Below are 72,089 nucleotides of genomic sequence, written 5' to 3'. Positions count from 1 at the left end.
CAAGGGTTCATGGTTTGGCCCAAAATACAGACGTGAACTAGATTCAAATATACTGTGAGATAGTCGTAGTTTGGCCATTGGTCTTGATACCATTCAAGAATTGGGAGTTTGGGAGAACAGTTGTATCTTCAACCACATGAATAAGCAATATAAGTTGCCAGCTAGCGAGTACCTCAATCCAGTTGACACATGTGTTGTGTAGCTAAATGTATTAATAAGTACTATTTTCTAAGTCTTACAGACAACGGCACCTTGCGCTTGTTCTAGAAACTATTTAACATCTTTCAAAAAATGAAACCAGAAGCTTACTTTGGAGAGCAGATCGTTCCAAATGGCCCCCGGTGCAGTTGTTTTCACCAATATCTTCTCCAACTTGTCCTGCTGAAACTAAAGGAAATTAATATGTGATGGTTGTGGAGAACTGTAGAACACATGAAATCACATATGATGCACATCATACCACGGCTGATAATGATAATGTTAAGGTTGGAAGCTCTGGAGGATGCTAAATTCTCGATGTCTGGAATTACAAATGTAGCTTTGGTGTGATCTTTACTACCAAATCCACCAAAAGATGTAAGAAAATAGGCCCGACTGAATCGATATATGGGAGGGTGCTGTGCATAACATTTTTTCAATAATAAGAGATAATTTGGTACGAAATATCGATTGAAACTAAGAAAAGGTAGACTTACCTCTTCAAGTGAAAGGTTACTAGTAGGTGTAGCTAACAGAACATAAAGAGGGAAGATATTCTGTTCTCGACATGCAGTATTTGTACCTCGAGAGAGTGATACAGTTAATTGAATCCTATATCCATAAGCACAAACACTGGTCAGCATTTGCATGATGTAACACATAATATTAAATTTCGATAGTGGTTAGTACTTGTAGCATCACAGAGATTAGACATTTAAGAACTAAATTTCTTGGGCCTTGTTTAGCCCAGCTACCATTTTGGTGTATGTAGGGCAGCAATCAAGCTACCATTTCTTGGTCCTTGTTTAGCCACACTACCATTTTGGTGTATGTAGGGGCAGAAACCATCTAGCTCTCTATGTCCAATATTGCTAACTAAAAGTAGTTGCCATACAATATCAATATAGTGATTATTCCTTGTTGAGTTGTGTCCTACATTGCCGCACCGAGAAAAAATAATACTCGACTTTGTGTACAAGATTTTATAACCTGTGTACATTTCGACTTACAGCTTGTATCGCATCTAATAAGCTCACTGTGTTGTACATGCTGCCATAATCTATAAATATATGATACTTGATTGAATGGAACAACAAATACCTTTTACATGTTTAATTTGCTAGAATATTAATATGGTCACAATCTTGCAATAGATGTGGGATAGTCATATGCTATCAATTAGCTCACGATTATCTCAAAGATGCATCGATTTGAAAATATCTCCCTACGTGAGGATGTCAGGCTGGGGCATATCAGCGAGACATGAGATGATATTTTCCACCTTAGTTATCTTTGCGCTGATATTAATTAATTCTTCCATGTGTACAGCAATGCACCAAATACGGGTAATACAAAAATCTGGTGGAGTTTAACATTCTGAAATCCTTGGATCCCTATATATGCTACTTTTCACTAACTTAATTGTGATTGTTTACTCTACATTTTATGATCATGTTTGTGTGAAATGTTATATAGCCAACCCAGGCATGTCATTATGAAGGGCAATCAATCAAATTGATTACCAAATGACTAGACAAGCACTAACATTAATGATGAAGTGCATCACATTCTTCAAATTATAGGGCATACTGAGTTACGATCAGACCAATTTCACGGTTTGATCATGTGCATTTACAATTTTATTCAATCCTTATGGCAGTAACATTATGTGTACATCACTGTGTGGTTCCAACAGAGCTAAACGGACCAGCAAACTGCATACCCCCTTCGTCCCAAAATACATTGGCTATTAGGTTCCATTAGGGCAAGCCTTGACCAATAACTGCTCAATTAATATATATTTTTTTTGAAAAAGTTGATGTCATTAGATTCATATTCCAAAGTACTAGTTTTTTTGTGTTTATGGTTTTCTCTGATAAAGAAGTACATAATAATAACAAAATTCGCTACACATTTTGGAATGGAGGGAGTAATAGTGAAGCCTCACTCTGCTATGCCGGGAAAATAAAATCTGAAATGGAACAGTTAATCGTTTGATATTTGGATCTGAATCAGAACAATATTATATTAAGTTTACACATGTCCTAAAATAGATTGTAGTCAAAGCTTGTACTATACCTCTTTTTTCGTCTTGCTTCTATCATGTAATCAAGGCATCTTTGCAGGAAAGTGGGCTGCAAAAGTCAGTGAGACATCATTGTTATGTGATCACTTACATGGTGAAGGGTGTGAGTGAATGAGCACATGCAATCCGTGTCGAATGAGGCCAGAATTTTAAAAACAAACTTACATTTTTAGCAGCTCGATGTTGAATAATATTGTACCACTCAATTGGTCTGCAGTACAACTTGAGGCTTTCTTCAGAAGCAAGCTTCTCATCTGGAGACAACTGAGGGCACATCTGGTCTGCGGACGAGATTAATGAAATCCGCACCTGACTCCCTGTACATAATTTGCAACAGCGTCAAATAAAGAAGATACAAGTAATCTCTTTTCACTATTAATAACAAGAAAATCATTTGCCATATTTACATGGTTCCATATCTTAAAAGCAGCTAAATAGACATAGATCAACTCAATTAGTTTCTAGAATCAGGATGTGACCAAACAGCGCAAATTAGATTTGAAGTGGGGAGTCATTAATTCATGAAAAGTCAGAACTTGCCATATACTAGAATCAAGATGTGCAACCATTAATTTATCCACGGAGATTATCAACCAGTGATGAATCAATTACACAATTGCCATTTTATTAATTTCCAGATGCAAACAAGGTTAGCAACATATATACTTGAACTAAGCAACAATTAATTTTTTGAACTACTTACTGTCATAAGGAGACTTCACTATCTACCACAACAAAATACCCCCCCCCCCCTCAGGTATCACGACGCAACTGGAGTTCTAACATCTTATGTATCTTGTCCCAGGGTTGCTATCATAGTTGCAACCCTTTATTCCGCTTACCACACGACCCCCAAGTGTACTGGTGAAATGAGCAGGTGGTACTGCCCATCCTGCCCTCCTCATGAGCACACACCAGATAGGATGAGCCCGCCGTGCCCAAAGGTATAGCTCTGCACTTGCTCAGCCTAGTTTTCAATCTCATGAATTATCATTACACAATCTCAAAAGCTCACTTGGATAGTTAAGTAAAAAGGGAGGTATTTTGTGGAGGCAGCTTTCTGGTCTTAAGCTAGGGAAGCCCCCGGCCGTCCATGAATGGAAATGCTGTCAGCCACTACGCTTCAGGTTGTGGGCCGTGCCGGTGAGGCAGCGCTTGTGAACACAGTTAGCCACCCAAGCACAAGCAGGGCAGGTATTATTAGAGGCTGTTTGGATTGGAGCCTACAGCAGCTCAACCAAAAAATTGGTTGTTGACCGTGTGCATGGGTGCATCTTTGGATGACGGCCAATAATTTGGATCACCCAAATTATTGGGGTGTTCGAGCATTAAACTGTTCCTATATGAGTACCCAACTGTTCTTGTATGTTTCACATGAGTTTTGTGTAGTGTATACCACATTCATGAAATATTATCTCTACTTTTAAAGCAGAATCAGACGTCATTTTCATTCGACCTCCTCCCCCTCCTCTCGTCGGATTCCCACGCAGAAAAAGGTTGAGGAGGAAAACCCCCCTCTCCCCTCTCCGAACCGCGAAAAAACAGGAGAAGAAAAACTCTCACGGCACGACCTCCACTTATGCCACAACCTGCCATTCTCATCTCCCATCTCCTGATCTCTCCCTCCCGCCTCCTGCCTGCCGACCCCGAACCACCCCAGGACCCTCCCTCTCCATTGCCCCAATTAATGGAACCGCTGCGCATCTGCTCTGCGTATCCATCTGCGCCTCGCCGTCCAGAGAAACCAAGGAACCACTGCCACGCCTCTGACTCCCTGCGAAGATGGCACCTTTCCTCCGCCAGCCAGGAATCACCGCCATGTGCGGCCTCAGATCTACGATGATGGGTGCATCCAGGCTCGCACAAGGACGACCTCTCTCTTCCTCCTCCACGCTCGATTTTTTTACGGCGACTGCGCCGCTGACACCGAGCAGCCAGAATCTGGCTCCGCTCCGGATCGATCCATAATCGATCCATAAACAGGGCGAAGAATTGCGGCGGATCAACGAATCGAGAGAAGCGCCCAAGATCTTACCTTCAAGCCAAAGGCTGTGGGTGCTGGTGTTGGTGTTGGTGAATCGGGGGGGACGGCGGCGGCCGGCCACGCGCGGCAGGGGCGGCCGGGACTGAGGCGTCGGCGGCCGGTACTAGGGCAGACGGCGGCGACCTCTCGACGCTGGATCTGGAGAGGGCTATGCGCTGCTCTTTTTCTTTTCTTTTCTTTTGTACTACCTTTTTTTGTATTTAGCGTGCTGCGTTGGTGTAATTAAAACGTGAATAAAACGTGAAAATGGACTACTGTAGTGTTTAAGGGTTTTGCCGGGGTTTTTTTTAATAAAAAAAATTACCAGGTCCTTTGTCTTCGTGTCCGCGGGCCGTGGTGCACTTTCGAGTTGTTGGGCCCGCGTGGAGGAAAGAAATCATCTAAAAAGAATTCTCTCAAAAAAATCTAAAAAACAAAAGCCATGACAGAAATGAACTCAGTTATTGAAAAACAATGAACTCACCCATAAATAAAGGAAATGTACCTGTTCTCATCTCAAAAATATAATGAAATTTATCTACAACCCTTTCAATCCCCAATTCATGTCCAACACGAACCCTCGTTGCAGCAATCATACTGCATGACTAGATGGACACTACACTGTATTACAACCTAGACACTCCGCTGGCGCATCGCAACTCGATGTCGTCCCAGTAACATTGACTTGTCTGTTTGTAGTTTTTTTTTTAAGAATATCGGTTTGCAGTTTGTGGATGGTTACTAGTTGTAAATCCGAGATCGAAGCTTTCCACACCTCAGCGGAAAAAAAATGAACTCGTCCATAAAAATGAATTCATGCAAGTTTGGGCACACAAAAAAATGATGCTCCAGAATGCTTCCAGAAACAGTCTTTTTGGAGCATCCATTTTGGCTTTTCTCCGAGACCTTCACAAATATCATTCCATCGCAAAATTTTGCACGCATGTGAAACACACATCAATGTTTGTTGACAAAAAAAATAAATTTTTGAAACTTTTTATTATATTTTGGATTTTACTGTAACAAAGGATGTGTGTGACTCAAGCTCACAAACTCCATGTCCGATGTTGTGCTCTTTTACTCCACCCGCCTCATCATTATTTGTATAGCATTTTGTGTTATTTGATAAGCCTAATGGCATGCGTCTAGATTTTTTTTACACAATTCTAAATTCTTTTGTTGATTGCCCTAATGAAATATATTCATTAGTGCATGCTCATTGAAAATCGCTAGAGTTTTCTTTCAGTTTGACATGATTCTTTGTTTTGCAGTATTTATGGCAATTGCCAAAACACCATGCTTCTTATTTCACACGACGCGCTACTCGACACATAGCACAACGACGCCTGATTCCATGCATGCTTTAATTTGCACCAAATCTTTGGTCCTTCTTAATCTAGCACTTCACCAATTTTTTGGTTTCCCTGGAATACACCGGCAGCAAATATGCTTGTCGTTTCTATTACTTTCTTGTTGGACCTATTATTCTTATTTTTGTACCGGAGCTCACCGGTCTCCGGCGGAGCTTGCCGCCATGGTTTTTCTGACGAGCTCAAGGACGAGAAGATGATAGCGGCAACTACTTTGCTCCTGCTCCTGCTCACAAGGCTAGCACACAAGCTGCTGGAAGCATCCAGGTGCTCGTGTGCTGCTCGTGTGCTAGCTTGGCTGGTGCGCTGCTGGCCTGCGAGATGCATCATGGCGAGTGGCGCGTGAGATGCATCCTAGCCAGCTGCTTGCCGACGTGCCGACGCCACCTTTCCCCGGATCCCTAGGTGAGCTCGAGTTCCGCGATGGAGGCGGTGAGGCGGCAACGCTCCTCTCACCGGCGTGGACAACAACGGCGCGAATTCGACCGAGCCGGCCATAGCTAATTAGCTATCTGCGGGAAGACAAGTGTTTGTCGCCACCGTCCACTCCGACATGAGGTGCGGGAGGTCCTGTAGACCATCTTCCTCAGTCAGGAGCAGCGGGGGCGTCTTCACAGCGGGCTCATCACCGGAGCTGACCTGCTTCCCTCCCATGCACACAAGATGTTTGTTGCAATGCCAGAGGGGGGGGGGGGGGGGGGAGGAGGAAGAAGGTTGATGTGGGCCTCACCCATCATAACAATTAAAATAAATGGTGTTAACTTTTCTACCACAACAGCTCTGACGGGTGGGTCCTGTCGTGGTTCTAAGTCTGACAGTAATGTAGGGGGATAGGAATGGAGAGGCAAGATTCTAGCTATGGAGTAGTTGTAGACACGCGAGATTTACGAGTTCAGGCCCTTCTCGGAGGAAGTAACAGCCCTACGTCTCGGAGCCCGGAGGCGGTCGACTGGATTATGTAGGTATGAATTACAGGGGTGCGAACCCTTTACACTGAGGAGGGGGTGGCTTATATAGAGTTCGCCAGACCCCTCCGGCCCTCAGTTATGCAGGGTTTAAGGTACATTAAGGTCGGGCGTTACTGGTAACGCCACAAATAAAGTGCTATGATGACCATAAAAGCTACTTAATGACCGGCCGTTAGTGTGCGGAGTGACTTTAGATCTCCTGGTGGTCGAGTGGTTAGCTTCATGGTCGAGTGATAGTCTTCATGGTCGAGTGTCTTCGAGCTTGTCGAGTGGAACACTTCTGAGTCGATTGAAAGATGATTTCTTCTAAGGATGTCCTTGGGGAGGGTATCTCGGACAGGTCCATGGCCCTACCCTAGGTACATAGCTTCGTCATTAGCCCCCGAATGGATCGAGGTTTGAGTGGGGAAGGAGTTGAACATATATCCCCGACCCATCTTTAGTGCCTTGAGTGCGTCTGCTCTTGGATCAATGAATTGCAACGACGGCTTCAACTTCTTCTTGGTCGCCTTGATCCATTCATGTTTTTGTCGAGTTAGTTTCTTTACTTGAAGATCTCCAAGTGACGGTGTGGAGGGGATCCTCCATCTGACAAGTTGTTCTGCTGCCCGCGGATTTCGCGGGATTCGAATTTCGGGAAGCGCGCGGGACGGAGGAGGCCGTAGTAATCGGATGGGATAGGACGGAGCCGCCTCGATCTCCGCGCCATCTTTTTCGCCATGTATCGCACGCGCGAATGTTGCGGGATTTGACAGGATTGCCTGGGCCTACAGGTCAGCCACTCGGAAGCGACTTCATATAAGCTGCCGGCCCAGGGCTTTTGAACAGTGCGCCTTCACTTTTCCCCTTTCTTCTCGAATTCTTCCGCCACCTTTGCTCTCGTCTCGGCGCCGCCGGCCTGCTCGAGCTTCTCTTGCGGCAATGGTGAAGGAGAAGACGCCGGCCCTGGAGCGTGCGAAGAAAGCGACGGCGCAGGCGAAGGCGAAGAAGTCCGGTCGGCGCGGATCTTCTTCAAGGTCCGCTCTGCCGCCGGGCTGGATCCAGGGTGATTGGATGCCTTCGGCGATTCGACAAGACGACATCGATGATCTGATCGAGGGGGGATTCATCCCTCACAAATTTGCGCGTCTCCTGGGGAACGAGATCGAGCCGCAGCCTCGCGAGGGTGAGTGCATCCTCATCACCACTCACGTCGACCGCGGATTTTCTCTGCCCCCTCATCCTTTTTTCCGTAGCTTCTTGAACTTTTTCGGAGCGCAACTCCATCACTTTACTCCAAATTCCATCGTGTATCTTGCTGCCTTCGTGTCTTTGTGCGAGAATTTCTTGGGTTGTCGACCTCATTGGGGTCTTTTCAAGCACATTTTCACCTGTCGATCCCAGATGGTGAAAAAGGCTAATCCGAGTGACGAGAGAACTCAAGTGATCCAGATGTGCGGGGGCCTCGGGATTCAGATGAGAGGCAAAAGTTCTTTTCCAGCTATGATTCTTCCTGATTCAGTCCGCGGGTGGCAGTCGACCTGGTTCTACTGCAGAGACTAGCCGACCCCAGGACAGGCGACGGGTCTTCCCCCTTTCTCCCTGAACCGAGCAGAAAAACCTTCTTCTCTGAAAGTGACACCGGAAGAGAAGGCACAAGTCAAAGTGTTGGTTGGTCGAGTGGTTCAGCTTGTCCGTGACGGGGTGACTGGTATGGATTTACTAGAGGTCTTCCTCCGGAGACGCATCCAACCGCTCCAAGCTCATGATCATCCGATGTGGATGTACTCGAGTCTCGATGACACCACTCAGATTCACTCGGAGGAGGTCGAGGAGGCGACATTGGAGGGGTGGTTGTCGAGTATCACGGGGAACAAGGACAACCCCGAGGAGCTAGGAGGATTCCTCCACTCGACCAATCGTACGAAGTAGACCAGGTCCAATTCTGTATCTCTGACTGTGACCTTGCTTTCTTCATTCTGTTTGCTTAAAATCAGTCGATTGACTTTTGTCTTGTTTGTTGTCTTCTAGACCATTACTGAGATGTACTCGATGCCCAACGGGGCGCAAGAACAGGCCGAGGAGGGGGAGGCGAGCGGAGGTGAGAGTGAGGAGGAGTGGCAATCTGACGGTGAGGAGGAGGTGGATGACGACGACTCCAGTGGGGAGGAGGAGGAAGAAGTCGATCCTCCCCACACGGAAAGGCGATCCAAGCTCACCCATGACCCCGCGTGCGAGCGTGGAAAAGCGACTACGCCTGTTGGGCAGTCATCAAAACGCCCTTGGACGTCTTCTCCAGTGCCGACTGAAAAAGCACCGAAGCATCCACGAGCGGCGTCGTCAAAGCCACCGAAGGCCTTGCCCAAGATGAAAGTGACCATTCCCACCATCTCCGGGTAACAACAGAACTTGCGTTTTTTCGCTTAGCATGGATAGACTCTTGGTCGACTCATTGACTAAACCGACTGGTTTCTGAAACCTGTAGTGATGCTACCTCCGAGACTTCCGCCAAGAACGAAGACTAGGAAATGGAAGACGCTGTCACCTCCAACCTTGGTACGGTCTCTGTAGTTTCACTCTTGGTCGACTGACGATCTTTTCTGGTCGGTTGGATTTTCGTTTTTAACTTTGGATTTTTCCTATAGTTCCTCCTCATGTCATTGATCTCCCTGATGATGATGACGAAGTGCCGCTGAGGGCGAGGAGGAATAGAAAGGCGTCGGCTGGCAAGACACCCCAAACTGCATCAGTACCTAAGACACCAGTTCTGGAGGGTGGCAATACCACTCGGACTTCTGTGTCCTTCGCTGTGCCGCTGACGAGTGTTCGGCCTTCATCGTCGACTGCTGATCCGCCTTCCCTTTTTGGCACACACCACGTCCCAGAGGACCAAGTGGGTGCTGCTAAGGAGGCTATACGGCAGGCGGGGATCATGATGGAGCAGGTGAAGGTGGTCCAGGAAGCCAGCCAAGCGGCTTACGATGCTAGTTCAGCCCTTCAAAGCAATGTCCAGGTTAGTTGATCACCGCTTGTTCTGTTAGGGTATGCTATCTGAAGACTCTCTTTCCGAAGATCTTTACATCTGTACACCCACTGGGTATGTCGATTGAATGTTTCGTACTAGTGGGGGCACGCTGAGTGCACCCACTGGGTGTAGCCCCCGAGACTATGGTGGACTACTGACGGTCAACTGTCGTCTTTGTATTTTTTTGTTTCTGCACTCTAACTTCTTCACTCGGTCTGGTCGGACCATGTCGAATGGAATCCTAGAACCAGTGGGGGCATGCTGAGTGCACCTACTGGGTGTAGTCCCCGAGACCATCGTCGACTGCTGGCAGTCGACGAAGGTCTGAAGAACCTTGTTTTTTTTAAATCACGATGAGACCGTGGCTGACTGCTGGTAGTTAGCTATGGTCTAGGATCATAACCTCTTTGTCTCTTTCGGTCGACTGATCGGACCAAGTCGGTAGAACCAGTGGGGGCACGCTGAGTGCACCCACTGGGTGTAGTCCCCGAGACTACTGACAAATATTTTTGATTCGGCTATAGTCTTAGAAATGCTATGATTTTTCTCTTAGTCGCTCGGAAGCGATCCATCTTTGATGTCTGTCGACTGACTTCTTCGCAGAAATCCTGCGAGCTTGTGGCTCGCTATACTGAATTGGAAAACAAACAGATCCAGCTCAACCTTGACTTGAAGCTTGCCCAGGAGAACTTGCAGAAGGCGAGAGACGAAGCAAAAGGTATGGCTGGTGAGAACCTGACGACTGTCTTTTCTTTCTGCCCATTCTTGATGCTGATCTCATCGTCATTTTGCAGATAAAATGGAGGAGGCTCTGAAGAAGAAGGACCATGACCTTGGTGAGGCGCAGAAGGCGGCTTCAGACAAAACGAAGCTTGCGGAAGAAAAAACTGGCTTCGGTCGGTAAACTAGAAGAGGAGAACTCCAAACTAAAAGCTGCTCTCAACACGGCCAACAAAGAGGTCAGCCGTCTGAAGAATGATAAGATAGCTCTGAACGACAAGGCAAGTGAGCTGGCGGGGAAGAGGAATGATCTGGAGGCTTATCTGGGAGGGCTTGCCAAGAAGTTATTCGTCATGCTTGAGGGTAATCTCTCCTACCTGACTAACTTGTTGTCATCAACTCAACGTAGAGCCACTAATTTATCTTTGAATTGTGTTTACATAATTCTGCCAGAACTTCGAGGAGGAGACCAGTCGAGTGGAGACAAGCTTGGACCCCATTAACTCTCCGGTGAAGGATGAAGCTGCTATGAACGTGCTCCGACTGGATGTTGGGTTTCGTAGTAATTTCAAAATTTTCCTACGCACACACAAGATCATGGTGATGCATAGCAACGAGAGGGGGAGAGTGTGATCTACGTACCCTTGTAGATCGACAACGGAAGCATTAACTTGGTTGATGTAGTCGTACGTCTCCACGGCTCGACCGATCAAGCACCGAAACTACGGCACCTCCGAGTTCTAGCACACGTTCAGCTCGATGACGATCCCCGGACTCCGATCCAGCAAAGTGTCGGGGAAGAGTTCCGTCAGCACGACGGCGTGGTGACGATCTTGATGTACTACCGTCGCAGGGCTTCGCCTAAGCACTGCTACAATATTATCGAGGACTATGGTGGAAGGGGGCATCGCACATGGCTAAGAATATGATCACGTGGATCAACTTGTGTCTCAAGGGGTGCCCCGTGCCTCCGTATATAAAGGCTCAAAGGGGGGGGGGCTGGCCGGCCAAGAGGTGGCGCGCCAGGAGGAGTCCTACTCCTTCCGGGAGTAGGACTCCCCCTTTCCTAGTTGGAATAGGATTCGCGGAGGGGGGAAAAGAGGAGAGAGAGGAGGAAGGGGGGCCGGCCCCCTCTCCTTGTCCTATTCGGACCAAGGGGGGGAGGGGCGCGCGGCCCATCTCTGGCCACCTTTCCTCTCTTCCACTAAGGCCCACTAAGGCCCATATACCTCCCGGGGGGTTCCGGTAACCTCCCGGTAATCCGGTAAAATCCCGATTTCACCCGGAACGCTTCCGATATCCAAATATAGGCTTCCAATATATCAATCTTTATGTATTGACCATTTCGAGACTCCTCGTCATGTCCATGATCACATCTGGGACTCCGAACAAACTTCGGTACATCAAAAATGCGTAAACTCATAATATAATTGTCATCGAAACCTTAAACGTGCGGACCCTACGGGTTCGAGAACAATGTAGACATGACCGAGACACGTCTCCGGTTAATAACCAATAGCGGAACCTGGATGCTCATATTGTCTCCACTTTCAATATGTATCCAGATTGAGACTTAATGTTATCTAGGTCAGTGTCAAAACTTGCATCGATGTAACTCTTTACGACGAACCTTTTGTCACCTCCATAATCGAGAAACATATCCTTATTCCACTAAGGATAATTTTGACCGTTGTCCAGTGATCTACTCCTAGATCACTATTGTACTCCCTTGCCAAAATCAGTGTAGGGTATACAATAGATCTGGTACACAGCATGGCATACTTTATAGAACCTATGGCTGAGGCATAGGGAATGACTTTCATTCTCTTTCTATCTTCTGCCGTGGTTGGGCTTTGAGTCTTACTCAATTTCATACCTTGTAACACAGGTAATAACCCTTTCTATGACTGTTCCATTTTGAACTACTTCAAAATCTTGTCAAGGTATGTACTCATTGAAAAAAACTTATCAAGTGTCTTGATCTATCTCTATAGATCTTGATGCTCAATATGTAAGCAGCTTCACCGAGGTCTTTCTTTGAAAAACTCTTTTCAAACACTCCTTTATGTTTTGCAGAATAATTCTACATTATTTCCGATCAACAATATGTCATTCACATATACTTATCAGAAATGTTGTAGTGCTCCCACTCACTTTCTTGTAAATACAGGCTTCACCGCAAGTCTGTAAAAATCTATATGCTTTGATCATACTATCAAAGCGTTTATTCCAACTCCGTGATGCTTGCACCAGTCTATAGATGGATCGCTGGAGCTTGCTTATTTTGTTAGCACCTTTAGGATTGACAAAACCTTCTGGTTGCATCATATACAACTCTTTCTTTAAGAATTCCATTAAGGATTGCAGTTTTGTTATCCATTTGCTAGATTTCATAAAATGTGGCAATTGCTAACATGATTTGAACAGACTTTTAAGCATCGATACGAGTGAGAAAATCTCATCGTAGTCAACACCTTGAACTTTGTCGAAAACCTTTTACGACAATTCTAGCTTTGTAGATAGTAACACTACTATCAGCGTCCGTCTTCCTCTTGAAGATCCATTTTTTTTCTATGGCTTGCCGATCATCGGGCAAGTCAACCAAAGTCCATACTTTGTGCTCATACATGGATCCCATCTCAGATTTCATGACCTCAAGCCATTTTGCGGAATCTGGGCTCACCATCGCTTCTTCATAGTTCGCAAGTTTGTCATGGTCTAGTAACATGACTTCCAGAACAGGATTACCGTACCACTCTGGTGCGGATCTCACTCTGGTTTACCTACGAGATTCGGTAGTAACTTGATCTGAAGTTACATGATCATCATCATTAGCTTCCTCACTAATTGGTGTAGTAGTCACAAGAACAGATTTCTGTGATGAACTACTTTCCAATAAGGGAGATGGTACAATTACCTTATCAAGTTTTCTACTTTCCTCCCACTCACTTCTTTCGAGAGAATCTCCTTCTCTGGAAAGGATCCATTCTTAGCAACGAATGTCTTGCCTTCGGATCTGTGATAGAAGGTGTACCCAATAGTCTCCTTTGGGTATCCTATGAAGACATATTTCTTCGATTTGGGTTTGAGCTTATCAGGATGAAACTTTTTCATATAAGCATCACAATCCCAAACTTTAAGAAACGACAACTTTGGTTTCTTGCCAAACCACAGTTCAGATTGTGTCGTCTCAACGGACTTAGATGGTGCCCTTTTAAACGTGAATGCAGCTGTCTTTAATGCATAACCCCAAAACGATAGTGGTAGATCGGTAAGAGACATCATAGGTCGCACCATATCTAATAAAGTACGGTTATGACGTTCGGACACACCATTATGCTGTGGTGTTCCAGGTGGCGTGAGTAGTGAAACTATTTCACATTGTTTTAACTGAAGACCAAACTCATAACTCAAATACTCTTCTCCATGATCAGATCGTAGAAACTTTATTTTCTTGTTACGATGATTTTCCACTTCACTCTGAAATTCTTTGAACTTTTCAAATGTTTCAGACTTATGTTTCATCAAGTAGATATACTCATATCTGCTCAAATCATCTGTGAAGATCAGAAAATAATGATACCTGTCGCGAGTCTCAATATTCATCGGACCACATACATCAGTATGTATGATTTCCAACAAATTTGTTGCTCGCTCCATTGTTCCGAAGAATGGAGTCTTAGTCATCTTGCCCATGAGGCATGGTTCGCAAGCATCAACTGATTCATAATCAAGTGATTCCAAAAGCCCATCAGCATGGAGTTTCTTCATGCGCTTTACACCAATATGACCTAAACAGTAGTGCCACAAATAAGTTGCACTATCATTTTTAACTTTGCATCTTTTGGTTTCAAAATTATGATTATGTGTATTACTATGATCGAGATCCAACGAACTATTTTCATTGGGTGTGTAACCATATAAGGTTTTATTCATGTAAACAGAACAACAATTTATTCTCTTACTTAAATGAATAACCGTATTGCAATAAACATGATCAAATCATATTCATGCTCAACGCAAACACCAAATAACACTTATTTAGGTTCAACACTAATCCCAAAAGTATAGGGAGTGTGCGATGATGATCATATCAATCTTGGAACCACTTCCAACACACATCATCACTTCACCCTTAACTAGTCTCTGTTTATTCTGCAACTCCCGTTTCGAGTTACTAATCTTAGCAACTGAACTAGTATCTATTACTGAGGGGTTGCTATAAACACTAGTAAAGTACACATCAATAACATGTATATCAAATATACTTATGTTCACTTTGCCATCCTTCTTATCCGCCAATCACTTGGGGTAGTTCTGCTTCCAGTGACCAGTCCCTTTGCAGTAGAAGCACTTAGTTTCAGGCTTAGGATCAGACTTGGGCTTCTTCACTTGAGCAGCAACTTGCTTGCCGTTCTTCTTGAAGTTCCCCTTCTTTCCTTTTCCCTTTTCTTGAAACTAGTGGTCTTGTCAACCATCAACACTTGATGTTTTTCTTGATTTCTACCTTCATTGATTTCAGCATCACGAAGAGCTTGGGAGTTGTTTCCGTTATCCCTTGCATATTATAGTTCATCACGAAGTTCTACTAACTTGGTGATGGTGACTAGAGAATTCTGTCAATCACTATCTTATCTGGAAGATTAACTCCCACTTAATTCAAGCGATTGTAGTACCCAGACAATCTGAGCACATGCTCACTAGTTGAGCGATTCTCCTCCATCTTTTAGCTATAGAACTTGTTGGAGACTTCATATCTCTCAACTCGGGTTTTTGCTTGAAATATTAACTTCAACTCCTGGAACATCTCATATGGTCCATGACGTTCAAAACGTCTTTGAAGTCTTGATTCTAAGCCATTTAAGTATGGTGCACTAAACTATCAAGTAGTCATCATATTGATCTAGCCAAACGTTCATAACGTCTGCATCTGCTCCTGCAATAGGTATGTCACCTAGCGGTGCATCAAGGACATAATTCTTCTGTGCAGCAATGAGGATAAACCTCAGATCACGGATCCAATCCGCATCATTGCTACTAACATATTTCAACACAATTTTTCTCTAGGAACATATCAAAATAAACACAGGGAAGCAACAATGCGAGCTATTGATCTATAACATAATTTGCAAAATACTACCAGGACTAAGTTCATGATAAATTTAAGTTCAATTTAATCATATTACTTAAGAACTCCCACTTAGATAGACATCCCTCTAATCCTCTAAGTGATTACGTGATCCAAATCAACTAAACCATGTCCGATCATCACGTGAGATGGAGTAGTTTCATTGGTGAACATCGCTATGTTGGTCATATCTACTATATGATTCACGCTCGACCTTTCGGTCTCCGTGTTCCGAGGCCATATCTGTATATGCTTGGCTCGTCAAGTATAACCTGAGTATTCCGCGTGTTCAACTGTTTTGCACCCGTTGTATTTGAACATATAGCCTATCACACCCGATCATCACGTGGTGTCTCAGCACGAAGAACTTTCGCAACGGTGCATACTCAGGGAGAACACTTCTTGATAATTAGTGAGAGATTATCTTATAATGCTACCGTCAATCAAAGCAGGATAAGATGCATAAAAGATAAACATCACATGCAATCAATATAAGTGATATGATATGGTCATCATCATCTTGTGCTTGTGATCTCCATCTCCGAAGCACCGTCGTGATCACCATTGTCACCGGCGCGACATATTGATCTCCATCGTAACATCGTTGTCGTCTTGCCAATCTTATGCTTCCACGACTATCGCTACCGCTTAGTGATAAAGTAAAGCATTACAGCGCGATTGCATTGCATACAATAAAGCGACAACCATATGGCTCCTGCCAGTTGCCGATAACTCGGTTACAAAACATGATCATCTCATACAATAAAATTTAGCATCATGTCTTGACCATATCACATCACAACATGCCCTGCAAAAACAAGTTAGACGTCCTCTACTTCGTTGTTGCAAGTTTTACGTGGCTGCTACGGGCTTAAGCAAGAACCAATCTTACCTACGCATCAAAACCACAACGATAGTTTGTCAAGTTGGTGCTATTTTAACCTTCGCAAGGACCGGGCGTAGCCACACTCGGTTCAACTAAAGTTGGAGAAACTGTCACCCGCTAGCCACCTTTGTGCAAAGCACGTCGGGAGAACCGGTCTCGCGTAAGCGTACGCGTAATGTCGGTCCGGGCCGCTTCGTCCAACAATACCGCCGAACCAAAGTATGACATGCTGGTAAGCAGTATGACTTATATCGCCCACAACTCACTTGTGTTCTACTCGTGCATATAACATCAACACATAAAATCTAGGCTCGGATGCCACTGTTGGGTTTCGTAGTAATTTCAAAATTTTCCTACGCACACGCAAGATCATGGTGATGCATAGCAACGAGAGGGGGAGAGTGTGATCTACGTACCCTTGTAGATCGACAACGGAAGCGTTAACTTGGTTGATGTAGTCGTACGTCTCCACGGCTCGACCAATCAAGCACCGAAACTACGGCACCTCCGAGTTCTAGCACACGTTCATCTCGATGACGATCCCTGCACTCCGATCCAGCAAAGTGTCGGGGAAGAGTTCCGTCAGCACGACCGCGTGGTGACGATCTTGATGTACTACCGTCGCAGGGCTTCGCCTAAGCACTGCTACAATATTATCGAGGACTATGGTGGAAGGGGGCACCGCACACGGCTAAGAATATGATCACGTGGATCAACTTGTGTCTCTAGGGGTGCCCCGTGCCTCCATATATAAAGGCTCAAAGGGGGGGCTGGCCGGCCAAGAGGTGGCGCGCCAGGAGGAGTCCTACTCCTTCCGGGAGTAGGACCCCCCCTTTCCTAGTTGGAATAGGATCCGCGGAGGGGGGAAAAGAGGAGAGAGAGGAGGAAGGGGGGCCGGCCCCCTCTCCTTGTCCTATTCAGACCAAGGGGGGGGGAGGGGCGCACGGCCCATCTCTGGCCACCTCTCCTCTCTTCCACTAAGGCCCACTAAGGCCCATATACCTCCCGGGGGGTTCCGGTAACCTCCTGGTAATCCGGTAAAATCCCGATTTCACCCGGAACGCTTCCGATATCCAAATATAGGCTTCCAATATATCAATCTTTATGTATTGACCATTTCGAGACTCCTCGTCATGTCCGTGATCACATCTGGGACTCCGAACAAACTTCGGTACATCAAAAATGCGTAAACTCATAATATAATTGTCATCGAAACCTTAAGCGTGCGGACCCTACGGGTTCGAGAACAATGTAGACATGACCGAGACACGTCTCCGGTTAATAACCAATAGCGGAACCTGGATGCTCATATTGGCTCCTACATATTCTACGAAGATCTTTTATCGGTCAGACCACATAACAACATACGTTGTTCCCTTTGTCATCGGGATGTTACTTGCCCGAGATTCGATCGTCGGTATCCCATACCTAGTTCAATCTCGTTACCGGCAAGTCTCTTTACTCGTTCCATAATACATCATCCCGCAACTAACTCATTAGTTGCAATGCTTGCAAGGCTTAAGTGATGTGCATTACCGAGAGGGCCCAGAGATACCTCTCCGACAATCGGAGTGACAAATCCTAATTTCGAAATACGCCAACCCAACATGTACCTTTGGAGACACCTGTAGAGCTCCTTTATAATCACCCAGTTACGTTGTGACGTTTGGTAGCACACAAAGTGTTCCTTCAGCAAACGGGAGTTGCATAATCTCATAGTCATAGGAACATGTATAAGTCATGAAGAAAGCAATAGCAACATACTAAACGATCGGGTGCTAAGCTAATGGAATGGGTCATGTCAATCAGATCATTCAACTAATGATGTGATCCCGTTAATCAAATGACAACTCTTTGTCCATGGTTAGGAAACATAACCATCTTTGATTAACGAGCTAGTCAAGTAGAGGCATACTAGTGACACTTTGTTTGTCTATGTATTCACACATGTATTATGTTTCCGGTTAATACAATTCTAGCATGAATAATAAACTTTTATCATGATATAAGGAAATAAATAATAACTTTATTGTTGCATCTAGGGCATATTTCCTTCAGCGCGAAGGGTAAAAGGAACAGTGCGCCCGCGGTTATACCTTTTTATGGGGAAGCTGCAGGGCGCGCTGCCCATTTACTGCGATGTGACGCATGCGTGTGGAAATCACCCCACGCATGCCGCCCACGTCACGCACACCCCTCCACGCCACGCCGCGTGCGCGGGTCGTGGGAAGCGCAATGCGCGAAAAGTTTTACCGCGGTGAAAACCGCCCCGCCTGCCCGCGCACCGTTTTGGGCCTGGCCCAACAACGTGTCGCGCTTATGTGTGGCCCAGGCCCGGGGGCTCCTGTCGGTGTACAAAAAGAGGGGTGCATTTTTGTACCCCTATACCTGTGCACGGGCATATTAGTGACACGCTGTTTGTCTATGTATTCACACATGTATTATGTTTCTGGTTAATACAATTCTAGCATGAATAATAAACTTTTATCATGATATAAGGAAATAAATAATAAATTTATTATTGCCTCTAGGGCATATTTCCTTCACTGGAGTCCCGTGTTGCTGGTGTGGTTGACTACCTTGCTCGACTGAAGGTTGTGACGTCGCGAATCGACACAGCACTCTGGCCAGGAGTGACGCTTCAAAATGACCTCGAGTCTCTAATGACTCGACTAAATGAAGTTCCAGGTCGAGTACAGGAATGGAAGAAATCTTCTGCCAGGTGCCGTGCTGACGTCGCTCTGTCCTTGGTTCGTGTTCACTTCAAGGAGGCGCGAGAGGATAAGCTGGCGGCTATCCAATTTGCCAATACCAAGAAGCACAACTTCCAGTCTTTCATGGAGACCTTCATTGCTGCTGCCACTCGGATTGCTGACGGGATTGACTTGGACCAGTTTGTCGCGCCCTCCAGCCCTCCACCTGAGGAGTAAAACTTCTATGCTTCGCTTTAAATTTTCCTCGGAATGCCAAGTGGATTTTGTAACTGTTAAACTCTTTCGGGCTGAATGCTCGAGTACTTTGATCTGCGGTCTGGGGCCTTCAGGATTTATCTGAACTTGGATTATCGTTGAATTTGCTTGCATTTGCCTTCGAGCAAACTCTGTTCTTCACTCGAAATACACTTTGTGCTTGAGATGCAGTTCTCAGGTGGAAAATCCAGTCGACCTGCACCTCGTCGTCCTTGCGAATCGGGATGGATTTCATACTTAGGCGAGTACTGGACTGCAGCTAAGCCTTCGAGTGGGAGGATTGCTCTCCACTCGGTAGGATTTTAAATACTTAGGCGAGTACTTGGACTGCAGCTAAGCCCTCGAGTGGGAGGATCGCTCTCCACTCGGTGGGATTTCTAAGTACTTAGGCGAGTACTGGACTATAGCTAAGCCTCCGAGTGGGAGGATTGCTCTCCACTCGGTAGGATTTTAAACACTTAGGCGAGTACTTGGACTGCAGCTAAGCCCCCAAGTGGGAGGATTGCTCTCCACTCAGTAGGATTTTAAATACTTAGGCGAGTACTGCACTGCAGCTAAGCCCCCGAGTGGGAGGATTGCTCTCCACTAGGTAGGATTTTAAATACTTAGGCGAGTACTTGGATTGCAGCTAAGCCCCCGAGTGGAAGGATTGCTCTCCACTCGGTAGGATTTTAAATACTTAGGCGAGTATTGGACTGCAGCTAAGCCCCCGAGTGGGAGGATTGCTCTCCACTCGATAGGATTTTAAATACTTAGGCGAGTAGTTGGACTGCAGCTAAGCCCTCGAGTGGGAGGATTGCTCTTCACTCGGTAGGATTTTAAATACTTAGGCGAGTACTGGACTGCAGCTAAGCCCCCGAGTGGGAGACTGGCTCGCCACTCGGTAGAATTTTTTATACTTAGGCGAGTACTTGGACTGCAGCTAAGCCCCCGAGTGGGAGGATTTCTCTCCACTCGGTAGAATTTTAAATACTTAGGCGATTACTTGGACTGCAACTAAGCCCCCGAGTGGGAGGATTGCTCCTCACTCGGTAGGATTTTAAATACTTAGGCGAGTACTTGGACTGCAGCTAAGCCCCCGAGTGGGAGACTGGCTCGCCACTCGGTAGAATTTTAAATACTTAGGCGAGTACTTGGACTGCAGCTAAGCCCCCGAGTGGGAGGATTGCTCCTCACTCGGTAGGATTTTAAATACTTAGGCGAGTACTTGGACTGCAGCTAAGCCCCCGAGTGGGAGACTGGCTCACCACTCGGTAGGATTTTTTAAACTTAGGCGAGTACTGGACTGCAGCTAAGCCCCCGAGTGGGAGACTGGCTCACCACTCGGTAGGATTTTTTAAACTTAGGCGAGTACTGGACTGCAGCTAAGCCCCCGAGTGGGAGACTGGCTCACCACTCGGTAGGATTTTTAAATACTTAGGCGAAGCGGATTCGCAGCTAAGCCTCCGAGTGAGAAGCTTGCTCACCACTCGGTAGGAATTTTTTTTACAAACTTAGGCGAAACGGATTCGCAGCTAAGCTACCCACTGGGGGATTTCTCATGTAAACAAAAGCAACAACAATCACTGGGAAAATTATAACACTTTTGTCTTTGATAAACAAACTACAGAGGTATGTCTTATTACATCTCATCCGAGTGAGTACTTAAGTATAAAAGGGGCAGAGCAGCTCCGCGTTCCAAGCTCGTGGCTCATCAATCTGGCGATCGACGTTGTAAAGATGGTACGCTCCATTGTGGAGAACTCTGGTGACGATGAAGGGACCTTCCCAAGTAGGGGCGAGCTTGTGTGGTTTCTATTGATCCACTCGGAGAACCAAGTCCCCTTCTTGGAAGGCTCGACTCTTCACATTTCTAGCATGGAATCGACGCAAGTCCTGCTAGTAGATGGTCGATCGGATCATGGCCATGTTTCTTTCCTCTTCTAGGAGGTCGACTGCGTCCTGTCGGGCTTGTTCTGCTTCATCTTCAGTGTAGAGTTCGACTCGGGGAGCATTGTGAAGCAAGTCACTCGGCAAAACTGCTTCAGCTCCATAGACCATAAAGAATGGAGTTCGTCCAGTCGACCAATTAGGGGTGGTCCTCAATCCCCAAAGAACTGACGGAAGTTCGTCGACCCATGCGCCTGCTGCATGCTTGAGATCGCGCATCAGTCGAGGTTTTAGCCCTTTGAGAATTAGACCATTTGCTATTTCCGCTTGTCCATTCGACTAGGGGTGAGCGACTGAAGCGTAGTCGACTCGTGTGCCTTGAGAGGCGCAAAAAGCTCTAAACTTGTCGGAATCGAAGTTTGACCCATTGTCAGTGATGATGCTATGCGGAACTCCATATCTGAATATCAACTCTCTGATGAAACTGATAGCAGTGCAGGCATCAAGATTCTTGATAGGCTTAGCTTCAATCCATTTAGTGAACTTGTCGACTGCCACCAGCACATGGGTGAAGCCGCTCCTGCCAGTTCTCAGCGGTCCAACCATATCCAATCCCTAAACAGCGAAGGGCCAGACGAGTGGACTGGTCTTCAAGGCTGAGGCGGGTTTGTGTGACATATTGGAATAGAACTGACATCCTTCACATTTGTCGACTATCTCCTTTGCCATTTCATTTGCTTTTGGCCAGTAAAATCATGCTCGGTATGCTTTAGCCACAATGGTCCGAGAGGACGCATCATGGCCACAGGTCCCCGAGTGGATATCGTTAAGAATTATTTGACCTTCTTCTGGTGTTATACATTTCTAACCGACTCCAGTCGCGCTTTCCCTGTACAATTGTCCGATTATCACAGTAAAGGCCTTGGATCGATGGACGATCTATCGAGCCTCTTCTTCATTCTCTGGGAGTTCTTTCCTTAGGATGTACGCGATGTACGGCACTGTCTAGTTGGGAGTGATGACCAAAACTTTCATGATCAGGTTGACCACTGCTGGAACTTCAACTTCAGTCGGATCCGTGGCACTTTTTGGCTGCGGGGCTTCTTCGGTGAAAGGATCCTCTTGAACTGATAGTGTGTGGATGTGTTCCAGAAACACATTGCTGGGAATGGCTTCTCTCTTGGAACCTATTTTTGCCAAATCATCAGCTGCTTGATTTTTCAGTCGGGGTATATGATGCAGCTCTAACCCCTCGAATTTCTTCTCTAGCTTTCTCACTGCATTGCAATAATCAGTCATGGCTGGACTTCTGACGTCTCACTCCATCATCACTTGATTAACCACCAAATCTGAGTTGCCATAGACCATGAGGCGACGGATGCCGAGTGAAATGGCCATGCGCAACCCATACAGAAGTGCTTCATATTCTGCTTCGTTATTGGAGGGATCAAAGTGGATTTGGAGAACATATCCGAGCTTATCTCCTCGGGGGGAAAGCAATACTACCTCAGCACCGGAACCATTCAGCATCTTAGAACCGTCGAAGAACATGGTCCAGTGCTCCGATTGAACTTGAGTCGGCAGTTGCTGTTCAATCCACTCGGCGACGAAATCTGCTATTGCTTGGGACTTGATAGCTTTCTTTGCCTCAAACTTGATATCTAGGGGAAGGAGTTCAATCGCCCATTTTGCCACTCGACCAGTTGCATCTCTGTTGTGCAGAATCTCTGACAATGGAGCGTCGCTGACGACTGTAATGGAATGGTCAGAGAAGTAATGTGCAACCTTCTTCGTGGTCATATAAATCCCATATACAAGCTTCTGATAATGAGGATATCTTTGCTTTGATGGGGTCAAAACTTCAGAAACATAATATATCGGGCGCTGAACTTTAAAGGCTTTTCCTTCTTCTTCCCGCTCGACCATAAGTACTGAACTAACGACTTGTCCCGTGGCTGCAATGTAAAGCAGTAAAGGCTCTTTGCTGATTGGGGCAGCAAGCACCGGCTGGGTGGAGAGCAGGGCCTTTAGCTCTGCAAACGCTGCATCAGCTTCAGGAGTCCACTTGAACTTGTCTGTCTTCTTCATCAGTTGGTAAAGAGGCAATGCCTTTTCACCGAGATGAGAAATAAATCGACTTAAAGCGGCCAAGCAACCAGTAAGCTTCTGGACATCGTGCACGCGCACAGGGCGCTTCATTCGGAGTATAGTACCAACTTTTTCTGGGTTGGCGTCGATTCCTCATTCGGAAACGAGAAAACCGAGTAACTTTCCGACAGGAACTCTGAATGTGCACTTTGATGGATTAAGCTTGATATCATACCTCCTGAGGTTGGCAAATGTCTCAGCAAGGTCAGTTAGCAGGTCGGAACCTTTCTGTGACTTGACCACAATATCATCCATGTAAGATTCCACATTCCGACTGATTTGAGTGAGCAAACACTTCTGAATCATCCTCATGAACGTGGCTCCGGCATTTTTGAGGCCGAATGGCATGGTAACATAACAGAAGCACCCGAATGGAGTGATGAAAGCTGTTTTGATCTCGTCGGGACCATATAAACGGATCTGATGGTAACCGGAATAGGCGTCTAAAAAAGACAGGCGCCCACATCCCGTTGTCCAGTCGACTATCTGGTCGATGCGGGGGAGAGGAAAATGATCTTTTGGGTAGGCCCGATTGATATGTTTGAATTCAATGCACATGCGAAGCGACTTGTCCTTTTTGGGGACCATGACAACATTGGCGAGCCACTCAGAGTGGTAAATTTCTCGGATGAACTCTGCTGCTAAGAGCCGAGCCACCTCCTCACCAATGGCATTTCTCTTCTGGACGGCGGACTGCCGAAGATGTTCTTTGACAGGTTTCACTTTTGGGTCGACTCGTAGACGGTGCTCAGCCAGCCCCCTGGGAACACCTGGCATGTCAGAAGGCTTCCATGCGAAGATGTCCCAGTTCTCACGGAGGAACTGGATGAGCGCTTCTTCCTATTTGGAGTCGAGTGTTGTTGAGATATGAGTCAGAGCAACATTGGGGTCGGTCGGGTGAATGTGAATCGGCTTTGTCTTACCGGACGATTGAAACGCTTATTCCGTAGCGGGCTTCTTGGCTCGCAACAAATCTCTCAGATCAGCAGTTTTCTGGTATTCCCACAGTTCTACCACTACCATCTGAGCATCGGCGATCTTTGAGCCTTTCTGAAAGCACTCTTCCGCCTTCTTCCGATTGCCAGTAATAGTGATCACACCTTTGGGACCAGGCATCTTCAATTTGAGGTACACATAACATGGTCGAGCCGTGAAACGTGCATAAGCTGGCCTACCCAAAATAGCGTGATAAGCGCTCTGGAAATCTACAACTTCAAACGTCAACTTTTCTTTGCGGTAATTCTTGGAATCACCGAAAACCACATCAAGAACAATTTGGCTGAGTGACTCAGCCTTCTTTCCAGGAATGACTCCATGGAAACTCACGTTGCTGGTACTGAGTCTGGACATCGGAATGCCATCCCTTTCAATGTCTCTGCATACAGTATATTCAGGCCACTGCCTCTATCCATCAAAACTTTGGTCAGTCGAGTGCCTTCAACAACTGGGTCGACCACCAAAGCTTGCCTCCCAGGGGTGGCTATGTGCGTCGGGTGATCGGACTGGTCGAATGTGATGGCAGTCTGAGACCATTTCAAATAACTAGGTGTCGCCGGAGCGACCATATTCACTTCTCGGTTGATAACTTTCAATCGACTTTTGCTTTCAACATCAGAAAAAATCATCAGGGTGGAATTGACCTGGGGGTATCCATCATCACTATCTTCCTTGTCCTCAACTTTGTCCGACTCCTTTTCCTTATCTTTGGGCTGCTTCCCTTGGAACTGCTGGATCAAGAGACGACACTGTCGAGTGCTATGTTTTGGGTAAATGAGTTTACCCTCTTCATCTTTCTTTGTGTGAATGTGGCATGGCAGATCCAACACATCATTTCCGTCTTGGTCTTTCACCTTCTTAGGGTTCCAAGGCCCTTTGGGCTTCCCCTTAAACTTTCCTTGAGTCACGGCCAAGGCTTCTCCAGGAGCAGCTGGCTCGGCTTTCCGCTTCTGCTTCCGACTGGAGTTCCCTCCTATGGTTTCGTGGGCGACTGACTTGTGCTTGCCACTCCGGAGCCGATCCTCTTCTTCACCATTGGCATACTTGGTGGCAATCTCCATCATTCGACTCAGAGACATGTCTCCGGTTTGACCGAATTTCAGGTTCAGTTCTTTGTACTTAACGCCTTCCTTGAAGGCACAGACTGCTTGGTGATCAGATATGTTCTCTACTGTGTGATGCAATGTGATCCATCTCTGGATGTAAGCCCTCAAAGTTTCATTAGGCTTCTGCACACAAGATTGCAGCTCTGTCAACCCTGCTGGTCGCTTGCAAGTTCCTTCAAATGTTCTGACAAACACTCGGGCAAGATCTTCCCAAGTGTAAATGCTGCTGGGTGCTAACTGATTTAGCCATGCTCCGGCCGAGCCCTCCAACATAAGAGGTAGGTGTTTCATGGCCACTTCATCGTTGCCGCCGCCAATCTGAACAGCCACTCGGTAGTCCTCAAGCCAAGTATCAGGCTTGGACTCACCAGTGAACTTACCGACTCCAGTCGCCAACCTGAAGTTGGGAGGAATCACCGCGGCCCTGATGGCTCTGCTGAAGCACTCTAGTCCTGAGAGGTGTACTCTGCTGCTGGTGGGTACATCTCTGTCATGACCTTCTCGGTGAGCTCTGTTCCTGTCGACTAAACCCTGAACGAGAATGGATCTCGCATCAAAGCCTGGTTCCCTGGGTCGACTGGAATCCTTCGCCCAACACTGTGAGGGCATCCGTCATCCTGTTGTCGAGGCACATACGATCCACTCCTTGGGGGAGGGGTGGGCACTCGACGTCGATCATCACGATCGAGTCGGTGATCATACTGCTCACGGTTCCTGTACTGATCACGCCGGTCCCCACGTCCCTCACGCCTCAGGGGCGATCTTGGGCTGTGGGCTGACTGGACTGTATCTGCAGTGACAGATCTGCTGTGGATCCTATTCCGCGACTGTGATACAGCTGAATTCTGATCTCCTGCCGCCCAGAGTAATGCTCTGATCTGTAACAAGCCTCTGCCAACCTCTGACTGAGAAGGCTGAATCGACTCTGCTATACGGGCTGCAGCTGCTAAATTCTGAATCGGAGCTCGATATATCCGAGTCGGTGGCGGAAAGAGCTGACGTCGACTGGATTCTGGAACCCGTTGTCGCGCACGCTCGTCGAGTACTCGCTGGAGGTTCTCCAGTCGAGTGCGCTCAGCCAAGTTGGCCAAGCGCGCGTCCTTTAAGGCACGGGCCTCGGGGGTTTCTCCAACGATAGGAGTGTGCAGCGCATCCATGTTCCGATGACGAAGTTCTTCCCTCTGCAGCAAAGTGAGGGGATCGGGGAGATACTCTTCATGGGCATGCGACGGATCGCCTCCGCCGTCGCCTTCGTCGGTGCGGGGAAAGCCAGGAGGACTGCGTGCTCCATCGACCATCAGAACCTCCGCCGCTGGATCACTGCTGTCGCACTCGGATGCAGTCTCTGCGGAGCCAGTCGAACAGGCCGTAGAGAGATTCGTCGGGCTCGATCGCCACGACTTGGGGGGTGGCCGACTGGCGAGCCACCGCGTGTCTCACCCACCGCTGAAGCCTCGACCGACCGGAGCGCTTGCGCCGGCGGGAAACAGGGAGGGAGGATGACACAGGGGGCGACCGATACTGGGTCGACGGTTGCCGCAAGAGGACGCCGCGGACGCATGCGCGAAAGTGCGTTGCCCCGCGGACAGGGAGCGCGTTGACGTCGAGCGGAGCCTCCTGAAGCCAAGCGGAGTCGTCGGCGATGAACGTGAGCGCGCCGAGACGGATCTCGCGGCCCTCCACCAAAACTCCGCCTGAAACCATGATGAAGGGGATCGGAAAAATCACAACTTCTCCAACAAGTCGCTAAGGCACCTGCCCCACGGTGGGCGCCAACTGTCGTGGTTCTAAGTCTGACAGTAGTGTAGGGGGTAGGAATGGAGAGGCAAGATCCTAGCTATGGAGTAGTTGTAGACACACGAGATTTACGAGTTCAGGCCCTTCTCGGAGGAAGTAACAGCCCTACGTCTCGGAGCCCGGAGGCGGTCGACTGGATTATGTATGTATGAATTACAGGGGTGCGAACCCTTTACACTGAGGAGGGGGTGGCTTATGCAGGGTTTAAGTTCACCAGACCCCTCCGGCCCTCAGTTATGCAGGGTTTAAGGTACACTAAGGTCGGGCGTTACTGGTAACGCCACAAATAAAGTGCTATGATGACCATAAAAGCTACTTAATGACCGACCGTTAGCGTGCGGAATGACTTTAGATCTCCTGGTCGAGTGGTTAGCTTCATGGTCGAGTGATAGTCTTCATGGTCGAGTGTCTTCGAGCTTGTCTAGTGAAACACTTCTGAGCTGATTGAAAGATGATTTCTTCTAAGGATGTCCTTGGGGAGGGTATCTCGGACAGGTCCATGGCCCTACCCTAGGTACATAGCTTCGTCAGATCCCACTCGTCATAAACATGGTTAAATCATCTAAAACGGCCATCAATCATTTTCGGTAGTTTTTAGGCAGAAAAAAAAAGAAAAAAGTGATAGTTTTAGGCAGAAAATCATTTAAAGGTGTAGTTCGGTGGGATGTCGACCCCAATTGTGGTAGTTTTTGGTCAAATACTACCCCATCTTCACTGGTTTATCAATGTCGCCCGTTGTCCTTTTTATGAACGTCAAACGCTCTCAGGCCAAAAAGTGACCCTTGCGGGAGCCTCCGCAGGTGGTAGCTGGTAACCGTTAGTTTGTTTCTTGAGGGGACGGTAACCATTAGGTAGTTGCTCTGCTTGGGTTTGGATTTTGTTTGCAGGTTCCTAGTGCCCAGCCCAAAAAGTCCCGGACCAGCAGGAAAGGATTATTGAACCTAAGCTAGAGTCCATTTTCTTTCTCAGCTGAGAGACATTTCAGCCCAACTTGTTGTACCATTGGCGTAGCCGAACCGCTTCCGCTTTCCCGTGGGCCCAGTGGTCAGTGTCCACCAGCGATGAATTCTTTCCCCCAATCCCCAAACCGCCATGGCGGCCACCGGCGAGCCGCACCGCCGCCCAGCCACGGTGGGCCCATGGTGGTCGTTGGCTTCAAGCGAGGTGAGGGAGGCGCCTGGCTGGGTCGACTGCGAGCACGCCGTCGGCGAGGCTCCCCCGCCAGTGCTGGATGCAGAGCGACGCCCCGGTGCTCCCCGAAATAGATTCGTGGGTGGTTTCAGTTCTAAACCTGTTTCGATCTAAGTTTTTTTTTGCAAAAACATTAGTGCTGATTTTGTGGGAGGCTCTGATTTTCCCGGCGCCTACCAGAACCGTAGTCTGATCTCATCTGATTTTTGTGGCGTCCACATCCACTTCCACGCCACGGCACAGGATAAATCAGAGCTCCGTTGCTTTGCTCTTTTATATGCAGCGTTTTCGTTGCTCGATTAGATGGAATGGCACCATGGAGTTTACACACACGTAGTATTGTTGCTCGATTAGCAGGCGGTGGATTGTTGGATCTGATAAAAGACACAAATTTTCCTTCTGTTTTCCCCTTGTCCATGCTATAAAATACTTGGGGTCTGCCCTTTATTCAGGATCCCCCCACTCATAACAAATACTTAATACAAATTTACAGTACATTGATTGAGATCTGTAATTCATTTTGTTCAGTATAATACATGAACACATCTGTTTATAAAAATACAAAAAGAGTTACATACATTACACAAGTTCAAAAATAATAATTAGATTGGCCCACCCCGTCGCTTCCTCCCTGGCAAGGTACTACTACTTCCTTCATGTGTATCCTGAGCTCGACTTGTAACAAAATGAACAAATGATTTATGAGGGGGGATCCTTGATTCATATTCAATTAGAGTGAACTCTCCTTCTGGCCTAACACTAGGATCTGCTAGAAGCTCTCCAAATGTCACACTTGGTGATTCCTCCTTGATTGGAACATTACTTGTATAACTTGTCATGGTAAGTGGATGCAAAGCAAAGTCCGTTATGTCGACTGGAAGGCCTTGTTCTTTAAGCTTGCTTGGGTGCTCACCATATATGGAGAGGTTTCTTTCAACATGTCTTATCCCCTTACCAAATATGCAACGCCAAAACTGAACAGTGAGGTTCATTCTCAACACCTGGGCGAACGTATTTACTGCTACAAGTGAACCTTGCTTACCATATAACTCCTTGGCAAACTCATCTGTTAATTATACTAGTTGTGGATGTTCTGCAGGGTCTACACTCCCGAATGCTAGGGTCTTAAAAAGATACCTCAACTCATCATAAGACAAAACACTTAGGAAAATAGGTTGCACTGATCCAAAACGGGCTAATCTTTTCAGTTTACTTACGATGATGATCTTGCTTCCTCTACTCATTCTTACGAGAAACAAGTGAAACTTTTTCCATTCGTCGTCACTTATATCAGAAGAAAACTCTATAACTACCAACATCATGTCAAACATGGCCCCTCCATGGTCCAGTATTGTCAAGAGGTTGTCTCCATTCAAGTGCAATGTAGAGGAGAAGCGTGAGCGAACCCTTTCATCTGCATACACATGAGCAACCAATGTTTTCTTTCCAACTCCGAAACCACCTATGATTGGAAGAACTGTCGGTGCATGATCACCAGGAGGATTGTTGTGCTCCAACAAGAAGCTCAATAGTTTTTGCTTTTCAGCATGTCGGCTGAACATGAAGTTGTTGGTGTAAAGATAAACATCATATGGCCTACGAGACATGCGCTCACATCCACTCAGAAGGACAACAAATTCTGCCATGTTAGCAACAGCAAGTTCTAAGCTTTCCAAGGCACCATCTGACTCGAGGTGCATGGCCATGTCATGCTTCTCAATTTTTTTCGAGAACGCTTGAAAGGAATGGATATATACAAGATGCTGCTTGATGGGTCATCGATACTAACCTCGTTAGTGTCTGCACTGTCTTGGAGGTTTTGATACCTCAAGCAGTGGCGTAGCTAGGGGGTGGCCAGGGTGGTCCATGGACCACCCTGGAATTTCCCCATAGCTTGTATATAATGTAGTAAAATAAATATTTTTTTAAAAAATAAATAACTTATGTTAATATTTTTATTAATGGACCACCCTGGTGTATTGGGCTGGCTACGCCACTGACCTCAAGGTGTCCAGCACGCGGTACCCTTTGTACATGGCCTCCGAGAGCATCTTTAGCTGCAACAACATCCCATAATTTGTTATGTACCGTGCATCTGCCTCCTCGATGATGATGCTGACTCTCATCAGGAGGTGCTGCAATCTCCTCACCACCTTCTCCTCTGATTGTGCATCGCTCAAAGATGAGTAGTACTGGTTCTTCGGGAAGGAGATGAAACGGCTCACTAGTTCACCTGTGACTACAGATATGGTAGCTTCCATGGCAAGCAAGAAGAGCGGCCGATGAGGAGAGCTACTGGTCGATCTCTATGTAGTCTGGACAAATTAACTAGCATCTGTCAAGTCTTGCAGAGTTCCGCACACAATAGAAAAGTCCCCAGACTATTGACTGCGACGAGTTCAAGAGTGAGTGGCAGACGGCTGCTAACATGTACCATTTATAAACTGCCTGTACTTGTACTATATATTGGTCTACTAGCCCCAAGGAATACACTAGTTGGGCTCCTCGTAAAAACATGTGAGAATGACTAGCCAACTGCCCAAGCGTCATGAAAAGACTTGTATTTTTAATAGTCACAGTAGGTAGGTCTAAATTAATATTCTTCCACACTAACCTGTTTTTGGCCTTTGGAGATCATGGCGTCATTATTTTTTAATGATATTCCTCACGGATGTTTGAATCCAGGTTGAGAAAACAAAGGCTACCATTGTGTACTATATTCTCATACAATTAATATGCATATCATTTATGTTACACAACAGCAAAATACTTGAAGTTACTTCCTGAGTAGTCAATCATTTGGAAGATATATCTACCAGTTCTTCATGGCTCAAAACTGTTGCGCCATATGTGTTCTTCATGGCCAGGCTTCTGTTGATGGACAAACCTGATTGCTCTCTGCAATGGTAAAGCTGTTGTGATTCTGAATTACTAGTTATTTAAGGATTTACCCGATGATGATTCATAGACCTCTTTCTTGTTAGTTTAATTTATGTTTCATTAGTTGGCCACCTTATTAATACTAGCTAGATCTTTTGAGTAGTAGTACTAACTGCCACTTAAGATGATGCTATATATGGCCACGCGGACATATCTGATGCTCATGTATCAGAAAATACGACAAGATTTTACATTACACAAGTTCTGCAACAATATTAGATCGGCACTCCCCGCCGCTTACTCCCTAGCATGGCACTAACTTCATGTGTATCCAGGGCACAGCTTGTAACAAAGTGAGCAGCTGAATTATGAGGGTGTATCCTTGATTCCCATGAAATTTGAATGAAGTTATTTGGGTCTAACACTAGGATCTTCTAGAATTTCCCCCAGTCTCACACTTGGTGATTCCTCCTTGATTGGAACATTAACAGTATAGTTTGTCATGGTAAGTGAATGTCAAGCAAAATCCGGAATGTCCACTGGGTGGCCTTGTTCTAAAGCATAGTTGGGTGCACACCATATATGGAGAGGTTTCTTTTAACCATACTTATCCCCTTGTTCAATATGCAACGCCAGAACTGGACATGGAGATTCCTTCTTAAAACGTCCGCGAACATATTTGTTTCAACAAGTGTACCTTGCATGCTGTGCAAAACCTTCGCGTCGAACCATGCGCGCTGCCTCGCAAGCGCCACAATGACGACGGGGCCGGGAGCTCCTCCCTCCGCCTGCTGGTGGAGGAGTGGCGCAAGGAGTAGGCGCAGAAGCGCGACGCTCTCTCCCGCAGCGCCGGCAGCCGGACCTGGAGCAACTTCGACAGGCTGGACCGAATATTCTCGCCTGTGCTCAAGCGTCTCCGGGCGGCTGTCAATCACCCTTGGCCACCCTTCCGGCGGCATGCGCTCGAAATCAGGACGAGGTTCGGATGGCTACGCGCGCCGCAAAAAAGCTGCCGGAAAAAAGGGGATTTGTCGCCGGAGATGTTCAATTGCAGCAGAGGGGGATATGGGAAATGAAGAACGCGGACCCTAAAATGGCCTCGCTCTAGTATATATTGCGGATTCTAAAGCGGTTCTCCGGCCTCCCGTAAAACATTTACATGTAGGGCCGTTTTTGCATGACTTTTTCGGGCCGGGTTTTTTTGCTTGTATTGTAAATTAGCCGGAAAAACATGACCGGCGAGCTTTTAAGGGATCTGCATATGCTCTTAGCAATAGTCGTACCGCTTCCGTTTTCTCATGGGGCCCGACGGTCAGTGCCTACCAGCGATGTTGTTCGCTGAATCAATCTCCAATCTCCTTCCTTCCCCAAAGCCCAAACACGCCGTGGCATCGGCCACCGACGAGCGGCGCCGCCGCGCAGCACGTAGCATCCCCATCGGGTCTCGTGCGGACCCATGGTGGTCACCTACTTAAAATGGGACGAGGGGAGGCGCCTAGCCAGGTCGATTGGGAGGACCTCATGGGCTAGAGCAGGAGCCTCGCCAGCGGCAACATGCGCCTCACGGATGCTGTGCAACCCCCAACTACCTTCTTCCCAACCTACCATGGGTGCAACCACGAGCATCCTCCTGCCTTCCCTAGTCCAGCAATGAGCCGCACCTCGTGTGGAGCCATGGCGGTCGCCGACGTCAGGTGCGAGGGAGAATGGGAGGCGCGTAGCTAGTTCGACTACGAGCACCTCAAGGGCTGGCACGGGAGCCTCCCGGATGCAACGCGATGCCGCAGTGCTCCCAGGGTTCTTCGAAATCAATTCCTAGGCAATTTGTATCTAAACCTGTCCCGATTTCACTATCAAGTATAGCATAATGCTAGCCATAACATTGCAATGATGATGATGTTGATGATGCATATACCTCTTTCTTGTATGTTTAATTTCTGTTGCATCGGTTAGCCACCTACCCGAGAGACCGAGACTTGAAGCATTATCTAAGAAGCGCACTTCTGCAGATTTACTGTACATTAATTGAGATGGGTGATACATTTAGTTCAATGGTTCACAGCAACGATGCATCAATAAAATACAACAAGAGTTACATTTTACAAGTCTTGAAACAAAACTAGATTGGCACTCCTTGTCGCTTCCTCCCTGGCAAGGCGCTGCCCTGATGTGTATCCTGAGCACGACTTGTAACAATATAAACAAATGATTTCTGAGGGGGTATCCTGGATTCCCATGCAACTAGAGTGAAGTCTCCTTTTGGGACAGCACTAGGATCTGTTACAAGTTCTGCAAATGTCACACATGGCAGTTCCTTCTTCACTGAAGCACCAACTGTGTAAGGTGTCATGCTAAGTGGATGCAAACCGAAGTTTGTTATGTCCATTGGATGGCCTTGTTGTATAAGCGTGTTGGGATGCACGCCATACATGGAGAGGTTCCTCTTGACCACTCTCATCCCCTTGTCCATTATGCGCCGCCAAAACTGAACATCGAGATTCCTTCTCAAGACATTCGCGTACGCATTTGTTGCAAGAAGTGAACCATGTGCATTGTGCAACTCCTTGGCAAATTAATCTGCCATTTGTACTAGCCGAGGATGTTCTGCGGGCTCTACACTCCCGAAGGATAGTGCCTTGAAAAGGTATCTCAACTCGTCGTAAGATAGCACACTTAGGAAGATCGGTTTCACCGTTCCCAACCGGGCTAATCTCTTAAGTTTGCTTACGATGATGATCTTGCTTCCTCTACCCATCCTTATGAGAAACGAGCAAAACTTTTTCCAGTCATCATCATCTACATCAGAAGAAAACTCAATAACTACCAACATCATCCCAAACATTGTCCTTCCATCATCAAGTATTCCCAAAAGGCTGTCTCCAATCAAGTGCAAAATAAAGGAGAAACGTGAGCGAACCCTTTCATCGCCACACACATGAGCAACCAAGGTTTTCTTCCCAACTGCGACACCACCTATGAGCGGGAGGACGCCCCATGCATGATCACCTGAAGGATCGTTGTGCTCCAACAAGAAGCTCAAGAGCTTTTGCTTTTCAGCGTGTCGGCTAAACATGAAGTTGTCGGTGTAAAGGTAAACGTCATATGGCCTGCGAGACATGCGCTCACATTCGCTCAAAAGCACAACAAATTCTGACATGTTAGCAACAACAATTTCTAAGCTTTCCAAAGCACCATCTGACTCGAGGCGAATGTCCTTGTCGTCGTTCACCATTGTTGTTCGAGAACGTTTGAGTGGAATGGCTAAATACAAACTGCTGCTAGATGAGTTATTGCTGCTAACCTCATCAAAGCCTGCATCGTCTTGGAGGGCTCGGGACCTCCAGGTATCAAGCAGACGGTGCCCTCTGTACATGGCCTCTGAGAGCATCTTGAGCTGCATCATCATCCCTGAGTTGGTTATGTATCGAGCGCCTGCTTCCTCGACGATGGTGCTGTCAGTATGGAACGACACCTATGGGATCACAAGAATCCCTACTACGGTTGCCGGGGCGCGGGATTGCGAGAAGAGCAGGGCTAGTAGACAGCACAAGGATCGTTTACCCAGGTTCGGGCCGCGAGGATGCGTAAAACCCTAGTCCTGCTTTGGTGGGTGTATTTCAGAGAGTTCTTGAGCTCTCAAACTACTTGTGGTCAGTGTGTGGTTCGAAAGAGCTGAGTCCTTCTCCAGTATTCCATGGGCCTCCTTTTATAGTCAGAAGGGGCTACCACAGTGGCACACAGGAGGTGAAAAGGTGTACAGTGCCCTGAGCTTATCGCTCGTATTACAGGACACGACGCATTTAATGCGTAGCTTAGGTGTCCCCTTGCTTTATTGGGGACGGGGGTGAGGCCCGTCCCGTCCGTCGCCACTCCTTCTCGCTTTGACACGTGCCCTGGCCAGTGAGGCGCGTGGTGCCATGTAGGCAGGCAGGCAGCTGAGGTGGCGCAGTGGCGGAGCCTTCACGAAGATCTGCATGCCGCCACGCAGGCGCTCGATGAGTTGGCCTGGGAGCTGCATGTTGCCACGCAAGTGCCCGCCCAGCTAGTTGGGCTAGCAGCTGCATGCGAACGACGGTGGAAGCTTGGTTGGCGTGGGCCTGGCGGTGGCCCTGCTGGCATCCTTGGTGAGGGCCTTGCCGGGTGGCCCGGCAAGGGTCTTGCCGTGGCGCGCTGTCGTCCCCAGCAAGGGCCTTGCCTGGGGTCTGGTGGCCTTCCTCGGCAAGGAACTTGCTGAGGATCATTGTCTTCTATTCCTCGGCAATGCACATCACTTAAGCCTTGCAAGCATTGCAACTAATGAGTTAGTTGCGGGATGATGTATTACAGAACGAGTAAAGAGACTTGCCGGTAACGAGATTGAACTAGGTATTGAGATACCGACGATCGAATCTCGGGCAAGTAACATACCGATGACAAAGGGAACAACGTATGTTGTTATGCGGTTTGACCAATAAAGATCTTCGTAGAATATGTGGGAGCCAATATGAGCATCCAGGTTCCGCTATTGGTTATTGACCGGAGACGTGTCTCGGTCATGTCTACATTGTTCTCGAACCCGTAGGGTCCGCACGCTTAAAGTTCGATGACGGTTATATTATGACTTTATGTGTTTTGATGAACCGAAAATAGTTTGGAGTCCCGGATGAGATCGGGGATATGACGAGGAGTCTCGAAATGGTCGAGACGTAAAGATCGATATATTGGCGACTATATTCGGACATCGGAAAGGTTCCGAGTGATTCGGGTATTTTTCGGAGTACCGGAGAGTTACGGGAATTCGCCAGGGAGTATATGGGCATTATTGGGCTTTAGGGGAAAGAGAGAGGAGAGGCTGGGCGCCCCCCAGGGCCTAGTCCGAATTGGACTAGGGGGAGGGGATGCGTCCCCTCCTTCCTTCTCTTCTCTCTCCCCTTTCCTTGACTCCTACTCCTACTACTTGGAAGGGGGGAATCCTACTCCCGGTGGGAGTAGGACTCCTCCTAGGGCGCGCCATAGAGAGGGCCGGCCCTCCCCCTCCTCCACTCCTTTATATACGAGGAGGGGGGCACCCCTTGGAGACACAACAATTGATTTGATCTTTTAGCCGTGTGCGGTGCCCCCCCTCCACCATAGTGCTTAAGCGAAGCCCTGCATCGGTAGAACATCATCATCGTCACCACGCCGTCGTGCTGACGAAACTCTCCCTCAACACTCGGCTGGATCGGAGGTCGAGGGACGTCATCGGGCTGAACGTGTGCTGAACTCGGAGGTGCCGTGTGTTTGGTACTTGATCGGTCGGATCGTGAAGACGTACGACTACATCGACCGTGTTGTGCTAACGCTTACGCTTTCGGTCTACGAGGGTACGTAGACAACACTCTCCCCTCTCGTTGCTATGCATCACCATGATCTTGCAGGTGCGTAGGAATTGTTTTGAAATTACTACGTTCCCCAACAGTGGCATCTGAGCCTGGTTTTATGCGTAGATGTCATATGCACGAGTAGAACACAAGTGATTTGTGGGTGATATAAGTCATACTGCTTACCAGCATGTCATACTTTGGTTCGGCGGTATTGTTGGATGAAGCGGCCCGGACGGACATTACGCGTACGCTTACGCAGGACTGGTTCTACCGATGTGCTTTGCACACAGGTGGCTGGCGGGTGTCAGTTTCTCCAACTTTAGTTGAACCAAGTGTGGCTACGCCCGGTCCTTGCGAAGGTTAAAACAGCACCAACTTAACAAACTATCATTGTGGTTTTGATGCGTAGGTAAGAACGATTCTTGCTCATCCCGTAGCAGCCACGTAAAACTTGCAACAACAAAGTAGAGGACGTCTAACTTATTTTTGCAGGGCATGTTATGATGTGATTGTTGGGGAACGTAGCAGAAATTCAAAAATTTTCCTACGTAACACCAAGATCTATCTATGGAGAGACCAGCAACGAGTAGAAAGGGGAGTGCATCTACATACCCTTGTAGATCGCTAAGCGGAAGCGTTCAAGTGAACGGGGTTGATGGAGTCGTACTCGTCGTGATTCAGATCACCGATGATCAGGTGCCGAACGGACGGCACCTCCGCGTTCAACACACGTACAGCCCGGTGACGTCTCCCACGCCTTGATCCAGCAAGGAGAGAGGGAGAGGTTGAGGAAGACTCCATCCAACAGCAGCACAACGGCGTGGTGGTGGTGGAGGAGCGTGGCAATCCCGCAGGGCTTCGCCAAGCACCACGGGAGAAGAGGAGGAGGAGGAGAGGCAGGGCTGCACCAAGAGAGATCAAATCATGTGTTATGGGCAGCCCCTAGGCCTCATATATATAGGGGAAGGGGAGGGCTGCGCCCCCTTTAGGGTTTCCCACCCCAAGGGGCGGCGGCCAGCCTCCAGATGGCATCTGGTGCGGCGGCCAGAGGGGGAGAGAGGGGAGGCGCAGGGAGCATGGGCCTTAGGGCCCATCTGCCCTAGGGTTTGCCCCCTCCCACTCTCCCCTGCGCCTTGGGCCCCTTGTGGGTGGCGCACCAGCCCACCTAGGGCTGGTTCCCTCCGGGGTTGGTGGCCCCACTTGGTGGACCCCCGGGACCCTCCTGGTGGTCCCGGTACAATACCGATAAACCCCAAAACTCTTCCGGTGTCCAAAATAGGACTTCCCATATATAAATCTTTACCTCCGGACCATTCCGGAACTCCTCGTGACGTCCGGGATCTCATCCGGGACTCCGAACAACATTCGGTAACCACATACAAGCTTCCTTTATAACCCTAGCGTCATCGAACCTTAAGTGTGTAGACCCTACGGGTTCGGGAGACATGCAGACATGACCGAGACGTTCTCCGGTCAATAACCAACAGCGGGATCTGGATACCCATGATGGCTCCCACATGTTCCACGATGATCTCATCGGATGAACCACGATGTCAAGGACTTAATCAATCCCGTATTCAATTCCCTTTGTCTAGCGGTATTTTACTTGCCCGAGACTCGACCGTCGGTATCCAATACCTTGTTCAATCTCGTTACCGGCAAGTCACTTTACTCGTTCCGTAACACATCATCCCGTGATCAACTCCTTGGTCACATTGCGCATATGATGATGTCCTACCGAGTGGGCCCAGAGATACCTCTCCGTTTACACGGAGTGACAAATCCCAGTCTCGATCCGCATAAAACAATAGATACTTTCGGAGATACCTATAGTGCACCTTTATAGTCACCCAGTTACGTTGTGACGTTTGACACACCCAAAGCACTCCTACGGTATCCAGGAGTTACACGATCTCATGGTCAAAGGAAGAGATACTTGACATTGGCAAAGCTCTAGCAAATGAACTACACGATCTTTTGTGCTAGTCTTAGGATTGGGTCTTGTCCATCACATCATTCTCCTAATGATGTGATCCCGTTATCAACGACATCCAATGTCCATAGCCAGGAAACCATGACTATCTGTTGATCACAACGAGCTAGTCAACTAGAGGCTCACTAGGGACATATTGTGGTCTATGTATTCACACGTGTATTACGATTTCCGGATAATACAGTTATAGCATGAATAAAAGACAATTATCATGAACAAGGAAATATAATAATAATACTTTTATTATTGCCTCTAGGGCATATTTCCAACAGTCTCCCACTTGCACTAGAGTCAATAATCTAGTTCACATCGCCATGTGATTAACACTCACAGGTCACATCACCATGTGACTAATACCCAAGAGTTTACTAGAGTCAGTAGTCTAGTTCACATCACTATGTGATTAACACTCAATGAGTTTTATGTTTGATCATGTTGCTTGTGAGAGAGGTTTTAGTCAACGGGTCTGAACCTTTCAGATCCGTGTGTGCTTTACAAATCTCTATGTCATCTCCTAGATGCAGCTACCACGCTCTATTTGGAGCTATCCAATAACTGTTCTACTTGGAGCTATTCTAAATTATTGCTCCATTATATGTATCCGGTCTCTCTACTCAGAGCTATCCGGATAGGTGTCAAGCTTGCATCGACGTAACCTTTACGACGAACTCTTTTACCACCTCCATAATCGAGAAAATTCCTTAGTCCACTAGTTACTAAGGATATCTTTGACCGCTGTCCTGTGAGCCATTCTTGGATCACTCTTGTACCCCTTGACTGACTCACGGCAAGGCACACTTCAGGTGCGGTACATAGCATAGCATACTGAAGAGCCTACGTCTTAAGCATAGGGGACGACCTTCGTCCTTTCTCTCTATTCTGCCGTGGTCGAGCTTTAAGTCTTAACTTCGTACCTTACAACTCAGGCAAGAACTCCTTCTTTGACTGGTCCATCTTGAACACCTTCAAGATCATGTCAAGGTATGTGCTCATTTGAAAGTATTATTAAGCATTTTGATCTATCCTTATAGATCTTGATGCTCAATGTTCAAGTAGCTTAATCCAGGCTTTCCAGAAATTCTACGTCATCTCTGATCAACAATATGTCAACAACATATAATCATCAGAAATTCTATAGTGCTCCCACTCACTTCTTTGGAAATACAAGTTTCTCACAAACTTTGTACAAACCCAAAATCTTTGATCATCATCAAAGCATACATTCCAACTCCGAGATGCTCACTCCAGTCCTTAGAAGGATCGCTGGAGCTAGCATACCTTTTAGCATCCTTAGGATCGACAAAACTTTTCTGATTGTATTGCATACAACCTTTCCTTACGAAAACTGGTAAGGAAACTTGTCTTGACATCCATCTGCCAGATTTCATAAATGCAGCTAATGCTAACATGATTCCGACGGACTTTAAGCATCGCTACGAATGAGAAAATCTCATCGTAGTCAACTCCTTGAACTTGTGAAAAACTCTTCACCACAAGTCGAGCTTCACAGACGGTGACATTACCGTCCACGTCCATCTTCTTCTTAAAATCCATTTATCTCAATGGCTTGCCGATCATCGGGCAAGTCCACCAAAGTCCATGCTTTGTTCTGATACATGGATCCTATCTCGAATTTCATGGCTCCTAACCATTTGTCGGAATTTGGGCCCACCATCGCTTCTTCATAGCTCGTAGGTTCATTGTTGTCTAGCAACATGACCTTCAAGACAGGATTACGTACCACTCTGAAGTAGTACGCATCCTTGTCATCCCACGAGGTTTGGTAGTGACTCGATCCGAAGTTTCATGATCACTATCATAAGCTTCCACTTCAGTTGGTGTACGTGCCACAGGAACAACTTCCTGTGCCCTGCTACACACTTGTTGAAGTGACGGTTCAATAACCTCATCAAGTCTCCACCATCCTCCCACTCAATTCTTTCGAGAGAAACCTTTCCTCGAGAAAGGACCCGATTCTAGAAACAATTCATATTGCTTTCGGATCTGAATTAGGAGGTATACCCAACTGTTTTGGGTGTCCTATGAAGATGCATTTTGTCCGCTTTGGGTTCGAGCTTATCAAGCTGAAACTTTTTCACATAAGCGTCGCAGCCCCAAACCTTTAAGAAACGACAACTTAGGTTTCTCTAAACCATAATTTATACGGTGTCATCTCAACGGAATTACGTGGTGCCCTATTTAAAGTGAATGTGGTTGTCTCTAATGCCTAACCCATGAACGATAGTGGTAATTCGATAAGAGACATCATGGTACGCACCATATCCAATAGGGTGCAACTATGATGTTCGGACACACCATCACATTATGGTGTTCCAGGCGGTATTAATTGAGAAACAATTTCCACAATGTCTTAATTGTGTGCCAAAACTCGTAACTCAGATATTCATCTCTATGATCATATCATAGACATTTTATCCTCTTGTCACAATGATCTTCTACTTCACTCTGAAATTACTTGAACCATTCAATAATTCAGACTTGTGTTTCATCAAGTAAATATTCTCAACATCTACTCGAATCATCTGTGAAGTAAGAACATAACGATATTCACTGCATGCCTCAGCACTCATTGGACTGCACACATCAAAATGTGTTACTTCCTACAAGTTGCTATCTTGTTCCATCTTACTGAAAACGAGGCTTTTCAGTCATCTTGCCCATGTGGTATGATTTGCATATCTCAAGTGATTCAAAATCAAGTGAGTTCAAACGGTCCATTTGCATGGAGTTTCTTCATGCATATACACCAATAGACATGGTTCGCATGTCTCAAACTTTTCTAAACGAGTGAGTCCAAAGATCCATCAACATGGAGCTTCTTCATGCGTTTTATACCATTATGACTTACATGGCAGTGCCACAAGTAAGTGGTACTATCATTATTATCTTATATCTTTTGGCATGAAAATATGTATCACTACGATCGAGATTCAATAAACCATTCAGGTTTAATACTAATCTTGATGGTAGAGGGAGCGTGCGATGTTTGATTATATCAAACTTGGAAACACTTCCAACACATATCGTCAGCTCTCCTTTAGCTAGTCTCCGTTTATTCCGTAGCCTTTTATTTCGAGTTACTAACACTTAGCAACCGAACCGGTATCTAATACCCTGGTGCTACTAGGAGTACTAGTAAAGTACACATTAACATAATGTATATCCAATATACTTCTATCGACCTTGCCAGCCTTCTTATCTACCAAGTATCTAGGGTAATTCCGCTCTAGTGACTGTTCCCCTTATTACAGAAGCACTTAGTCTCGGGTTTGGGTTCAACCTTGGGTTTCTTCACTAGAGCAGCAGCTGAATTGCCGTTTCATGAAGTATCCCTTTGTTCCCTTGCCCTTCTTGAAACTAGTGGTTTCACCAACCATCAACAATTGATGCTCCTTCTTGATTTCTACTTTCGCGGTGTCAAACATCGCAAATACCTCAAGGATCATCATATCTATCCCTGATATGTTATAGTTCATCACGAAGCTCTTGCAGCTTGGTGGCAATGACTTTGGAGAAACATCACTATCTCATCTGGAGGATCAACTCCCACTCGATTCAAGTGATTGTTGTGCTCAGACAATCCGAGCACAAGCTCAACGATTGAGCTTTTCTCCCTTAGTTTGCAGGCCAAGAAAATCGTCGGAGGTCTCATACCTCTTGACGTGGGCACGAGCCTGAAATCCTAATTTCAGCCCTCGAAACATCTCATATGTTCCGCGACGTTTCGAAAACGTCTTTGGTGCCTCTACTTAAACCATTTAATTGAACTATCACGTAGTTATCAAAACGTGTATGTCCGATGTTCGCAACATCGACAAACGACGTTGGGGTTCAGCACACTGAGCGGTGCATTAAGGACATAAGCTTTCTACTGATCGCATAATCGCTACTATCAACTTTCAACTATATTTTCTCTAGGAACATATCTAAAACAGTAGAACTAGCGTGAGCTACGACATAATTTGCAAAAGGTCTTTTGACTATGTTCAGGATAATTGAGTTCATCTTATGAACTCCCACTTAGATAGACATCCCTCTGGTCATCTAAGTGATCACATGATCTGAGTCAACTAGGCCGTGTCCGATCATCACGTGAGACGGACTAGTTATCATCGGTGAACATCTTCATGTTGATCGTATCTACTATACGACTCATGCTCGACCTTTTGGTCTCCGTGTTCCGAGGCCATGTCTGCACATGCTAGGCTCGTCAAGTTAACCCTAAGTGTTTTCGCTGTGTAAAACTGTCTTACACCCGTTGTATGTGAACGTAAGAATCCATCACACCCGATCATCACGTGGTGCTTAGAAGCGACGAACTGTAGCAACGGTGCACAGTTAGGGGAGAACACTTCTTGAAATTTTGTAAGGGATCATCTTATTTACTACCGTCGTCCTAAGTAAACAAGATGCATAAACATGATAAACATCACATGCAATCAAATAGTGTAGTGACATGATATGGCCAATATCATATAGCTCCTTTGATCTTCATCTTCGGGGCTCCATGATCATCATCGTCACCGGCATGACACCATGATCTCCATCATCATGATCTCCATCATCGTGTCTTCATGAAGTTGTCACGCCAACGACTACTTCTACTTCTATGACTAACGCGTTTAGCAATAAAGTAAAGTAGTTTACATGGCGTTCTTCAATGACACGCAGGTCATACAAAAAATAAAGACAACTCCTATGGCTCCTGCCGGTTGTCATATTCATCGACATGCAAGTCGTGAATCCTATTACAAGAACATGATCAATCTCATACATCACATATCATTCATCACATTCTTCTTGGCCATATCACATCACATAGCATACCCTGCAAAAACAAGTTAGACGTCCTCTAATTGTTGTTTGCATGTTTTACGTGGCTGCTATGGGTTTCTAGCAAGAACGTTTCTTACCTACGCAAAACCACAACGTGATATGCCAATTGCTATTTACCCTTCATAAGGACCCTTTTCATCGAATCCGTTCCGACTAAAGTGGGAGAGACTGGCACCCGCTAGCCACCTTATGCACCAAGTGCATGTCAATCGGTGGAACCTGTCTCACGTAAGAGTACGTGTAAGGTCGGTCCGGGCCGCTTCATCCCACAATACCGTCGAAACAAGATTGGACTAGTAACGGTAAGCATATTGAACAACATCAACGCCCACAACTACTTTGTGTTCTACTCGTGCAAAGAATCTACGCAATAGACCTAGCTCATGATGCCACTGTTGGGGAACGTAGCAGAAATTCAAAAATTTTCCTACGTAACACCAAGATCTATCTATGGAGAGACCAGCAACGAGTAGAAAGGGGAGTGCATCTACATACCCTTGTAGATCGCTAAGCGGAAGAGTTCAAGTGAACGGGGTTGATGGAGTCGTACTCGTCGTGATTCAGATCACCGATGATCACGTGCCGAACGGACGGCACCTCCGCGTTCAACACACGTACAGCCCGGTGACGTCTCCCACGCCTTGATCCAGCAAGGAGAGAGGGAGAGGTTGAGGAAGACTCCATCCAACAGCAGCACAATGGCGTGGTGGTGGTGGAGGAGCGTGGCAATCCCGCAGGGCTTCACCAAGCACCACGGGAGAAGAGGAGGAGGAGGAGAGGCAGGGCTGCACCAAGAGAGATCAAATCATGTGTTATGGGCAGCCCCTAGGCCTCATATATATAGGGGAAGGGGAGGGCTGCGCCCCCTTTAGGGTTTCCCACCCCAAGGGGCGGCGGCCAGCCTCCAGATGGCATCTGGTGCGGCGGCCAGAGGGGGAGAGAGGGGAGGCGCAGGGAGCATGGGCCTTAGGGCCCATCTGCCCTAGGGTTTGCCCCCTCCCACTCTCCCCTGCGCCTTGGGCCCCTTGTGGGGGGCGCACCAGCCCACCTGGGGCTGGTTCCCTCCCACACATGGCCCATGCAGCCCTCCGGGGTTGGTGGCCCCACTTGGTGGACCCCCGGGACCCTCCCGGTGGTCCCGGTACAATACCGATAAACCCCGAAACTCTTCCGGTGTCCAAAACAGGACTTCCCATATATAAATCTTTACCTCCGGACCATTCCGGAACTCCTCGTGACGTCCGGGATCTCATCCGGGACTCCGAACAACATTCGGTAACCACATACAAGCTTCCTTTATAACCCTAGCGTCATCGAACCTTAAGTGTGTAGACCCTACGGGTTCGGGAGACATGCAGACATGACCGAGACGTTCTCCGGTCAATAACCAACAGCGGGATCTGGATACCCATGATGGCTCCCACATGTTCCACGATGATCTCATCGAATGAACCACGATGTCAAGGACTTAATCAATCCCGTATTCAATTCCCTTTGTCTAGCGGTATTTTACTTGCCCGAGACTCGACCGTCGGTATCCAATACCTTGTTCAATCTCGTTACCGGCAAGTCACTTTACTCATTCCATAACACATCATCCCGTGATCAACTCCTTGGTCACATTGCGCATATGATGATGTCCTACCGAGTGGGCCCAGAGATACCTCTCCGTTTACACGGAGTGACAAATCCCAGTCTCGATCCGCATAAAACAATAGATACTTTCGGAGATACCTGTAGTGCACCTTTATAGTCACCCAGTTACGTTGTGACGTTTGACACACCCAAAGCACTCCTACGGTATCCAGGAGTTACACGATCTCATGGTCAAAGGAAGAGATACTTGACATTGGCAAAGCTCTAGCAAATGAACTACACGATCTTTTGTGCTAGTCTTAGGATTGGGTCTTGTCCATCACATCATTCTCCTAATGATGTGATCCCGTTATCAACGACATCCAATGTCCATAGCCAGGAAACCATGACTATCTGTTGATCACAACGAGCTAGTCAACTAGAGGCTCACTAGGGACATATTGTGGTCTATGTATTCACACGTGTATTACGATTTCCGGATAATACAGTTATAGCATGAATAAAAGACAATTATCATGAACAAGGAAATATAATAATAATACTTTTATTATTGCCTCTAGGGCATATTTCCAACAGTGATATGGTCAAAGCATGATGGTCAATTTTATTGTATGAGATGATCATGTTTTGTAACCGAGTTATCGGCAACCGGTAGGAGCCATATGGTTGTCGCTTTATTGTATGCAATCCAATCGCCTTGTAATGCTTTACTTTATCACTAAGCGGTAGCGATAGTCGTAGAAGCATAAGATTGGCGAGACGACAACGATGCTACGATGGAGATCAAGGTGTCGCGCCGGTGACGATGGTGATCATGACGGTGCTTCAGAGATGGAGATCACAAGCACAAGATGATGATGGCAATATCATATCACTTATATTGATTGCATGTGATGTTTATCTTTTATGCATCTTATCTTGCTTTGTTTGACGGTAGTATTATAATATGATCTCTCACTAAATTTCAAGGTATAAGTGTTCTCCCTGAGTATGCACCGTTGCCAAAGTTCGTCGTGCCCAGACACCACATGATGATCGGGTGTGATAAGCTCTACATCCATCTATAACGGGTGCAAGCCAGTTTTGCACACGCAGAATACTCAGGTTAAACTTGACGAGCCTAGCATATGCAGATATGGCCTCGGAACACTGAGACTGAAAGGTCGAGCGTGAATCATATAGTAGATATGATCAACATAATGATGTTCACCATTGAAAGCTACTCCATTTCACGTGATTATCGGTTATGGTTTAGTTGATATGGATCACGTGATCACTTAGAGGATTAGAGGGATGTCTATCTACGTGGGAGTTCTTAAGTAATATGATTAATTGAACTTAAATTTATCATGAACTTAGTCCTGGTAGTATTAGCATATCTATGTTGTAGATCAATAGCTCACGTTTTGCTCCCCTGTTTTATTTTGATATATTCCTAGAGAAAACTAAGTTGAAAGATGTTAGTAGCAATGATGCGGACTTGGTCCGTGATATGAGGATTACCCTCATTGCTGCACAGAAGAGTTATGGCCTTGATGCACCGCTAGGTGACAGACCTATTGCAGGAGCAGATGCAGACGTTATGAACGTTTTGACAAAAGCTCGGTATGATGACTACTTGATAGTTAAGTGCACCATGCTTTACGGCTTAGAACCGGGACTTCAAAAATGTTTTGAATGTCACAGAGCATGTAAAATGTTCCAAGAGTTGAAATTGGTATTTCATACTCATGCCCGTGTCAAGAGGTATGAGACCTCTGACAGTACTTTGCCTAACAAGATGGAGGAGAATAGCTCAACCAGTGAGCATGTGCTCAGATTGTCTGGGTACTACAATTGCTTGAATCAAGTGGGAGTTAATCTTCCAGATAACATAGTAATTGACAGAATTCTGTAGTCACTATTACCAAGTTACTAGAACTTTATGATGAACTATAATATGCAAGGGATAACGGAAATGATTCCCAAGCTCTTCGTGATGCTGAAATCGACGAAGGTAGAAATCAAGAAAACATCAAGTGTTGATGGTTGACAAGACCACTAGTTTCAAGAAAAGGGCAAAGGGAAGAAGGAGAACTTCAAGAAGAACGGCAAGCGAGTTGCTGCTCAAGTGAAGAAGCCCAAGTCTGGACCTAAGCCTGAGACTGAGTGCTTCTACTACAAAGGAACTAGTCACTGGAAGCGGAACTACCCCAAGTATTTGGCGGATAAGAAGGATGGCAAAGTGAACAAAGGTATATTTGATATACAGATTATTGATGTGTATTTTACTACTGTTCGTAGCAACCCCTCGGTATTTTATATTGGTTCAGTTGCTAAGAGTAGTAACTCGAAACGGGACTTCCAGAATGAACAGAAACTAGTTAAGGGTAAAGTGACGATGTGTGTTGGAAATAGTTCCAAGATTGATATGATCATCATCACACACTCCCTATACTTTTGGGATTAGTGTTGAACCTAAATAAGTGTTATTTGGTGTTTGCGTTGAGCATGAATATGATTTGATCATGTTTATTGCAATACGGTTATTCATTTAAGTTAGAGAATAATTGTTGTTCTGTTTACGTGAATAAAACCGTATATGGTTACACACCCAATGAAAATGGTTCGTTGGATCTCGATCGTAGTGATACACATATTCATAATATTGAAGCCAAAAGATGCAAAGTTAATAATGATAGTGCAACTTATTTGTGGCACTGCCGTTTAGGTCATATTGGTGTAAAGCGCATGAAGAAACTCCATGCTGATGGGCTTTTGGAATCACTTGATTACGAATCACTTGATGCTTGCGAACCATGCCTCTTGGGCAAGATGACTAAAACGCCGTTCTCCCGAACAATGAAGCGAGCAACAGATTTGTTGGAAATCATACATACTGATGTATGTGGTCCGATGAATATTGAGGCTCGCGGCAAGTATCGTTATTTTTAGACCTTCATAGATGATTTGAGCAGATATGGGTATATCTACTTGATGAAACATAAAGTCTGAAACATTTGAAAAGTTCATATAATTTCAGAGTGATGTAGAAAATCATCGTAACAAGAAAATAAAGTTTCTACGATCTGATCGTGGAGGAGAATATTAGAGTTACGAGTTTGGTCTTCATTTGAAACAATGCGGAATAGTTTCGCAACTCACGCCACCTAGAACACCACAGCGTAATGGTGTGTCCGCACGTCATAACCGTACTTTATTAGATATGGTGCAATCTATGATGTTTCTTACCAATCTACCACTGTCGTTTTGGAGTTATGCATTAGAGACAGCTGCATTCACGTTAAAAAGGGCACCATCTAAATCCGTTGAGATGGCACCTTATGAACTGTGGTTTGGCAAAAAACCAAAGTTGTCATTTCTTAAAGTTTGGGGTTGCGATGCTTATGTGAAAAAGTTTCAACATGATAAGCTTGAACCCGAATCGGAGAAATGCGTCATCATAGGATACCCAAAAGTTAGAGAATAATTGTTATTATGTTTACATGAATAAAACCTTATATGGTTACACACCCAATGAAAATGGTCCATTGGATCTCGATCGTAGTGATACACATATTCATAATATTGAAGCCAAAAGATGCAAAGTTAATAATGATAGTGCAACTTATTTGTGGCACTGCCGTTTAGGTCATATTGGTGTAAAGCGCATGAATAAACTCCATGCTGATGGGCTTTTGTAATCACTTGATTACGTATCACTTGATGCTTGCGAACCATGCCTCTTGGGCAAGATGACTAAAACATCGTTCTCCGGAACAATGAAGCGAGCAACAGATTTGTTGGAAATCATACATACTGATGTATGTGGTCCGATGAATATTGAGGCTCGCAGCAGGTATCGTTATTTTCAGACCTTCATAGATGATTTGAGCAGGTATGGGTATATCTACTTGATGAAACATAAAGTCTGAAACATTTGAAAAGTTCATATAATTTCAGAGTGAAGTAGAAAATCATCGTAACAAGAAAATAAAGTTTCTACGATCTGATTGTGGAGGAGAATATTAGAGTTACGATTTTGGTCTTCATTTGAAACAATGCAGAATAGTTTCGCAACTAGCGCCACCTGGAACACCACAGCGTAATGGTGTGTCCGGACGTCATAACCGTACTTTATTAGGTATGGTGCAATCTATGATGTTTCTTACCAATCTACCACTATCGTTTTGGAGTTATGCATTAGAGACAGCTGCATTCACGTTAAAAAGGGCACCATCTAAATCCGTTGAAATGGCACCTTATGAACTGTGGTTTGGCAAGAAACCAAAGTTGTCGTTTTTTAAAGTTTGGGGTTGCGATGCTTATGTGAAAAAGTTTCAACATGATAAGCTTGAACCCAAATCGGAGAAATGCGTCTTCATAGGATACCCAAAAGTTACTGTTGGGTACACCTTCTATCAAAGATACGAAGGCAAGATATTCGTTGCTAAGAATGGATCCTTTCTAGAGAAGGAGTTTCTCTTGAAAGAAGTGAGTGGGAGGAAAGTAGAACTTGATGAGGTAACTATACCTGCTCCCTTATTGGAAAGTAGTTCATCACATAAATCTGTTCCTGTGACTCCTACACAAATTAATGAGGAAGCTAATGATGATGATCATGTAACTTCAGATCAAGCTACTACCGACCCTCGTAGGTCAACCAGAGTAAGATCCGCACCAGAGTGGTATGGTAATCCTATTCTGGAGGTCATGTTACTTGACCATGACGAACTTACAAACTATGAGGAAGCGATGATGAGCCCAGATTCCGCGAAATGGTTTGAGGCCATGAAATCTGAGATGGGATCCATGTGTGAGAACAAAGTATGGACTTTGATTGACTTGCCCAAATGATCGGCGAGCCATTGAGATTAATTGGATCTTCAAGAGGAAGACGGACACTGATAGTAGTGTTACTATCTACAAAGCTAGAATTGTTGCAAAAGGTTTTTGACAAGTTTAAGGTGTTGACTATGATGAGAGTTTCTCACTCATATCTATGCTTAAGTCTGTCCGAATCATGTTAGCAATCGCCGCATTTTATGAAATCTGGTAAATGGATAAACAAAACTGCATTCCTTAATGGATTTATTAAAGAAGAGTTGTATATGATGCAACCATAAGGTTTTGTCGATCCTAAAGGTGTTAACAAGATGTGCAAGCTCCAGCGGTCGATCTATGGACTGGTGCAAGCATCTCGGAGTTGGAATATACGCTTTGATGAGTTGATGAAAGCATATAGTTTTATACAGACTTGCAGTGAAGCCTGTATTTACAAGAAAGTGAGCGAGAGCACTACAACATTTCTGATAAGTATATGTGAATGACATATTGTTGATCAGAAATAATGTAGAATTATTCTGCAAAGCATAAAGGAGTGTTTGAAAGGAGTTTTTCAAAGAAAGACCTCGGTGAAGCTGCTTACATATCGAGCATCAAGATCTATAGAGATAGATCAAAACGCTTGATAAGTTTTTTCAATGAGTACATACCTTGACAAGATTTTGAAGTAGTTCAAAATGGAATAGTCAAAGAAAGAGTTCTTGCCTGTGTTACAAGGTGTGAAATTGTTTAAGACTCAAAGCCCGTCCACGGCAGAAGATAGAAAGAGAATGAAAGTCATTCTCTATGCCTCAGCCATAGGTTCTATAAAGTATGCCATGCTATGTACCAGATCTATTGTATACCCTACACTGATTTTGGCAAGGGAGTACAATAGTGATCTAGGAGTAGATCACTGGACAGCGGTCAAAATTATCCTTAGTGGAATAAGGATATGTTTCTCAATTATGGAGGTGACAAAAGGTTCGTCGCAAAGGGTTACGTCGATGCAAGTTTTGACACTGGTCCAGATGACTCTAAATCTCAATCTGGATGCATATTGAAAGTGGGAGAAATTAGCTAGAGTAGCTCCATGCAAAGCATTGTTAACATACAAATTTGCAAAATACATACGGATCTGAATGTGGGAGACCCGTTGACAAACTTCTCTCACAAGCAAAACATGATCACACCTTAGTACTCTTTGGGTGTTAATCACATAGCAATGTGAACTAGATTATTGACTCTAGTAACACTTTGGGTGTTGGTCACATGACGATGTGAAATATGGGTGTTAATCACATGGTGATGTGAACTATTGATGTTAAATCACATGGCGATGTGATCTAGATTATTGACTCTAGTGCAAGTGGGAGACTGAAGGAAATATGCCCTTGAGGCAATAATAAAGTTATTATTTATTTCCTTATTTCATGATAAATGTTTATTATTCATGCTAGAATTGTATTAACCGGAAACATAATACTTGTGTGAATACATAGACAAACAGAGTGTCACTAGTATGCCTCTACTTGACTAGCTCGTTGATCAAAGATGGTTATGTTTCTTACCAATAGACAGGAGTTGTCATTTGATTAACGGGATCACATCATTAGGAGAATGATGTGATTGACTTGACCCATTCCGTTAGCTTAGCACTTGATCGTTTAGTATTCTGCTATTGCTTTCTTCATGACTTATACATGTTCCTATGACTATGAGATTATGCAACTCCCGTTTACCAGAGGAACACTTTGTGTGCTACCAAACATCACAACGTAACTGGGTGATTATAAAGGTGCTCTATAGGTGTCTCCGAAGGTACTTGTTGGGTTGGCGTATTTCGAGATTAGGATTTGTCACCCCGATTGTCGGAGAGGTATCTCTGGGCCCACTCGGTAATGCACATCACTTAAGCCTTGCAAGCATTGCAACTAATGAGTTAGTTGCGGGATGATGTATTATGGAAGGAGTAAAGAGACTTGCCGGTAACGAGATTGAACTAGGTATTGAGATACCGACGATCGAATCTCGGGCAAGTAACATACTGATGACAAAGGGAACAACGTATGTTGTTATGCGGTTTGACCGATAAAGATCTTCGTAGAATATGTGGGAGCCAATATGAGCATCCAGGTTCCGCTATTGGTTATTAACCGGAGACGTGTCTCGGTCATGTTTACATTGTTCTCGAACTCGTAGGGTCCGCACGCTTAAAGTTCGATGACGGTTATATTATGACTTTATGTGTTTTTATGTACCAAAGGCAGTTTGGAGTCCTGGATGAGATTGGGGACATTACGAGGAGTCTCGAAATGGTCGAGTCGTAAAGATCGATATATTGGACGACTATATTCGGACATCGAAAAGGTTCCGAGTGATTCAGGTATTTTTGGGAGTACCGGAGAGGTACGGAAATTTTTCAGGGAGTATATGGGCCTTATTGGTCTTTAGGGGAAAGAGAGAGGAGAGGTTGGGTGCCAGTCCGAATTGGACTAGGGGGGGTGCTGCGCCCCCTCCTTCCTTCTCTTCTCTCTCCCCTTTCCTTGACTCCTACTCCTACTACTTGGAAGGGTGGAATCCTACTCCCGGTGGGATTAGGACTCCTCCTAGGGCACGCCATAGAGAGGGCCGGCCCTCCCCCTCCTCCACTCTTTATATACGGGGAGGGGGGCACCCCTTTGAGACACAACAATTGATTTGATCTTTTAGCCGTGTGCGGTGCCCCCCTCCACCGTAGTCCACCTCGATAATACTGTAGCGGTGCTTAGGAGAAGCCCTGCGTCGGTAGAACATCATCATCATCACCATGCCGTCGTGCTGACGAAACTCTCCCTCAACACTCGGCTGGATCGGAGTTTGAGGGATGTCATCAGGCTGAACGTGTGCTGAACTCGGAGGTGTCGTGCGTTCGGTACTTGATCGGTCGGATCGTGAAGACGTACGACTACATCAACCGCGTTGTGCTAACGCTTCTGCTTTCGGTCTACGAGGGTACGTAGACAACACTCCCCCCTCTCGTTACAATGCATCACCATGATCTTGCATGTGCGTAGGATTTTTTTGGAAATTACTACGTTCCCCAACACGCGCAACCCCAATCTCGGAAACCTCCGTCTACCTTCCTCTTCTTCTCCAAGCTTCGATCCTACTCGCCGCCGTTGCGCTTCCGCCGCCCTCTATCCTGCCCTCCTCCCCCAGCCGCCATGGCACCAAAATCCACCAAGGGCAAGGGAGTGACCAAGGACGCTAGAGCCACGGAGCCGCCGGAGAGTGCACTGGCGGTGCAGCGGACGCAGTACGCCTTATTCCCCTCGACAGTCGACGTGTTCGAGCTTCGGGACTCCTTCAGGCCCCTGTTGGGAGTGAAGACGGGGGGGGGGGGGGCGATTCGGGGCATCCAGCCACGCGTGTCATCCCCGCTGACTGCACCGAGGCTGCCCCAAATCGGTACCCCTTCTTTGTCGATTATTTTTCCTGCGGGCTCTGTCCTCCCTTCTCTGATTTCTTCAGCGACGTCATGCATACCTTTGGCTTCCGCCTTCTGGATTTTACTCCGAATGTGGTGCCATACATGGCCCTTTTCGCGCATCTCTGCAAGGGCTTCACCGGGGTGCACCCCAACACGGCGCTCTTCCGCCATTACTTCTCCCCTCGGATCCAACCAGGGGGCACCATCTCCGGTTGCATTGCCTGGGTCTCAAGATCCAAGGGGCGTATCCGGAGGGTGCCATGAAGGAGAGGTGGGAAGAATGGCGGGGCCAGTGGTGTTGAATCAAGGAGAAGGACCCGCCGGTGTTCTGCGAAGTTCCCCGGGCGCCGCCGGTCCGCAGAAGCGATTGGAGCAACGTCGATGCTGACGACGAGAAGCTCACGGTCGTCACCACCAGGATCCTCCAGCTCACCGAGGCCGGCCTCACCCTTGAGATGATCGGGGCGGACTTCATCCGCCGCCGGATCGCTCCACTGCATAACAAGGGGAGGCCAGCCTGGCTCTTCACGAACCCCGCCGACATCATGCGGCTTCATCCCGGCCTTGACCATAATTTCACCATGATGGGGCACGCCCATTTCTGCCAGCGGCTCTTTCAGCTTGACGTGGGCCGCGACGGTGAGGTCAAGCGGACCGGCAAGGTCGTGAGGGCCGCCGCGAAGGCCGGGGGTGGTCCCGTTGTGCAATAACTCACGCAGTCCGATATCATTGTCATGATGCGGACTGCAACGCGCATAGTCCTGACCCGAGCTAGAAGGAGCCGGAGGATGCCGAGGTGCAGCAGTTCTTCGACACTCTGCATGAGGGGTAAGTCAACGCCGACGCCGAGCGGCTGCTTGTCCAGGACACCACCCAGGCGAAGCTGGACTACATTGCCACCAGGGCGAGGGAGGCACAACTTGCCGAGGAGGCCGGCAACGCCGGCGGTGTGGAGGACAAGGCCGCGACGGCCACGGAGGAGGAGGAGCTTGCCCGATGGGCGGCGGCCGCCGGGGAGCCAGCAGCGCCGGCATCGAGGCTCCTCTGGTTGAAGATGTGACCGATGAGTCGTCGGAGGAGGAGGCTGACACCGCAGGCCCGAAGCCGGCTATGGGGAGAGGGCGAGTCCTGTGGTGGGTCAGTTCCGGCGAGCCGGTCCGGCCTGGCAGGGCTGCGCGGCCACAGCTGACCTTGGAGGGATCCGGGCGCCACACGAGGGCCGCAGCGGCAAAGTAGCCGGCGAAGGCCGCGGTGAAGAAGAAGACAGCCGCCCCTTCTTCGTCCACGCATGTCCGGACACCACCTCCTTCTCCTCCTCCGGCGGATGTCGATACGGAGATTACTTTCAACTATGGATCCCTCAGCCCGAGGAGGAAGAGGAAAATAGCAGAGGAGGAGGCGGACGACAAGTAAGTATCTGGTTCCTTTTCGTTATCTCTGCTCCTCAATCTGTGTTGCTCATCTTGACTTGTCTTCATCTTTGCAGGGATGTGGAGACGCTGGCCCAGAGAGTGAAGAGGGCCAAGGTCTCGGCGGGTGGCCAGCCCCCAATTGGTACTTCGGGGGTGCCACTGGTGGTGTTGAGCAGCCCGGACAGCAACCCCTGGCATAGCCCCCAGCGTAAGTTCATCACTCTTCGCCCGTCGACACGTGTTAGGGGCACAACACTTTGGTGCTGACCTTGCTAGGTATGCAGGAGGAGAGCAGCAGCAGGAGGAGCCATAGAGGGCTACTCCCAACACGCCGCCCTCATCGACCACACCGCCCTGAGGGGCGTCCCCGACAAGGGCGCCAGGCACCGAGTCCACGCACATGGAGGAGGAGGAGGAGAACTTGGGCACCGACGGCTTTGCCTCGACGCCAAATGTTGGCGGGTAGGGAACTTCCGTTTCCCAGCCACATACTGGCACAGGTAAGTCGTTCGCCGTTTGTCCCTGCTTCTTTTCCTTTCCGGCTCTTGGTCCTGGCCTTGCCTCACCCCTTCTTTGGCTTCTAGATTCCTCCTCGGTGAACCCAGAGGACGTGGACGCCGTCATCGAGGGCGTCACCAAGGCCGCCGAGGCGGACGTCGAGAAGATCGCCGCCGAGGAGGCCTCCAAGGGCGCTGCCGAGGACGCCGCCGAGGGGCCTGCCGGGGAGGACGGCAAGGCTGCCGCTGAGGAGACCGGCAAGGGGCCTGCCGGAGAGGCCGGCGGGGCCGCTGCTGAGGAGGAGGAGGAAGTGGCTGGTGACCAGCCTTCCTCTTCTGCTGCTTCCGGCTCCGGCAAGTACCTGAGGGTGAGCGACGACTTGTTCGTCCACCTTCCAGGAGCGTCGAGCACCAGGACGCCCGTTGAGGGAGAGGTGTTCAACGACGAAGTGCTTGCCGCTACCGGGCTTGAAGTCGTCGACGAGCCGATCGTTGGCGGCGACGGTTCGCAGGAAGAGCGGCTCCTCCACGCCATGGGCGCCAGCTTCCGAAGCTCCAGGCGCTCCACCGCGCCTGCCTAGACAAGGCTAAGTCCAGGACGGCAGTGGTGGAGAAGGCGGAGGCGGACCTCCAGAAGCGCGTTGCCGAAACGCAGGACTGGTTCCGCGAGGCCCACAAGGAGCTCAAGGCTGCCCAGGGCGAGCTGGCAAAACGCGACGTAGAGCTCACCATGAAGCTCGCCGACATCGAGAAAGCTCAAGAGACGGCGAGGAACTTGGTCGCGGCCGCCAAAGCTGCCCGGACCCAGCACGAGGCCGCACTGAACTCCCAGGAGGAGGACCTCGCTGCACGCAAGGAGAAGCTTGCCGCCATGCTTCATGGAAAGGATGCAGAGGTGGAGAAGCTTGTCTTGCAGCGGACCAGTGAGCTGGAGCAGAGGCACAAAGAGGCACTCAATGCCCAGGCCCAGGTTCACGCTAGCAAGGTGGAGGAGTTGGAGGCGGAGCACGATGAGCTAAAGGAGCAGACCCTGAAGCTCTCCCAGGAAAAGGACACGCTCAACAGTGCCCTGACAGAGGCGCAGGGTGCGGTCGTCAGCAAGGCTGGGGAGTGATGTCTCCAACGTATCTATAATTTTAGATTGCTCCATGCTACTTTATCTACTGTTTTGGACTATATTGGGCTTTATTTTCCACTTTTATATTATTTTTGGGACTTACCTATTAACCGGAGGCCCAGCCCAGAATTGCTGTTTTTTGCCTATTTCAGTATTTCGAGGAAACAGAATATCAAACAGAGTCCAAACGGAATGAAACCTTCGGGAACATGATCTTCTCACCAAACGTGATCCAGGAGACTTGGACCCTACTCCAAGAAGTTTCCGGGGAGGTCACGAGGGTGGAGGGCGCCCCCCTGGGCGCGCCCCCCTGCCTCGTGGGCCCCTCGGAGGTCCACCGACGTGCTCCTTCCTCCTATATATACCTACGTACCCCCATTAGACCAAAGACAGAGCCAAAAACCTAATTCCACCACCGCAACTTCCTGTATCCATGAGATCCCATCTTGGGGCATGTTCCGGAGCTCCCCCGGAGAGGGCATCCATCAGGAGGGCTTCTACATCAACACCATAGCCCTTCCGATGAAGTGTGAGTAGTTTACTTCAGACCTTCGGGTCCATAGCTAGTAGCTATATGGCTCCTTCTCTCTTTTTGGATCTCAATACAATGTTCTCCCCTCTCTCGTGGAGATCTATTCGATGTAATCTTCTTTTTTGCGGTGTGTTTGTTGAGACTGATGAATTGTGGGTTTATGATCCAACTTATCTATGAATAATATTTGAATCTTCTCTGAATTCTTTTATGTATGATTGAGTTATCTTTGCAAGTCTCTTCGAATTATCCGTTTGGTTTGGCCAACTAGATTGGTAGTTCTTGCAATGGGAGAAGTGCTTAGCTTTGGGTTCAATCTTGCGGTGTCCTTACTCAGTGACAGAAAGAGTTGCAAGGCACGTATTGTATTGTTGCCATCGAGGATAACAAGATGGGGTATTTATCATATTGCATGAATTTATTCCTCTACATCATGTCATCTTGCTTAAGGCATTACTCTGTTTTTAACTTAATACTCTAGATGCATGCTGGATAGCGGTCGATGAGTGGAGTAATAGTAGTAGATGCAGGCAGGAGTCGGTCTACTTGTCACGGACGTGATGCCTATATACATGATCATACCTAGATAACCTCATAACTATGCTCAATTCTATCAATTGCTCAACAGTAATTTGTTCACCCACCGTAGAATATCTATGCTCTTGAGAGAAGCCACTAGTGAAACCTATGGCCCCCGGGTCTATTCTCATCATATCAATCTCCATTACTTTATTTTACTTGTTTTTCTTTTACTTTTCACTTTGCATCTTTATACCAAAAATACCAAAAATATTATCTCTATCAGATCTCACTCTCGTAAGTGACCGTGAAGGGATTGACAACCCCTAAGCGTTGGTTGCGAGTTGCTACCGTTTTGTGCAAGTACGAGGGACTTGCGCGTGACCTCCTACTGGATTGATACCTTGGTTCTCAAAAACTGAGGGAAATACTTACGGCTACTGTGCTGCATCACCCCCTCCTCTTCGGGGAAAACCAATGCTAGCTCGAGACGTAGCAGGGAGCTCTCCGGGGCCAACAACTCCATCAAAGACCTCAAGCTGAAGCTGGAGGGTCTCGAGAAGGTGCTGTCGGAGGCCAAAACCCGAGAGGGGACCCTGGCCAAGAGCTGGAGGCCGAGAAGCAGTTGCGGAAGAACGAGGGCCTCAACTTCGCGGATCACGTGGAGGGCGAGAACCGTTGGCTCGATCGCCTCGCCACCGTCGCCAACCAGGCCGCCGCGCAGCTGGCCATCATGGGGATGCTGGACGTGAGGTATGTCCCGGAGCGGAGCGTGAGCGCCAATTGCAGCCTGACCATGTTCTTTGAGAAGGTTGTCGGCTCTCTAGAGCGGCTCCACGCCAACCGGGCGGCCTCACGGGCCGACGAGTCCCGGAGGCTTTGCCAGGGTGCCATGACCAAGGTTCTCACCAAGGTGGCGCACTGGTACCCCGACCTCGACTTCGACGCCGCGCTGGAGAGCTTGCCGGAGGGTACTGACCTCGCGCTGCTCAGGGAGCGCATCAAGCCCATCATCGGCCGAGTCGGCGAAATTTAGAGGGTGGAGGGTCAGCGCTGGGATTAGGCATCCCGTTCTTTATCACCATTGCAGGTTCACAACCAAGACAATCACTATCACTAGTTAGAACCGCAGCAACAATTCGATGTAATATAACTCTGCAGCACTTTCAGTATTATGCATGTTATTTTCCTGTTCGATTTTCCTTTGTATGTCGTCCCTATGTTATTGGGTATGCTCGCCGGCACGTAAACCCAAGGCGGCATCTTGGGGATGGGTCCCCATTGGCCTGCGGGGTGTGCTTGCTGCCGGGCGAACCACCTTGCCTCCCGAACTGTCGAGCTTGACTCAAGTCAGAGTCGGGAGCGTTGCCAAGTGCGGAAGGCTACCCCGCCACTCTCGACGCGGCCGCTTTGAGCTGTTGAGCGGACTCGAAACAGAACAAGGGCATTGCCAATTGCGGGAGGGCCCCTTTGCATGCAGGTTTCTCATACATAGGCGAAATCTCCGAGGACGATAACCTTATGTATAGGAGGAAATAACTCAAAACTGAATGACTTAGCTTTTCTGCTGCCGAGCAGGCATCGTTCCTCCGGCCGCCTCCTTCTCAGGAGCCAAGGGCGATGAAGAACTGCTAGGCTAACTACTAGACCAGATTCTCACAATTGCGCCCCCTACCTGGCGCGCCAAAGATGTCGGTGTGGAACGACACCTATGGGATCACAAGAATCCCTACTACTGTTGCCGGGGCGCGGGGTTGCGAGAAAAGCAGGCACAAGGATCATTTACCCAGGTTCGGGCCACGAGGATGAGTAAAACCCTAGTCCTGCTTTGGTGGGTGTATTTCAGAGAGTTCTTGAGCTCTTGAACTAGCTGTGGTCAGTGCGTGGTTCGAAAGAGCCGAATCCTTCTCCAGTATGCCATGGGCCTCCTTTTATAGTCGGAAGGGGCTGCCACAGTGGCACACAGGAGGTGGAAAGGCGTACAGTGCCCAGAGCTTATCGCTCGTATTACAGGACAAGACGCATTTAATGCGTAGCTTAGGTGTCCCCTTGCTTTATTGAGGACGGGGGCGAGGCCCATCCCGTCCGTCGCAGCTCCTCCTCGCTTTGACACGTGCCCTGACCAGTGAGGCGCGTGGTGCCATGTAGGCAGGCAGGCAGCTGAGGTGGCGCAGTGGCGGAGCCTTCACGAAGATTTGCATGCCGCCACGCAGGCGCTCGATGAGTTGGCCTGGGAGCTGCATGTTGCCACGCAGGTGCCCGCCCAGCTGGTTGGGCTGGCAGCTGCATGCGAACGGTGGTGGAAGCTTGGTTGGCGTGGGCCTGGCGGTGGCCCTGTTGGCGTCCTTGGTGAGGGCCTTGCCGGGTGGCCCGGCAAGGGTCTTGCCGTGGCGCGCTGTCGTCCCCAGCAAGGGCCTTGCCTGGGGTCTGGTGGCCTTCCTCGGCAAGGATCCTGCTGAGGATCGTCGTCTTCTATTCCTCATCTGATCTTGAATATGTCTTCACAAAGATCTGCATGACACCACGGAGGTGCCTCTCGAGCCCTGGCCCAACGTGATGTTGGAGACCGTGGGCTCAAGGGTGGCCCGCTCTGTTGGTGCGGGGCGAGCTGTCCCGGCAAGGATCTTGCCAGGGCTGCTGAGGCTGCCCCGGCAAGGGTCTTGCCGGGGGAACCTGCTTTGTCCCTTTGCTCTTTGTGGTCTTGGCCTTGGCGTTGCTCTTATTATCTTGGGCTTTGGTCTTACCTTGGCTCACCTCCCCTATTCTGCTTGGCGCCACCGTAGGCGCAGCTCCGACTGCCCGTGCACAGGTATAGGGGTACAAAAATGCACCCCTCTTTTTGTACACTGACAGGTGCGTCCTCTGCAGGAGATGCTGCAACCTCTCTACCACCTTCTCCTCTGATTGTCCATGGCTGGAGGAGTGATACTTGTTCATCAGGAGGGAGATGAACCGGCTTACAAGCTCACTTGCAACTGCAGATATGGCAACCTCCATGGCCAGGATTGATGAGGTAAGATGCTGGTTGATCCCTGGAAAAATTAACTAAGCTGGCCTCTGCAAGTCTTGAAGTATCAGTCGCATTTAAACAAAGTGTCCCTGGACGACTTGGTGGGTGGGTGGGTGGGTGAAAGGCACGCATACTTTGTTTAAAGCTCAAAGACGTGACAAGGACCAGTGAACTTTCCAAGCAGCATTGAAAAGAAATAACCAACTAGTATTTGTAATATTTACGTTAGGTCTAAATTGATTACTGTCCCGTTGCAAAATGTATATTTAAACATCTTTGCATTTGTCTTTTGTTGAACACCTTACATTTTTATACATACGAGGGAATCCTCTTGGGGACCATCCTGGTTTCTGGCCACCCCTTACCAAGGGGCAATTCTCTTTCACAGGATATATGGCCCATTAGTTAGCCTAATTTTATGGGTTAGCAAAGGCTGAGAGGTTGTTTCTTAACTAGCTGCACAATCGCCCCCTTTTATATTTGGTTCACTCTCTACCTCTGGAGGGAATGACATCCCATGTACATCAACACCACGTGCACGCGACCGTGAGGCGATGAGGGCGACTGGGCGGGCGACAGGGCGGACGCCCATGCACGCGACGGCGATGGTGCCGTCCGCCGCCGGTGATCGCCGGCGCGTCGGCGGGTGGTTTTGGGCTCTCACCGACTCCGACGAGGACGACACGGACGACGATGGGGATGCATCCCCGGCGGAGTCGCCGCCCTCACCGACACCTTCGGATTTCATTTGTGAATTTTTCAATTCAGGTTATAACGAAGATGAAGTGGCAACGACGATCGATCGTGTTCTACCATTGGACGATCCGGCGCGAATCGGTCTTCACGCGGGCTAGAAGAAAGAGATGATCTGATGCGTTGTTCATCGGAGGACGGCGGTGTCGGCGCTCAGACCTTGGAAGGGTCCCCTACCTAAGGTGAGTCTTCCGAATCATACGCTATTCGATATGATTAGGCCGGAGTCGTGGATTACTGTTAAGAAGAGGAAGCATGCGAGGCGGATCAACGTTCGTCAGGCACCGGCGGCGCCCGTGATGGCCGTGTCGGTGACCGGGATCTCGGAGATGAGATCGCTGCGTTTGAAACGCCTGATGGGATGTGCTGTGCCGGCTCGGAGGGAGCTGGGTCCGCGAGGAGATGGGCCAGGGTCAGATGGGTATGAGGCCCATGCTGTACCGGACCATAATCCTGCCTGGATCGCTAACCCATGCACGTACGCGGGTGATCGATCTTCTATCCGTCGTGCGCCGTCTCCTGCTGGTCCTAGGGTTCACAGGCGCGGGACTCGTGGTTTCCCGGTGTGTGGTGCTCGTCGGGCAAGGAGGATCCGACCTCTCCTGAACATGGCTGGCCGCAGGGCTGCGCCGCTACCAGCCAAGAAGATTGCCTCATCCGCTCCAGCAGGACGGGGCGGGGCGGCTCCGCCGCCGGCAGTGGGTGCCGGGCGTGGAGCCCTGGCGCCGCTTGGCCAGAGGCCGCCGGCGGGCGGGGGTGTTCCTCTGGGTAACCCGGGCTGTGGCAATGGCCACTTGAGCGTGCGGCCGCCGGGGCAAGTGCCCATGCAAACTGCGGCTGGAAGGGGCGGGCTGAGGCCTCCGGCGCCGGGTGTGGCGCCCGTTGCTTAGCCGGCCGCGGGTCATGGTGGGCCTCGGCCTCAAGCGGCGTGGCCGGTGTAGCTGCTGCTGGCTAGGGTGGTGCTGCCTTTGGGGTCGTGCCAACGCCTACGGGTGGTCAACCTCGTGCCACACCTCTGCCTCACTTCATCGCGAGGCCGGCTCAAAACCGGTCGGGACTGTCACAGACGAGGCAGAATTCAAACACTAGAGAGTCCCATGGTCCGCTCCGAGGCCAGTGGGGGGACGATGGGTATGATGAGTATGGAGATGGACAACATCATGGTTCCTCTTCCACGGGAGGAGGTCGTGGTTATGCCTGGAAAAGTGACGGGTCTACTGTGAGTCGTGTGGCAAGCCAGCACATGCCTCGGGGGATTGCCCGTTATTGCGTGACCAGGCTCCTTCTCTGACAATGTATGGAGTTTATTGTGCTGAGCTAATGTTCTTTGAGTCCCCGGCCGCGAGAGAGATTCCGGAGGAGACACTGAGCTTGACCACCGGGGTTGTGAAAGCTACCTAGGGTGAGGTAACTGAGGCTCTGATTGTGCGGAGGCTTCAGGAGCTGGCACCGAGGGACTTCCAATGGGAGCTGGTTGCTCTCGAGGCCAATGTTTTTAAGGTTGATTTCCCCACTGTGGATGATTTGCAGAGACTGCTGAGCTTTTGCTTGTGTAGAGTTCCTGGCACTAAGTGCATTCTGGAGTTTCACGAGTGGAAGAAGGTGGAGCCTAAGGGAAAGCCGCTTACGGAGGTCTGGTTGAGGTTTTCGGGGGCTCCATCTAAGCCTTTGCAGGATGTTCGAGTTGTGGCCAGTATGGGTATTATGGTTGGGAAGACAGAGAAAGTGGATATGGCTTTTACCCATGCTCATGGAGCGGCCTGGATTTTAGTGAGCATTCTGGATGTTGAGTTCGTGCCTGATGCGGTCAACTGGACTTATAGGGGAGAGGTGTTTCCGCTCGAGATCGAGTTTGAGGACACGGATCTGTTTGCTGAGGCGATTAATGGGCACGATGTTGATATGCACGAGGGTGACGATAGTGCGGGAGCCAAGGGGGCACCGACTGATGAGTCGACACGAGAGGGGTCTAACGGTTCTTGCCCTGATGCTTAGTTGCCCGGGGATGGGACCGGGGTTGAGCCAGCACCCTCACCATCGGTGCCTATGACTTCGTTGTGTTTTGGGTCCTTTGAGCCAGCCTCTGCCCCTCCCAGACTTTGGAGTGACCGGGTAGATTCTGATGATGTGTTTGAACATACGCTCCCTTTGTTGGAGTTCGAGGGTGCTTGCAGATCCTTGGATGGACGCTTGGTGAGGGCATCGTCGGCGAGGACTTTGGATGGAGTTGGGGAGGTGGAGCCGGTGGTTGCTTCTATTTCCCTTGCTTCACCTGTGGTTGAGGCTCCGGAGATGACGACTGCGTCCGAGGTGGGGCTTGGGGGAGGGGGTTCGGGGCAGGTGGCCTCGACTTCTCTCCTTCCTATCTCGACGCCGGCGACGCCGGTCACGATGGGGTCGGCTGGTGCTGGGAGAGGGGGCCCGAGGCAGGAGGCCTCGGCTCTTTCTCCTCCGGTCGTGGCGACGGCGCCCGCGCTTCCAGTGGCGCTGGGGGAGGGGGGTTTGGGGCAGGTGGCCCTGGCTCCTCCTTCCTCTTCGGCGGTCAGGAGGACCGCGTCTCCTACGACGACAGCGTTCCAGTCTGTGCCGAGGGGTGGGGTGGGAGGAGGGCTCGGGCAGGCGGCCCCCGCCATCCTCTCTCCCGACGTGCCCGTGGCCCTGGGCCTCGGTGTGGGGCACTTGTCCGAGGGGCATGGGAGCCCGCAGCCGCCTGCTCCGGTAACCTTGGTTAACCCTTTGCGGGATTCAGCGCGAGGCTTTACTAGGGAGGAGGTCGTTGCTTTTGGCGGGATCCCTGACCCGGTCTCGACGGGGAGACGGATGAGTGCTCGCATTCAGGAGCTTCCGGAGGTTGATGACATGCAGCAGAGGTGCGCTATGAGGGCGGCCAAGCTTCATGATGCTGAGATCTCTACGGGTATGTCCGTCAACATATCTAATTCTTTATTGCATTTTCTAATGAGGAAATTATAAATAATGCAAACCAATTAGGAGTTTCACTAGGGGCTACTGATAGTGAGATTTCCAATTCGGTGAATGATCTGTTAGATTTGGAGGCGGAGTGTGCCTTAGAGACTATTCGTAATCTCGTAGTGGTAAAACCCATGAATGATGATGAGATTGATGCGTTAGGGGTCAGAGTGCTCGATAATCTGTGTGTGGATCTAGCACCCTCCAATAATGAGTCTGAGGACGATGATGTGCCCATAGATAATGCAGTTGTTAGTACTGCTGAGCCCGGTTATGAGGATCGGGAGACAGAACCTACTAAACCAAAGCGCAAGTGGGAATGGAAGTTTATCCCGATTCTGCAGTTCGTAGGAGTGCTAGGATTCGGACTACTAAAAAATTTCATGATTAGTTATGAAAGGAATCTTTTGGAATAGCAGAGGTCTGAAAGACTTGGCTAAAAGAAGGTTTCTTGCTAAGGCATCTCTGGAGCATCGTTTAGATTTTATTGCTCTATAGGAAACTGGTAGAGATAACTTTGCGCCCCAGTTTCTTTCCTCTCTTGCGGGTGGTGTTGATTTCGATTGGCATTGCCTCCCTCCGCGAGGAAGATCGGGTGGTATCTTGCTGGGTGTGAGATGTGATTCGCTTGAAGTCCGAAGTGTAGTGATGGGGGACTTCGCGGTTAAGTTTCGAGTCAGGTCTAAAGTTGATGGTTTCAACTGGGCTTTGGTGGCGGTTTATGGTGCCACACAGCCCGAGCTTAAACCGGAGTTTCTGGCGGACCTTGTTCGAATCTGTGGGTCTGAGCAGCTTCCAGTTTTAGTTGGGGTGATTTCAATATCATTAGGAGGAGAGAGGAGAAGAATAATGATAACATTGACGGCAGGTGGTCGTTTATGTTCAATACCATTATTGAAAGCTTGGATCTGAGGGAGATAGAGCTTTCTGGTAGAAAGTTTACCTGGGCTAATGCTATGCCAAACCCGACATACGAAAAGCTTGATCGAGTTCTCGCGAGCGTGGAGTGGGAACAGAAGTTCCCTCTTGTTACGGTTCAAGCTCTCTTGCGGGGCATATCCGATCACACACCCTTGTTCATAGACTCAGGGGAGACGAACCACGTGGGAAACAAAAACACCTTTTCATTCGAGATGGCCTGGTTCGAACGTGAAGGGTTCTTGGACCTGATTGCCAGGGAATGGGCTAAGGGTGCAGGAGGTAGAACTGTGGTCGAGCGTTGGCAGAATAAGATTAGGAATTTGAAAAGTTTTTTACGGGGTTAGGCTAAGCACCTTAGTGGGGTGTATAAGATTGAAAAGGACAGGCTCCTTTCTCTTATACAGACGCTAGACATAAAGGTCGAATCCACGATTTTGCTGCCAGCTGAGCTTCAGGTTAAAACTGAGGCAGAGAAGAGGTTGAAAGAACTTCTCCGCGAAGAAGAATTGAAGTGGGCATTGCAGGCTAAGGTCCGTGAAGTGGTCCAAGGGGACGCGAATACTCAATTCTTTCACTTGATTGCTAATGGTAAGCATAGAAAGAAGAGAATCTTTCAACTTGAACAAGATGAGGGCACTATTTTAGGACAGGATAACCTAAAAACCTATATAACCGAGTATTATAGGCAGTTATTTGGACCTCCGGAGGATAATTGTGTGTCCCTTGATGAGTCCAGGACTGAGGATGTGCCTCAACTATTGGCTGCTGATAATGATATTCTGGTAGCCCCGTTCTCAGAGAAGGAGGTGTTTGATGCTATTGCACATATGAAAAACAATAAGGCTCCCGGACCGGATGGATTCCCGGTCGAGTTCTACAAAAAGTGCTGGCACATTATTAAGGGGGATTTGCTACCTATGTTTCATGATCTATTCTCTGGACAGCTTCACTTATTTCACTTGAATTTTGGAACTATCACACTGCTTCCTAAGAAAACGGATGATGTGAGAATTGAGCAGTTCAGACCGATCTGCCTTCTCAATGTTAGTTTCAAAATCTTCACCAAGGTCGGGACTAATAGGCTCACACAGATTGCGCATTATGTGGTGCAACAATCCCAAACTGCTTTCATGCCGGACAGAAACATCCTTGAAGGGGTGGTCGTCCTTCATGAAACGCTCCATGAAATCCATTCCAAAAAATTAGATGAGTAATTTTTAAGGTGAATTTCGAGAAAGCGTACGATAAGGTCAAATGGCCATTCCTCCAACATGCATTGCGTATGAAAGGTTTTGATGAGGCCTGGCGCCGCCAGGTTGAATCATTTACGCAAATAGGGAGTGTGGGAATTAAAGTGAATGACGATATTGGTCATTACTTCCAGACACATAAAGGCCTAAGACAAGGAGATCCGATGTCCCCTATCCTGTTTAACATTTTGGTTGATATGTTAGCAATTTGATAGGCAGGGCTAAGGAGAATGGTCAAGTAGGTGGCTTGGTACCTCATCTTGTTGATGGAGGTGTATCCATCCTTCAGTACACTGATGATACAATCATCTTTATGGAGCATGACTTGGCCAAGGCGAGAAATATGAAGTTGGTGTTATGCCTTTTCGAACAATTGACCGGGTTAAAGATTAACTTTCATAAGAGCGAGTTGTTCTGCTTTGGTAGAGCCAAAGACGAACAGGAGGCTTATAGGCAATTGTTTGGGTGCGAGTTGGGGGATTTACCTTTCTCTTACCTAGGTATTCCAATCCACCATCGTAAGCTGACAAACAGAGAATGGAAGTGCATCGAAGACCGATTTGAGAAGAAACTAAGTTGCTGGAAGGGTAAGCTCATGTCATACGGAGGCCGATTAATTCTGATAAATTCGGTGCTCACGAGTATGCCTATGTTTCTCTTATCGTTCTTTGAAGTCCCAGTTGGTGTTAGGAAAAGACTGGACTTTTATCGATCGCGTTTCTTTTGGCAGGGTGATGAACTAAAAAGAAAATACCGGCTTGCTAAATGGGATATCATCTGTAGACCGAAAGACCAAGGGGGTCTTGGTATTGAGAATCTTGAAGTTAAGAACAGATGCCTTCTTAGTAAGTGGCTGTGGAAGCTCTCTTCTGAGACTGATGCCACGTGGGCGCAAATCCTTCGTAGCAAGTACCTACAGACAAAAACCTTGTCCCAGGTCACAGTCAGGCCGACTGACTCGCCTTTCTGTAAAGGACTGATGAAAGCCAAACAATCCTTGTTTAATAGGACAAAGTTTGTTATTGGCAACGACGCTAGTACACGCTTCTGGGAGGATACTTGGCTCGGCGAGACACCCTTGGCCATTCAATATCCGTCTTTATATCGTATTGTTCAACGACGTGAGGTGTTCGTTGCAACGGTATTTCAATCTATCCCCCTTAATATGCAGTTCAGACGGTCGCTAGCGGGAAATCATTGGGAAGAATGGCTCCGTCTAGTTAGGAGACTGATGGAGGTTCAGCTTTCTCAACAACCCGATGAATTACGCTGGAAACTGACTAGGTCTGGAGTATTCACAGTTAAATCAATGTATATTGATGTTATTAATTCGAACTCCATTCCTACCTCCAAGCATGTTTGGGCTGTCAAAGTTCCATTGAAAATAAAAGTGTTTATGGGGTTTGTCCATAAACAAGTTGTTTTAACCAAGGACAACTTGATAAAGCATAATTGGACAGGACCGACTAGGTGTAGTTTCTGTGATCAGGATGAGACGATCAAACACCTCTTTCTTGATTGCCTATTGGCCAAAGTCCTTTGGCGGACGGTCCACATTGCTTTTAATATCACTCCACCGAATTCTGTCAACACGTTATTTGGGACATGGCTTAATGGGATTGAACCTGACTTAGCGATACATATTCGTGTTGGAGTTTGCGTTTTGCTGTGGACTATCTGGAATTGCAGAAATGATTTGGTTTTTAACAGAATATCATGTATTCACTTTTTGCAGGTTATTTTCCGAGCCACGGCTGTGATCCGTTCGTGATCGCTACTCACTCCGATGAAGGCCAGGGAGCATTTGGTTACTGGATCTATCCGCTGGGAGATGGTAGCTCGGGATATCTTCAACCGGTTTGGATGGTGGTCATGTAATAGGATAGGCAATTAGTTTACCTATCTATCTTTAGCCAGCCGGTTGTGGCGTTTTTTCTTGGCTAGTTTGTGTTTCTAGCCCAGTTTGGCTCTGTGTGAGCTTTCTTTTCAGTTTTTACAGTTGAAGACTTTCGAATCTTGTTGGAACCTTTTTATTTGGTTAATAAGATGGCCGTATGCATCACTCTGATGCAGAGGCCGGGGAGACCCCCTTTTTCGGGAAAAAAAATGTATGTGCAGTGTTTCACTTGAAAATTGTTTGTGTTTTTTCAGATGAGCTTCAGTGGAGAGAAGCAGCGCGCAGCTCATTGACAAAGAAATGATATGCGCCCTTTTATCTTGGTCAGTGATTAGAATCACAACTCTATACCTTAATAATTTTTCTGAGCACATGTAACTAGTTTGTTTCTACATTTGCCCTTAATCTCTGTGCGGCTTATTTTGTACTAATTCAGCTTTTAATCGGAAATTGTCGCACTGTGTGCATTCTTAGTGTCCTGACGTTGATCTTCACAATGGTAAAAATGGAAAAGCAAATACTGGGATCCAACTTGGTTTTGTTATTAAAAAACCTAAAAGTAGTCATCCTACAGGAAATTGTTAGGTACCCCCTGTGTATTTGCTCCATGTACTGAGTACAGTCAGAAAAATTGCCGAAGCATGAGATAGTCTAAAATTTACCCAAAAAAACGCTATCACTGTGGCCCAAAATCGAACAGGGCGGCCTCAAGGAGGACCGAGTGGCCCAAAATGAATTCTCTCCCCTCTCAATTTCTCGCCGCCGCCGGCTCCAATCCGCCGCCCAACTCCACCATGTGGCGTAGGACGTGGTCCTCGGGCCGCGGCGCCGGCGGTGGCGATGACCCCGATCGGAAGTGATGCGTCGTCGCTGACGCCGCGAGGAAACGGAGTGCCCGGAGGTACCTCGACCGAGGCCTTCAGCCATCGCCGTTGCTCCTCTGTTATGAAACGGAGGAGTAGGACCGCGCGCTTCTGTCCTCCGGCACAGGCAACTCCTTCGCAGGTGCGTCGAGCTCCCGTACGATGCTCATGCCAGTGCAAAAAGAGTCGGAGGAGCTCCTGCCGCTCCGCGCGGTGAAGAGGGAGCCGGAGCGGTGGGACAAAGGCGGACGCCTTCGAGGCCGCCATCCTCGCGCGTAGTGTGTGGGGGGAGGAGGAGGAGGTGGAGCAGCGCCGTCGATGGGACACCGACCTCGATAAAAACAGGGGCTCACGAAGGTGCAGGAGTTCCAGGACAACTTGGTAGTATGGCACTGCGAAGCCAAGGCGCATGACAACATCTAAATTGACCTCGGCTACGACGATGAGGACTGAGCTCATCCACCGCCACAGCATCGCCGCCGCACTTGGATGGCTACGGTGAGCCAAATTTTGGCATTAGGGTTAGGGCGGCCGTTGCTCCTCCGATCTAGTTTGTAAAATATCGACTATGTATGACTTTTGTATGATGATCAAGTAACTATGAACGCTAGTAGTTCTACTGGAGTAGTTCGATTTCTCACGCGAAGTTTTGATTTCAAAATTTACTGGTTCATTTAAAGTTTATGTTCTGCCGCGGCTGTTTTCGGCCCGTATCCGGGGCATGCCGCGAACTGTAAACACACTTTTAAGGTCCGCGATATAAGGAGTCTACTAGAGATGCTCTAACCGACGGAATCGACCCAGATTGTTGCTTCTCGATTGCACTACCAATTTTGGTTTGATTCTCGCTATTCTAAAGAAACAGATCAAATTCTTTTGGGGCTTATGATTATCGAGACCATGATTCTCCTTAATCGGGTGAAAAGAACTGGACCATTGGTGGTGGAATGAGCAAGCGGTACTGCCCATCCACCTCCTCACGAGCACACACCAGATGAGAACATATCAAGGGATACCGTCTTTCTTGTGATACAATGCTCCGAACCATCCTGGACCACTAGATCATGTTTGAATGAACGTGATGAATGCACACTTGATGGACAACTCCTCCACCGTGAAATATATAGAACACACCCTGGATCAGTGAGCCCTTTGCTACTTATACTAGTCTAACCAGCCTCAACATTCATTGGCTGTCAAAAAAATAAGGGCTATGTTTCACTTCGTGGCCCCATTTGACTTTCACCTCTTGGTCTTTTAAGGCCCATTGATATTTAATTTAACATCCCCGAAAACATTTTTCACCTATATATAATTAATCGGGAATACCCGGTATTACTCGATATTCACTGAAACCCTTCCTGTGACCCCGGAACGCTTCTGGAACCTCTCGGAACTATTCTGAATATTAATGAAACAATTTCACATATATATTCTCATCACTCCCATCCTACTAACACTCAACAGATCATGATTACCTTAAGCTTGTGACCCCGTAGGTTCGGTAAATCAGAGACATGAATGAAACCCCTTCGTTCAATGACCGATAGCGGAACCGTGGACATCCATATCGGTCCCTATGATTACACGAATGATATTCGAGTGAACCTTTGGTTATCATGTGATGTTCCCTTTGTTCCGTGACACTTTACAAAACTCGGTGTGCATCGGTATCCTCCTGAGTTGTCACCATGCTCACTATACTGTTGCTCCCGTTACCAGTTTGTTCTTGTTTCTCGTTGACGTGTTCAGGCATCCCCGTGACATAGTCACCACTGTCTGACCAGACGATGATGGATGCAGTCACACCGAGGGATCCCTAAGAATATCTCTCTATCGCCAGAGGAGCAAATCCCACCCTCGAGCTATCCGGTCACTTGTCAAACTTCCCGGTGTACCTGAAAGTAGTCGTAATGATCACCTTGTTACAGATGATGTTTGAGCAACCCCAAAGCCCACCGTCCGATAGGAAGTGATCGAGACACTCTCATGGCCAGAGGAATTAAAGCACATGCTAACACTCTGTGTTGTAACAGATGATTTCAGACGATGTAGTCACAAAGTATAACAAACAAGAATTGGGTCGATTCAATATGATCGTTCTTCTAATGTCATCCCCTAAATGTTGTTTTAGGACTATTACTACACTTACCGATATCCTTTGATCCGAAAAACATGATTAACAACAACACTTGAGCCAGTCTTAGAGGCGAGACCGGGAACCTATTGTTTATCGTTTATCATTGCACACGTGCCTATGAATTTTTCACTGAATCACATATTACAGCATCATAGCAATTATAGCATGAAATATAAAATCTTAACTATGAATAGGGTAATATAATAATACAAATATTATTGCCTCTATGGCATATTTCCAACAGTCTCCCACTTGCACTAGAGTCAATAATCTATTTCATACTTTTAACTTTTACACCAATGGCATTCCGGTGTAAGTACATGTCTTGCTTGTGGTTTAGACTTCGTCCTATCGAATCTGACAACTTCAGATCCGTTTGTATCATTTGCATTTCTATGCATCCGTAATGCTTTCACATGAATACATAATTTATTTGAAACAAGCTTAGTATATATTGAATCACTGGCAAGATCTTTGATTCCTTAGATTAAGGCATAGACCACCATATGAGAACAATGTTCTATTTGCGTAATCATCTAGAAACCATACTAAGTTCATATATGAACCGTTGATTCATCACCCTCTATTGTTGCTTCTAAAGCGACAATATACTCAGCCTTCTATTATAGAATTCACCACGGTAACTTTCTTGGATAAATTCTAACTTGCTGTGCCACCATAAATCATTTAATTGAAATCGAAATTCGCTTGGAGCACCAATTGAAGTTTTTGTCGATGTACTACTTACATCAAACATGTATTCATGTAACTCTTTACAACAATCTCTTTATTCTCTCCATATGGGA

At 47.7% G+C, this 72,089-nt stretch overlaps 1 protein-coding gene and 1 pseudogene across 8 annotated transcripts in view; both read right to left on the bottom strand.

Moving 5' to 3' along the window:
* Positions 1-4,550, bottom strand: part of LOC123186968 (polycomb group protein EMF2B) — a 19,374-nt gene extending 14,824 nt beyond the window's left edge. For 6 of the 8 annotated variants that reach the window (XM_044598700.1, XM_044598701.1, XM_044598702.1 and 3 more), the window contains exons 1-6: positions 4,320-4,549; positions 2,450-2,601; positions 2,278-2,333; positions 696-810; positions 461-617; positions 310-378 (exon numbers count right to left, since the gene is read on the bottom strand). In XM_044598700.1, the coding sequence (XP_044454635.1) occupies positions 310-378; positions 461-617; positions 696-810; positions 2,278-2,333; positions 2,450-2,560 (508 nt within the window). In that variant the 5' untranslated portion in view covers positions 2,561-2,601; positions 4,320-4,549. Of the gene's footprint in view, positions 1-309; positions 379-460; positions 618-695; positions 811-2,277; positions 2,334-2,449; positions 2,602-4,319 lie in introns of all 8 variants that reach the window. The other 2 variants (XM_044598706.1, XM_044598707.1) reach the window with 2 other exon arrangements.
* A 28,908-nt stretch (positions 4,551-33,458) lies between these two features.
* On the bottom strand, positions 33,459-60,476 carry LOC123184219 (uncharacterized; annotated as a pseudogene).
* Between the last annotated feature and the right edge of the window lie 11,613 nt (positions 60,477-72,089).

Source organism: Triticum aestivum, chromosome 2A (genome assembly GCF_018294505.1).
Source record: "Triticum aestivum cultivar Chinese Spring chromosome 2A, IWGSC CS RefSeq v2.1, whole genome shotgun sequence".
Taxonomy (NCBI): Eukaryota; Viridiplantae; Streptophyta; class Magnoliopsida; order Poales; family Poaceae; genus Triticum; species Triticum aestivum.
Note: the sequence above shows the minus strand (reverse complement) of the source record. Positions and strands in the feature narration are given on the sequence as shown.